The sequence below is a fragment of the Ziziphus jujuba genome, chromosome 4, assembly GCF_031755915.1.
Source record: "Ziziphus jujuba cultivar Dongzao chromosome 4, ASM3175591v1".
Lineage (NCBI taxonomy): Eukaryota > Viridiplantae > Streptophyta > Magnoliopsida > Rosales > Rhamnaceae > Ziziphus > Ziziphus jujuba.
In genome coordinates this window covers 23,176,002-23,246,579 of record NC_083382.1, presented here as the reverse complement: position 1 = coordinate 23,246,579, position 70,578 = coordinate 23,176,002, and the positions used below count along the sequence as shown (strand labels likewise).

At 32.7% G+C, this 70,578-nt stretch overlaps 7 protein-coding genes across 17 annotated transcripts; all 7 read right to left on the bottom strand.

Moving 5' to 3' along the window:
- Window positions 1-3,385: 3,385 nt before the first annotated feature.
- On the bottom strand, window positions 3,386-8,918 carry LOC107417104 (condensin complex subunit 2). Its single transcript, XM_016025668.4, has 13 exons — window positions 8,471-8,918; window positions 8,153-8,254; window positions 7,343-7,460; window positions 6,827-6,900; window positions 6,700-6,760; window positions 6,414-6,614; window positions 6,017-6,306; window positions 5,742-5,886; window positions 5,395-5,651; window positions 5,049-5,079; window positions 4,764-4,903; window positions 4,457-4,567; window positions 3,386-3,750 (listed from the first exon to the last, which is right to left on the bottom strand). The coding sequence occupies exons 1-13, from the start codon at window positions 8,741-8,743 to the stop codon at window positions 3,538-3,540; spliced, it is 2,016 nt and encodes a 671-aa protein (XP_015881154.3). The 5' UTR covers window positions 8,744-8,918; the 3' UTR covers window positions 3,386-3,537.
- Window positions 8,919-17,256: 8,338 nt separating this feature from the next.
- Window positions 17,257-20,269, bottom strand: LOC107417103 (uncharacterized). Of its 4 annotated transcripts, none has more exons than XM_025072409.3 (5): window positions 19,864-20,269; window positions 19,536-19,700; window positions 18,543-18,593; window positions 18,340-18,432; window positions 17,257-17,635 (listed from the first exon to the last, which is right to left on the bottom strand). In XM_025072409.3, the coding sequence occupies exons 1-5, from the start codon at window positions 19,900-19,902 to the stop codon at window positions 17,576-17,578; spliced, it is 408 nt and encodes a 135-aa protein (XP_024928177.1). In that variant the 5' UTR covers window positions 19,903-20,269; the 3' UTR covers window positions 17,257-17,575. The 4 variants fall into 4 exon arrangements, with proteins under 4 accessions (XP_024928177.1, XP_024928176.3, XP_015881153.3 ...); XM_025072408.3 differs by having other exon boundaries at window positions 18,272-18,432; window positions 19,536-19,692; window positions 19,864-20,266; XM_016025667.4 differs by having other exon boundaries at window positions 19,536-19,692; window positions 19,864-20,259.
- Window positions 20,270-20,821: 552 nt separating this feature from the next.
- LOC107417101 (CSC1-like protein At3g21620) lies at window positions 20,822-29,185 on the bottom strand. 8 transcript variants are annotated; one of them, XM_060816092.1, is made up of 12 exons: window positions 28,784-29,179; window positions 27,278-27,634; window positions 26,574-26,732; window positions 26,295-26,430; window positions 25,817-25,918; window positions 25,365-25,484; window positions 25,154-25,234; window positions 24,347-24,687; window positions 23,592-23,837; window positions 22,463-22,787; window positions 21,476-21,709; window positions 20,822-21,365 (listed from the first exon to the last, which is right to left on the bottom strand). In XM_060816092.1, exons 2-12 carry the CDS (start codon window positions 27,589-27,591, stop codon window positions 21,114-21,116), a joined length of 2,310 nt encoding a protein of 769 aa, XP_060672075.1. In that variant the 5' UTR covers window positions 27,592-27,634; window positions 28,784-29,179; the 3' UTR covers window positions 20,822-21,113. The 8 variants fall into 8 exon arrangements, with proteins under 8 accessions (XP_060672075.1, XP_024928184.3, XP_060672076.1 ...); XM_025072416.3 differs by having other exon boundaries at window positions 27,278-27,432; window positions 28,784-29,178; XM_060816094.1 differs by having other exon boundaries at window positions 21,228-21,365; window positions 21,476-21,524; window positions 28,784-29,185.
- A 2,585-nt stretch (window positions 29,186-31,770) lies between these two features.
- LOC107417095 (uncharacterized) lies at window positions 31,771-35,275 on the bottom strand. The gene is made up of 3 exons (XM_016025657.4): window positions 34,917-35,275; window positions 33,041-34,342; window positions 31,771-32,338 (listed from the first exon to the last, which is right to left on the bottom strand). Exons 1-3 carry the CDS (start codon window positions 35,097-35,099, stop codon window positions 32,111-32,113), a joined length of 1,713 nt encoding a protein of 570 aa, XP_015881143.3. The 5' UTR covers window positions 35,100-35,275; the 3' UTR covers window positions 31,771-32,110.
- A 756-nt stretch (window positions 35,276-36,031) lies between these two features.
- On the bottom strand, window positions 36,032-38,304 carry LOC107417112 (ribonuclease 3-like protein 3). The gene is made up of 3 exons (XM_016025675.4): window positions 37,760-38,304; window positions 36,899-37,045; window positions 36,032-36,770 (listed from the first exon to the last, which is right to left on the bottom strand). The coding sequence occupies exons 1-3, from the start codon at window positions 38,201-38,203 to the stop codon at window positions 36,495-36,497; spliced, it is 867 nt and encodes a 288-aa protein (XP_015881161.3). The 5' UTR covers window positions 38,204-38,304; the 3' UTR covers window positions 36,032-36,494.
- Window positions 38,305-42,007: 3,703 nt separating this feature from the next.
- LOC107417105 (lysM domain receptor-like kinase 3) lies at window positions 42,008-48,861 on the bottom strand. The gene is made up of 12 exons (XM_060816897.1): window positions 47,907-48,861; window positions 47,250-47,283; window positions 47,117-47,121; window positions 46,847-47,005; window positions 46,451-46,650; window positions 45,530-45,619; window positions 44,042-44,135; window positions 43,811-43,962; window positions 43,639-43,730; window positions 42,806-42,941; window positions 42,544-42,642; window positions 42,008-42,455 (listed from the first exon to the last, which is right to left on the bottom strand). Exons 1-12 carry the CDS (start codon window positions 48,517-48,519, stop codon window positions 42,291-42,293), a joined length of 1,839 nt encoding a protein of 612 aa, XP_060672880.1. The 5' UTR covers window positions 48,520-48,861; the 3' UTR covers window positions 42,008-42,290.
- An 18,447-nt stretch (window positions 48,862-67,308) lies between these two features.
- On the bottom strand, window positions 67,309-69,795 carry LOC107417115 (cytochrome b6-f complex iron-sulfur subunit, chloroplastic). Its single transcript, XM_016025679.4, has 3 exons — window positions 69,586-69,795; window positions 69,222-69,454; window positions 67,309-67,907 (listed from the first exon to the last, which is right to left on the bottom strand). Exons 1-3 carry the CDS (start codon window positions 69,628-69,630, stop codon window positions 67,871-67,873), a joined length of 315 nt encoding a protein of 104 aa, XP_015881165.3. The 5' UTR covers window positions 69,631-69,795; the 3' UTR covers window positions 67,309-67,870.
- Window positions 69,796-70,578: the final 783 nt, after the last annotated feature.

Here is a 70,578-nt window from a genome sequence, read left to right as displayed (position 1 = left end):
TTTTTCTTATTATTCTACAGTTCTTTGTGAGCATTATTTTGTGGTGCGGTTTATCTTTTTACTTTTTCAATGTCAGTTTAATTTGGCACACTTATTAAACAAATAGATAGTTACTTAAAAATTTAATTGACGCTAATTTATAATAAATTATTAATTAACTATAGGAAATGACTGTGGTTTGCAATTTGCAAACATATTTAGAAATCTTTTTATGATTTTTAAAAATAAAATATTTCACCCTAAATTGAACGAACCTGGTTGATAACAAAATTTTGGAAATATTTTTATGAATAAAACTATATATGATAAAACATTTTACTGTAATTTTTTTTTATGTAAATTTTGTAAGGTTGAGACTAAATTAATCTTTTTACAGCAACTTTGCTCCAAATCTTTGGATAAAAGTTTTACTATTTATTAAAATTGTTAATTAGTGGGTAGATAAATTCTCTTTGTGATAATTTTTGTCCATGAAGATCGTAGATTCTGAACATCAAAGAATTCAATAAACCGTTTTTACCACTTTTAACAGAAGAAACATTTCAAAAAATCATGCCAAATAAAATTTTAATGTTTGTTTTAATTTTTTAAATTAAAAATCTAAGAAAAAGAAAACAAAGTTGGCCAATTAAATTGATTTATGACAAAAAAAAAAAAACCATTTTTTTAGTATTTATATTTATTTATGTAAATGTAATGGTCTGCCAGGTGGATACATAGAGAAACGCACATACAGTTATTGAACAGGTACCGAGGCCATTTCTAGTATCTACCATAAACAAAAAAGATAAGATAATTCACCAAAAATTAAAATAAAAAATAAAAAATAAAAAAGAAGAAGAAGAAGATATGATAATTTATGTGTGTAGATATATATATATATATATATATAAAGTTATTTGATTTGCACATTTGCTATTATTGAGTACATAACGACAGGCCGACAGGCCGTGATCGGTGAGAATTTCAATTGATCTTCTACAGCCATACAAAACCATTTTTTAATATTTTTATAAATATCATTATAACTTTTTATATTTTATTGTTTTGATAATATTATATTTCTATTGTAAATTTTATCACTATAACTTTTTACATTTTATTTATTTATTTATTAATATAACATTATTTTAAAAAATTTTAATAATAGGATTAAAATATAATCCATTTATGCTTATTTGAACTTTTTTTCACTTCTATAATTTGTTTATTTTTTAAAAATTATTTCTAAATTTTTTTTTAAAAAAAAAGCACAATAAATATATTTAAAATTGTTAAATCTTCAAAATACTGATATTATTCATATTAAAATTTATTCAAAACTATTTTTTAAAGGAAAAAAAAAACCAAATTACTATGAATTGTTTTCTTTTTTTATGATAAAAAGTTATTATGACTAATCAAATTATTTTTGTTATTTTAAAACAATTTTATTAAATAAAAAAATAAATTGGTCAAAATATAATTCTATTGTTGAAACTCTTAAAAAATGATACTACATTAAAATGATAGTGAAATGTGAAAGTACTAGATTGATTAATTTCATAATAAAAATGTTGTATTAAAAAAATTTCAAACTTAAAAAAAAAGCTATAATGATATTTATTTTTTGATGAACTACACAGATGAACAAAACTTGGGATATGCTAATAATACTTTTTTATAAACCTGTTGAGATAAAAATTGGATATCTTTCATCTATTTTATTGGTTAGAAATTTAAAACCATATTAAATTCCTCAATGTATAACAGCTATGTCAAATAAAAAATTTTATGGTAGCTATTATTTTTATCAAAAAATTTCAGAGCAATATGCGATATTCAATCTTATATTATTATATTGTATATTTTTGAAATTTTTTTTAATTATAATCAAATATTTTTATAAAATTATAAAAATATAAATAAAAAATATTTAATTATAATAAAAAAAAATTTCAAAGACTATGTACCCATTATAAAAATATATAATATTCAATTGAATCCATGTGGATAATTTGGTGGGACAGATTCAGAGTTTGAATTCTCAATTTCCAATAAAAACTAATAAAACATCACTTCAATCCCATTTCCTTGGGGGGATGCAGATGCAGGCTTCCAGCAAGTTCTACCATTAATGTGTCAACCACTCACCATTTTAAAATTACCATTAATGTGTCAACCACTCACCATTTTAAAATTACTCACATTGGGGCTGTAACCTTCTAAAATGAGCTAAAATCACATGGTGGTCGCCCTATCAATTTCCAAGCATGGTCTCCATTTAAACGGGCAATCTTATTCTATCAACCCATCACCCATCACCTTTACCTTATCAAAATATAATGCATTTTTGTTATTATTATTATCATTGTAAATATTCAAGGTTTTGTTTGAAAATATGTCAAGCTGCAAAATATGTAATATTGCTAATGGTTAACGAAAAGGGGAAAAAATAAATTGAGCATCAAACTAAAAACTTATATTATTTTTGTAAATATTTATTTTTATAATTTGTTTATAGTATTTTTAAAAAAACAATTATTGACTTCTTTAATGCTTTTATTAGACAAACACTGACATGTATATATGAATTTGCAATAATGCTACAAGTAACTAAATTTTTATCACTTTATTTATTAATAAGAGATGTTAAAATATTAATGGTTAATATATTCATACATTTAAATGTAAAACAATGAATTTTTAAATTGATAAATAAATAATAAAAATAATAATTAAATATTAACACCTCAATCACCTCATCATTAAGTAAATATTTTAATAACGTTAGCTTTATTAATTAACTTAATGTGATTTTAAAAAAATCTATCAATAATAATAAAGCACAATAATAAAACGGATAATTTCAATGGTTAAGTATTTTTATTTTAAATTTTTTTATATAATTTATAAATTAAATAATTTTTTCCAAAAAAATAAATAAATAACGAAGAACAATAAAAGGTAGATACAAATATTATAAAGAGGGGTTGAGTTTACATTCATGAGGGTAATGTCTGAAATGCTGGTTTTGATCAAAGTAGACTATTTTAAATTTAGCCAAATTTGATAAATTTGATTATCCAGTCCCCTTTAATAATAAAGCTACATCATGTTTACACGACATGAAAGATCATAATATTGCAGATCCATTAACAGGGTTTTCTATAAACCGGATGATCAATTCACTTTTAATACACAAAGGGAATCTATTTACAAACAAAAGACCTACATAAGTATCAACGTTTACACACCCAAAAAAAAAAAAAAAAAAAAAAAAAAAATTAAAGAGAAAATCAAAGTGCAAATTTTTGACGCACAGACTAATACATAAATCATCAAAAGCCCAATGACCAATATTTCCTCACCCAAAAATTAAGATAATGGAAAAAAGCAGGACAGATGATGAAAAATACAATATTTAAACACTACTATGCTCTTACATAAAAACTATTACATTGGGTTTGTGAGCTAGGCTTCACCATTTTCAATACCACAGCATGAAAAGGAAAAAGCTTCTTCATAAGATCTGTAAGGTATGAAGTAGACAAGGCTCTAGACTTTTTCACCCGTATCAGAATGAGAATGGTATATAGTAAGGTCATCCAAGTTGGTGTTTCCTTGGATGCTTAACCCATGCTCATTAGCTAAATGCAACAGGCATATGAAACACAAGTGAGGAGAGATGTCGTTGATAGTTGCAGCGGCTTGGCAATCCCTAGGAAACTTGGCCAATGTTTGCCTGAAAGATACCGATTCTTCTTGATCCTTTACAAAATCGGGAATATCAGAGTTAGAGCTCAGTATTTCGTATTATGTAGAGAAAAGACCTGCTAAAGATGAAAGGGTATTGACACTAACAAGCAATTGGATGGCAAATGCAGAAGAATATTGCATTAATTATTGTACAAGAATAAAGAGAGCAATTCTACGAAATGTGAAACAGACAACTAGATACATTCCCAGATACACAAGGGGGGAAAAAAGGGAAAGTAGATACTAATAACTGAACTATCGGACAAATTAACATTTTTCGTTCCACTCATTTCACCACATAAAAGGAAAATTGTCTTTGCTATCGGTGGAATAATACACTCTCCTTTCATTTTTGTCAATCAATCAAACTATCTGGCATCTTGTCTGTTCACCACTTTGGCCAAGACATTATAGAGTTCCACAAGAATTATCAGTAAAGAATAAATTCGATGAATATATTATAATCCGCTAATATGATATGAAATATGTGACAAAGCCAGGTGAAGTATCAAATTACTTAATTGATTAACCAAGATGCATTTGCAGCATAGTGACAGAGAGGAACATCGCAATTGCAAATCACACATTAAATAACGAATCAGCTTTTCACTTTTTCAAACCCAACTATTTTATCACTTGAAAAGAATATGTAATGAAACATACAATTATATTCTTGTAATGGAGAAAAAATCTGAAAAGGCAAAAAGCATTAGCATACCCGATCAGATGTTTGATGAGAATCTTTTATGTGGTCCCACAGGGTTTCTTTCAAAGCCTGGACGTCAACTTGTTTAGAAGTTTTGTCATATTGTACTTCGATTTTATTCACCTGTATGAGGAGCAATCCATGAGCTCAATACTGTATATGACTGTGCTTCTGTCTGACATTAAGCGCTGAATAGTTTGTAAGATTATAACCCTTGTCCACTTGATGAAGCACCAATATGATAGCAAACAGAAAATAAAAGTATCACCCAAATCAGCATTAAAGTTCCAGACCCATGTACAAGTCACTAGGAACCAACCTGGCGAGGCTGAGAAACGAGTCCATTGGAGTCCTCCACATCACTATGAACGATTCCATCATCATATTGGCCACCGGGTACGCTTTCATCATCCCACAAGGGTAATTGTCCGTAATCATCGTATTGTTGTCTTGATTCATCTGGTTACAAAGAACTGCTGGTCAATCCCAGTTATTCTACCCACTTTAGAATTAGCAAAATACAAACACATAAAAGCCATAAGACAAAGGGACAATCAAGAGTCACTATTGGTCATTTCTGATGGTCATCACTGAGAAAAAGTACCTGAGAAATTTTTGCCTTTTCTCCTGATACACTGTAAAACAAGAAATCATTTCGTCAAACAAAACAGAATAAAAAAGAACACATTGTTCTCATTAGTTTAAACAAGCAAGAACTAACCCAACATAATAGACGATAAACACATCCCCATTTATAGGTCTTCCAATATAAGAATACAAAGGATGGGTTAGCAAGATCAAAACATTAGATTACCAAGACAATTAGGCTATAATACCATGCTAAGTTATCATTGTTCCCACAATTATTAAACTATTAGGAAGTGGGCCCTATTATATCAAGCCAACACAATAGGATAATTAGAAACCATATGGATTGGACACAAGTATACCATCTGGTTAGGAAGGAGAAATAACTTGACAAGCTCCTCTGGTTGATAATGGCAATCCTCGGGAAGTTTTGTATTACAGGGTGCTCTATTTGCTGGCATAAGCAATGACTTGGGATTTTTAGGAGGAGCAAAGATATCTGACATCTCCTTTTCTAAGGCCTTTGTGAAATCAAGTTCAAGGTCTGCCTGTTTTTTACTCTTTTTCCGCTTAGTTGTCATTGGTGATCCATTTTCTTTAGGAAGATTAACCTCCAAACCTACAGAAAAGTAAAATAAAATCAAATTGCTATTATACTAATATCGCAAGAAACTGAGAAACCAACCTGCTGCAGACCTATTGCACCCACCTTTAGTTTTTCGATACTTCCAATGGTCAGGCCCTGCCCAAGCATTTTGGTTTGAAGTAAATCCTAGGTTAAAGAACAAATACCCATCAACTTTCTCGAATCTGTCATCAATATCAGGGTCATGGAGAGAACATGGTCCATCTTCCTACAAAAGTTAACAATAGATCATGGAACAACTTCATTGTTTATTTCTTAAATAATTAGAGAAAGATTGAGAAAAAAGAAAAGAACATTTAAGTTGAAAAATCAATTCCATGCTTAGTTGGTAAAAAAACCTGATGATAATCTGGAAAAGTAGAATCTGCATAATTAAGACCCTCATCAACCATTGTTGTTTCATCACCATGATCGTGACTCCAGGTTGCAGAGTCGTTAAATTCATCACCATCAACACCATCAAACTCAACTTCATCATTATAAATAGCATCGTCTGCTGATTTATACCCAGAAGACTGGAAATCTGAAGGTCTTCTGTTATCTTCATCAAACCGATTGACTATATTCCTAAGAGTTGGTGAAATTTCATCTTTCATTCGCATGCTCACTACCATCTGTTCAACATATTCTACAACACAAAACAAAAGATGACTTTCTATTAAACTGAATCTTATAATTAGAAAACAACATAAGACAAAACTAGCTAGTACAAAGTCTTAAGCAAAAATAACACACCTCTAGCAAAAGAAAGATCAATTGTATCTGATTTATCGTGCTGATCATTACACGATATGCACTTCCCTGGTACTTCCAGTGAATCAAAAAGAACTCTGCATCCACCATATACTCCAAGATTATTCATCAAAAGACCCTTTGCTCCACCTTCATCAAATTGAGCAGATGTCTGGTGATAGAGTGGATCCACTGTGAAAGCAACTGCAAAAAGAGAGAGTTTCATTTAAGTTTGACCTTGCATTTAAAGCCACCAAATCAGTAATGAAGAAAAAGAATGTGAGATCACCATCAAACTTTTTTACATTGAGAGCTTCAAAAGATGATTCCAAAGTTGACAAAGGTGAGATCTGCACGAATGAACTTATTTTAGCGTATATAGTTTTACAAATTAATCTAATTTAAGGACTATCAACCTTTCTGTCTGTAACTTTCTTTGAATTATCTCCATCTTGTCCATTGTCAACCTTGGCATCCTCCACAGATGTATCTAAAGCATAACACCAATATCAAGGTTAAGAACAGTCAAAGGAACAGAAAATGTAGCATGAAGGGTAAGGTCAGCTACTTTCGAGATCACAATACAACAAAAACAGATTATTCTTACAAGCCAATAGCAAATCTTAATTATTAATAAGAAAATCTTATAAACTATAACTTTTTTCTACAATCAAAGCTTAAAAAATGTGTTTCTCGTTATTTTGTTACAATTTCTAAAATACTAAAAAGTCAGCACAGCTGAATAAATGTAAATCTTTAAATCTTCTCCACCCTGCAAATATGAATTGATTAATCTGCTGAGAAACACAAATTTCGTGACATTGATTATCCTCAACTAAATAGTTGTTCAGAATAAGTATTTATTTAAACAGAATTCCACTTAGAAGGGATAAAAAATAAAGAAGGTAAAGTTCTAAGATATCAAACCTAACCTTGTTCATTTTCTTGACCCACTCTGTTCATCCCACCGAGGACCTTGTATGCTTCAGAATGCACGGAATCCACCCTTAATGAGTAAATCTTAACTCCAGCTTCAAGAGTACAGCTTGCCTGCACAGATTAAAAGTGATAAATATTTATGTACACAATATATGCTAAAGGGTGTCAGGGGTTGTCACATGTCTAAGGATTTTAGGATTCATGAAATTAACCCCACTCAAAGTATTGGATTATAGCTTCAAACTTATTAGGATCATATCTTTTAAAAGATATGATCAAGTGAGCGTAACTGCGCTTCTACTGCACTCAAAGCCATTGTCTTGAAAGTTAAAACATTTTTGTTCAGCAATCTTATTACATGTGTTTGTATGCGCAAATATTTGCAATCATATGCATATGTGTATTTGTTTGTGTATGCACAAACTACTTGCTAAACCATCTAGGCGTAATAAGACCACAATTTAAGGTAAGAAAAGAAATTTCCTTGTTAATATCAAAAAAGAAGTAAAGCTGTTGATTAATCACTGAAACTAGGATTCTTGGAACTTTTCCCTACCAACATTCAGCATGAATAGCGCACCAAAGAAACCCAATTAATTTTGGATGTGAATTTTCACTTGTCTACAATTTGGTTTGGCCGGTGACTGCCAAAATATTTCCACATGAATTTTGTGGGACAAGAATTTGGATTCCAAACCCAAATATTATTAAAAAAAATAAAAATAAAAATAAAAACTCCACAGATGATTCAGACAAAAGTAAACACCGGTTTTCTATATAATTCAGAACATCTAGGAGACTACCTTTTGAAAATTCGTCTCGGTATCATTTTCGTCTTCAACTTTGATAATCTCTGTCAAATGGTCTATCAAATTCAATTCCCACGTATTCTTCTGATTTATTTTCTGCACCCAATAAATTTAACATCCAACACAAAAATTTTAAACTCGAAAAAAAAAAATAATAATAATAACAATATAGCTGTACCCAAATTCAACAGAAATTGTAAATTACCAACTCGAATTTCTGAATAACATATACAATTTATACTGTTTTACAGATAAAAAGCCAGTATAGAGAGAGAGAGAAAAGAGAGAGAGAATGATAAGCGAAGGACAGACATTTTCACTAGCGAGTTTGATGCAATTGTTGAACAACTCGAGGATCTGCTGCTTGCCAAGGCACGAATCATGATAGTCTTGCTGCGGAAGCGCGTTAACGGCAACTGATTTGCGGCGAATGGCAGCAGCACGGGCGGCGCGTGCCTGTGCACGCTCGAGCTGGTCGTCATTGGAACCCAAGAAGAAAGGGCTGGTTGGAGACTGGATGAGAGAAGCCACCGGAACCCTTTGCTTCTGGATCATTGATGGGTTCGGACTTCGAATTTCTTCCATTTTTGGTTGTTAAAAAACCACCCAGTTGGAATCGATTTTTGAAAAAATGGAAAAAAAAAAAAAAATTAGGGCTTTCGCAGCGTTTCGATTTGGGAAAACGTAGTTCTTTCTTTCTCTCCTGAGAATTTTGAGGTTTTTCCCTCCATTTTTATCGTTTTCAAATTTTGGGTGGGTAAAAGATGTTTTGCGGTGGTGCGTATTGTATGTACCTGGTCCTTCAACCATCCGAACCGTCCAATTTGCATCGTGAAATCATGATTGTTTTAAAATAAAAAAAAAATAAAAAAAATAAAAAAAAAGCGACTAATCAACACAAAAAATAAAATTGTAAATAAGTTCGTTTTGGCTTCTTCTTTTTTTCCCAGTATTTTTTTGTGAATAATCCGAATTTGTTTACATTTTTTAGTTTTTGCTTAATAATAATAATATTCTGAATTTGATTGGTGTTCTCTATTTTTAATTTATTTTAAATATCTCATTTATTTTATTTTTATTGGGAAAAAATTAAAACTTAATTTATAACGTAGGGAAAGGAGAATACGGACTGTAATCTGCTAGCCCCGGAAACTGGTATGAATTTTTTTTTTTTTTTTGTACTTTTTTTTTTTTAACTAAACAAAGCAACCCAGCAAACTTATATCAACTATAAAACCCACTTGATGCAAAATTCTTCAACATACCAATCACTTTAATGCCCCAATTTGGTATGGAATTAAATTTGGTTCAATTAAATCAAATTATTTTAAATTTAGTTAAATTTAATTAAATTATATTTATAGTTTAATCAAGTCATTTGGTTTCATATTTTTTAAGAATTCTTTAAACATATCATATTCTTTGTTGAAAAGTTTTAATTACACTATTAAAATAATTTTATACAGTCTCATTTTATCTTATTTTCTAAATTATCCTTTATTTCTAAGTTTTAATAAAAGATATTAACCTTCCAATTTGAGTTTTGAAACAATTAATCATGATTATTAATCCATGGAAAATGCATATGCTTTTCAAACTTGAGGCCATTGAGTGACAAGGTTTTACATTGAGCTCCATAATCATGTTTAGATAATGTGTAATTCATGCTTCTTTAGGTGCCTTTGTTTTAAGTTTGCCAAAACTGATTTTTATTTTTAACTTTTATCTGTCATTCATGATTTGTACTTTCAAACTTATAGGTCTTTTTAGCTCTATTCAAGAATTGCAACAACTAATTCAAATGAAACCTTAAAAGTGGATCTCCAGCCACAATTACAGCTTTGTGAGAAAAACCCTAACCTGAATAGAAAGAATGAAGGAGAAGTTGGGTAACTGAGGGTTTTTGGTAATTTTATTATTTATAAAACTATAAAAAAGTTAGTTTCGAATTCCAAAAGGAACTTCTCCCCTTTATTTTAAAGTGTAAATCCTAAAAAAAGAGTTTAAAAAAAGAAAAAAAAGTCCTCAAGGTATTGTTTATAATAATATGCATATTTTTAACAATAAAGAATATCTTTATTATTCTCAAAAGACTTTTTATTTGTCCTATATTATTTATTTTAAAAAAATTAATATTTAAAAAAATTCAATGAACTTTTTATATTACTTTTTAATATAGAAAGTGATTTTGATTTTCCAAATAGGAGGAATCAAATCCACTTTTTATTTCAATATTATATTAATTTAATTTAATGTCATACAAACTTGCATGGTGCTATATAGTATTTGAAAGATAATTGATACAAAAACAAAAAGAAAATGTAAGTAAAATAATACAAGTTTAAAGGGCAAAAAAAAGTAAAAAGCATAAATAAATAATGTCGTTAGAGAACATTTTACTATTTATCTTAAAGCATATCTAACAGTCTTTTTTTTATTATTTATTATAAAAAACATAGTTTTCGAAATAAATCGAAAAATCTTAAAAATTAAAAAGTGAAATTTTTTTTAATCCAATTCTAATAACACTCTCTATAATTATTTTTTATTTGCATTTTCCCGTAAACTACTATGATTCACATTTTATCTTTTTTCATTGTCCTTACACTATAGTAGTGTCTGAAAAATCTGGAATATGAAATTATAATTAATAAATTTAATTATAAATATGTATAAAAAATTGTAGAGTAATAAATGAATTTATTAAAAACTTTGTATAAAGATTGGAACCAAGACCTGCTCTATATTTTGATTTGTTTTTAATTTAAAAAACCTATTGCAATCACCAAAAAAAAAAAAGAAAAAGAAAAGAAAAGCGTAGCTCTTTAAAGTAGAGAAGATTTTAAAAAGGTTATTAGAGATGCTTTATTAAGATTTTTGTAAAATTGTTTGTAGTGCCTAAATGAGTTTTTAAGTACTAGGTGAATTTCTTGATTAGTATTTATTTAAACTTTAACCAAAACAAATTACAAAATACAACCATAAATTGAATTTGCAGTAAGAAATTCTCTTCTATAACAATATGCCCTATTAGATAAACAAATTGAAAATCCATTGTTAGTGGCTTGGGCCAAAATTAATTATTCATTACTGTTTGGATCTTCTTTAGGGAAAAATTTCTAATACTCCCATTGCACAAAAGGATGAGTACTTCTGCACATCACTTTGTTACATGTAGACAGTTTTTTTACATTAAAACAACTATGAATCGACAAAAATCTTAAGCCCTTATAACTCAAAAAAACAGAGCTCCATATTAATCTCCTGCATTTAAAGTTGAGAAAATCTTTTTTTGTTTTTTTTTTGTTGGCCAGCTAAATTATTTTCATCATAAATGTGGCGGTAAAGCCACTTTTCTTATCTATTAAGCCTTTAACTTAAGTCAAGGTGTTGCTAAGAAAGGCTAGCAAATTACAGCTTAATATAGCTAAGAATCTCACCTTAATTCCAACTCTCCACTACCATTTTGCACCTAGATATATACACCTTCACACTTTGTAAACCTATCCCACTTCTTTGAAAAACAAAGGCTAGAAACAGAGAGAAAGTAGGAGAATATTAAAGAGAAAATAGAAAAATTAGAAGGTTTCGCCTAAATACCCATGTCTTTCCTTTATAAGAAAGAGTATGTTTTCTTCTATTATAAAGGAGAGGATATTATCAAATTGTATTCTCCTTATTTTAAAGAGAAATTATTATAATTTTTTGTTATAATAAAATCTTTTTACAATTGCCTATTGTTTTTTATGTAGCTTATTTGGGCATTTTTAGATGCAAAATTTTTATTTTTATAATTTCTACTTCAGCTATAATTGTGTCTTATACCACAATATCCTAACAGTGGATAAGAGCTTTGGTTTATAGCCAATTTTTTGTCCTACAATCAAATCCAGTTAGTAGAAAAGAAGCACCTCCAACAATGGCAGCAAAGTATGAAATAGAAAAGTTCAATGGGAATAATTTATCATTGTGGAAACTGAGAATAAAAGCAGTTTTGAGAAAGATAACTGCTTGGTGACAATTGAAAATAGGCACGCAAAGATTATTGATGATGGAAATTAAAACGAGATGGATGGCAAATGCTATTGCTAATCTGAACCAAGTACTAGCCAACAAAGTATTGTTAAGCATGGGGGAGAAAAAGACAGCAAAAGAGATATGGGATACTCTGACAAACTTGTAAAAAGCTAAATTAATACATAACAAAATATTCTTAAAGAGAAGGCTTTACACTCTTTGGATGATGGAGTCAACTACTGTAACTGACCATATCAGCACCCTCAATACTTTATTTTCACAGTTCTCAACAATGGGATATAATATAAACACGGGTGAACGTGCTGAAATTGTGCTTCAAAGTTTACATGAGTCGTATGATCAACTCATTGTCAACTTAACCAACAACATAAAAATTTTAGTTTTCGATGATATTGCAGCTGCGAGTCTTGAAAAAGAAAGTTAATACAAGAGCAATGAAGATAAATTAGGAAACTCACAGCAAGTTGAAGCTTTGACGATGATGAGAAGGAGATCAACGGAACGTAGTCCCAGTGGGAGTCAAAATCAGAGTAGATCAAAATCCAAAAGTAAGAAAAATATCAAGTGTCATTACTATGGTAAGAAATGGCACTATAAAAGGGGGTTGACATCTAAAAAAGAATAAAGAAGCCAAAGGAAAAGGTGCTAAGTCATCAAAAACTCAAGGTTGTATGGTAAGTACCTCAAATGATGGTAAAATTTTATACAGCAAGGCAATAATAGTTGCTAAAGGCAGACGAAGATTTGCCGATGTCTGGCTTATGGACTCAGGAGCGATATGGCATATGACCCTCTAAAGAGAATAGTTCCACCAATATAAACCTATTATCAGGAGGACCTGTGTTCATGGGAGACGATCATGCTATGGCGATTGTCGATTTTGGTACCGTCAAATTAAAGATGGATGATGGCACGATTTGCACCATCTAGAAGTTATGGCACATGAAGGGCTTGAAGAAAAATCTCTTATCTTTAGGACAATTAGACAATAATGGGTGCAAAACCCATGTTCAAGATGGGATCATGAAAATAATTAAAGGTATACTTGTGGTAATTAAAGCAGAAAAGATAGCTGCAAATTTTTACATGCTTAAACGAGAAACACAACAAGAATGAGAAGCATCTACAGCATTAGGAAGTTCTATAGAAAAATTAACGATGATATGGCACCATAAGCTTGGCCACATGTAGGAACAAGGCTTGAAAATTCTCACTAAACAAAAGCTTCTACTAGGGCTTAAAAAGGTTTCATTACCCTTTTATGAGTACTGTGTTACTAATAAGCAGCATAGGTTAGAGCTCATCAGCTCTAATGCTAGAAGTAAAGCTATATTAGAACTGATCCAATCTGATATTTGGTAAGCATCAGTTCTGTCCCTAGGAGGTGCAAGATATTTTGTATCTTTTATTAATGATTACTCTGAGAGATGTTGAGTGTATCAAATCAAGAGGAAAGCTGATATATTTTTAATTTTTAAAATATTTAAAGCGCAGGTGGAACGTGAATCTGAGAAGAAGATTAAGTGTTTAAGGACAGATAATGGAGGAGAATATACTGATGATGAATTTGATAACTTCTATCAACAAAAATGTATTAAAAGGTAGTTCATGATGACATACACTCCATAGCAAAATTAAGTAGCAGAGCAGACGAATAGAACCTTATCGAAACGGACAAAAGTGATGTTGAGAATTAAGGGGATGACCAAATCATTTTGGGCAGAAGCAGTTAAGACCACCTGTCATGTGATTGATCAATTACCATCAAATGCAATTGATCTGAAAATGCCGATGGAGATGTGGATTGGTAAGCCAGTTGATTATTCTCACCTTCATACATTATGAAGTCCTATCTATGTTATGTACAGTGCCCAAAAAACATTAAAATTGGATCCAAAATTAAAAAAATATATTTTCTTAAGGTATATTGATGGAGTTAAGGGGTACAACCTGTGGATCCCACTGTCCACAGTGTGATGATCAGTAGAAATGTGATATTTACAAACAAGAAAACAAAAATGATAGCATTTCAAAAAGGAACCAAAGACTACTATAGCTCAAGTTAGAAAAAGATGAGAATAAGAAGCTCTAGATTCTTCGTAAGTAGCACTAGAGCATGAAAAACAAGAGCAAACTAAGTTTGCAACTTTGCAAGTTTAACAGTCAACTAGAGAGAGAAAATAACCAGCTCGACACTCAAAATACATTATAGAGAGAAATGTTGCATATTGTCTACTAACAGAAGATAGAGAGTCATCAACTACCCAGGAGGCCACAAAAAGCCCAGAAGCTTCTCTGTGGATATCAGCAATGCAAGAAGAAATTGAAGCTCTGCATAAAAATAAGATATGGGATCTTGTTCTGCTACCACAAAGAAGGAAGGCTATTGAAAATAAATGGGTCTACAAGATCTAACAAGATAGTAATAACCAATCAGAGCCGTATGGTGCTAGATTGGTGGTGAAAGGATTTGCTCAGAAAGAAGGTATTGATTTCAATGAGATATTCTCTCCTGTTGTTCTACTTATAATAGTTCACATAGTCCTAACGATGTGTGCTACATTTGACTTATATTTAGAGCAGTTGGATGTAAAAACTACATTCTTTATGGAAAACTTGAAGAAGAGATTTACATACTTCAATCAAGGGGTTTTGAAGAAAAAGGAAAGGGGAACTTGGTTTGTAGGTTGAATAAATCTCTATATGGCCTTAAACAGGTGCTAATATGTTAGTATAAGAGATTTGATTCCTTTATTATGAGCTTTGGATACAACAGACTTAATTCAGATCATTGTGCTTACAACAAGAGATTTGGTGATGATGATTTCATTATTTTGCTATTGTATGTTGACAGTACGTTGATAGCAGGCCCCAACAAAGATCACATTAAAGATTTGAAGGCAGAGTTGGTTAGGGAGTTTGAAATGAAAGACTTAGGACTGGCAAACAAGATTTTAACGATGCAAATTTACTAAGATAAAAATAATAGGAAGATTTGGCTTTTCAAAAAAACTACTTGAAAAAAATCTTGCAGCGTTTCAACATGCAAAATTGTTAGCCAATTTTTACCCATTTTCTATCAATTTCAAGTTATGCTCAAATATGAGGTCTCGTAATGAAAAAGAAATGATAGAAATGTCTCGAGTACCATATGCATCAGTAGTGAGTAGCTTAATGTTTGCTATGATATGCACAAGCAATGGAAGCAATTAGTCGATACAAAACAAATCCTGAGAGAGAGCATTGAAGTGCTATGAAGAGGATCATGAGATATGTGAAGGGTACTTCAAATGCTGCATTATGTTATGGAGGATCAGAATTTACTGTCAGAGGCTATGTTGATTCACATTATGCAGGTGATCTTGACAAAAGAAAGTCCACCACAAGATATGTGTTTACTCTTGCTGGAGAAGCTTGGACACAAACAAGATAAGAAGATAACTCTATTTTGTGATAGTTAGAGTGCTTTGCATTTAGCAAAGCATTCAGCATATCACTCGAAGATAAAATACATACGAGTTCCAATTCACTTTTTTCATGAGAAGGTGGAAAAAGGAAGTATGGATCTACAGAAAATTCATATTAGAGACAATCTAATAGATGTTCTAATAAAGCCAATTAGCACTGATAAGTTTATTTGGTGTAAATCCTCTATTGACCTAGCAGAAACATGAGTAGCATGGATATAAAATGGAAGTAGAAATGATAGAAGGTTACAATGAAAATGACTATAATGGGAGCTATGCGGTGGTAAAGCCACTTTTCTTATCCATTAAGCCTTTAACTTAAGTCAAGACAGTGACAAAAAAGGCTAGCAAATTATAGTTGTAATTACAACTTGCCACAACTAAGAATCCCACTTTAATTCCAACACTCCACCGTCATTTTGCACCTATATATACATACCTTCATACTTTGTAAGCCTATCCCATTTCTTTGAAAACAAAGGCTACAAATAGAGAAAAAGTAAGAGAGTATTAGAGAGAAAAAAATTTAGAAAGTTTCTCCTAAATACTCGTGTCTTTCCTTTATAACAAATAGTGTGTTTTCTCCTATTATATAGATGAGGATATTGTCATATTGTGTTTTAGAGAAAATTTATTGCATTCTTTTGCAATAATAAAATTTTTCTACAATTGCTTATTGTTTTTTGTGCAGTTTCTTTGGATATTTTTACACATAGAATTTTCACTTTTACAATTTTTACTTCAACTATAATTGTGTGTCTCATATCATAATATCCTAACAATAAATTAGGTTTAAGATGAGATGAACTTTCAATTAAACAGATAAAGTAAAAGGGTGCGTCGAAGAGTAGTTGTAGATTGGAATTAAGAAGGAAAAAAAAAAAAAAATTGAAGAAGACCAAGAGAAATATAGATTACTGGATTTATGAGACGAAGATAAGTAAGCTTTAAGATTCAGGTTAATAGCTTCCCAATGCTCAAATTTAATGTTGGTTCTCCCTTCAAAGAAACCGATACTCAAAATCTTCTCCAATTGAAATAAAACAAAAATAATAAAACCCATTAAAATAATTCAAATATCAAACCCATTTGCGTTATTCAATTTTGTTCTTGCTCTTTTCTTAATTAGTTAGCTACGAAGGTTTGGGGTAGAATGAAAAGGCGCAGAAACTCTTAACGTAGAACTTGAAGGCATATCACGATCGTTAAACAAAAGTCGTTAAAAGGCCTTTTTATTTTATTTTATTTTATATTTGTACATGCAAAAATTGTCCATCTTTTCTTAAATGGTTAGCTATGAAGGTTTGGTGAAGAACGAAAAGGCGCAAAAACTCTAACGTAGAACTGGAAGGCATATCACGTCGTTAAATAAAAGTTGTCCATGTGTAAGGAAATTATGTGGAAGAGTGCTCACTTGATGCAACAGGAGTTTTAGAAATTTTTCCCTTGATTAGCTTTATTTTCTTTTTGTTTGCCATCAAGAATTAAGTGTATGCAACTTACCAATTGAATAATGTAATTTTTAATAAAACCAACAAGAGAAAATAAATGTAGACTGGCAGCTAGAAAAAGTCACAGGAGAAAGAACGGCTGTTCACACAAAACTGGCGTCTTATTCATACCGTGACCATCAAGAATTTCACTATAATGAATCCTTTGTTCAATTTGAAGTATTTAAAAGCATTCTTTACAATGTCTAAATTTGAACAGAATATCACAACAGGGAAAAAGAAAAAAAAATAATTAAAAAAAATAAATAAAGGCCACCGAGAATATGCTTCCACTTGACAGACTTACCACACAAGGACATCGTTTTACAACATCTTCTACTGCCTTTCATACCATTGCTGTACATTCTCAACAGCCCTTTAGTAACATGGTCAAAGAATAAATATTGCTGACCATATATATCTTAATTGGAGCCTGTCGTTAAATATGCTACCACGCATCCCAACAAAGCACCAGCAACAACCTGAATCCAACAATTAAGAAAACCATTAATACCTGGCCATAAATATAAAAACTCACTTGAAAAGTATCAATTTGAAAAAACATATGCTTCTAAAAACAGGGTATTATCTCTCCTTTGCTCGATACATGTAACTGTGCATAATCCTAAGCACAACCTTTTTTCTTTCGAAACACAGCTAATAATGTCGGGGGTCAAGGCCCTTCAAGTCACCTAGTATTCTAAAATGTGTCTCTAAAGATCAGTGTATCTCAAATATTGAAATGAAGGCGTAGTATTAACAATACAAATGATGATTTTTTATCTTTTAAAAAGGAAATTAAGGAATCTTTTTCTATTTTCTACTCAAATAACATTGCACAGATTTACCACTGCCTACTGGGAGGTGGGAAATGAATCATGAAACAGTATTCTAGTGAAAAAAAGGCTCATTTTAGAGCCCAGTTTAGTGCTTAATTAATACTTCTTAGAATAAAAGTTTTTCCTAGTAGCATGATACAGTGGGCTTAACAGATTATTATTACATCACGTTTGCTGATTTGCGCAAAGCAACCACAAGTCAAAGCATCAATATTGCAACAATGTAATAGTATAATAAAAGCCAGTATTTTTTAAAATATTTAACTCATGAACTCTTACCAGCATCAAAGACACTTAAAAGTAAAGTATTAACCAGAGAAACAAAATGCAGCCAGATTGCAAAAGACCTGAAGTGGAGTATGCCCGAGGGAATCACGTAGGGGTCTAACATTGGATAAAGGATGCTCCTGAGGCAGCTCACATACAATTTGGTTTAGCAACTGCAAATGAGCATCAATGTGGTTATTTCAAGCAACAAATGAAAGAGGTTTGAGTATTGTGAGAACACAGCTAAAATTATGTGGCAACCCAGGAAATGACATCAACTCACTTCAGCTTGCCGACCTGCATGAAGTCTAACCCCCGAGGCGTCGTACATTACCTGCACCATGCTATAATATGATTAATCATTTCCATCATGCATAAAAAAGACAAATGATAAAACTACAGGATTCCGATGTTAAGAATAGATGCAATCAAGGATAATACTTAATGCCTAAAAAATAGCAGTGGTCATAGAACTCTAGATTAGCTGAACAAATTGGAATGATTATATATGACAAGAAAACATTGTAGAATCACATAAGAAATCTATCATTCTTTTGTGAACATGGGATGCTTGCAATGAGTTCACAAATCAGTTAAGACTTTTCCATCATTAGAATATCATACCCAGAATATAAACTTCCTAATTTACAAAAAATATGGTCACGTCCACTGTTCCACAAAGAAGTCAACTCTGTACAAAGATGCAACATATTCATGCCACAGCAGCAGAGCCTTCAGTGAGTTAACACATAAGACCTTAATGCAACATTTAAAATTTTGTTCCCACCAGGTAAAGCAAGCAGGATAATAATTTGTTTTCTTGGAATAGAAAAATTATAAAAGTTTTGATATCTTATCCTTATTTTGTTAGCTACATATTTTTTCAATGCAAATTTTGTTTCAACAAAACTATAGAAACTAAAATGTTTCATATTTTTATTTTAAAATTTTTCCCTTTTTAGTTTTCCAGTTACCAAATATAGCCTAAAACGATTATATATGGCAAAAAATGGCTTACAAGATGCAGAGAATTTTGCAAGTTTCAATTTTGAATTTTATTTATTAATTTATTTTTTCCTATGGGGAAAAGGAGAGAATTATACTTATCCCAGATATTATTTATCCCAGAATCAGATATTATACGACCCAAATAAGGTATTATCGAACCAAATAGGGAAAGCAAAAACATTTCACAAAACAAACTGACAAAAAAATAAATAAAAAAATTACGGCATAAAAGCAAGAAAAAGGAAAAGGGTTTTCGAATTATACGTACAACGCAAGCCAAAACGACGGCGATAGCAAAAACTGGCCCTGAAGTCCCATATTGAAGAGCAACAGCCACCGCAAGAGCCGTCACGGTGGCTGAATGCGACGACGGCATTCCACCGGAATCCAGCATTCTCTTAGAATCCCATCTCTTTTCCTTATACCTGATCATCTGCCATCTACCATTAACATTCATAATTCCAAAACCTATATGATTTTTTCTTTTTTTTTCCCCTCAATAACAGCATTTTGATCTAAGAAAGAAAAAAGAGGACGTTAAAAGGGGATTCTAATTTTTTATTTTTTTATTTTTTACTTTTTATTTTTTAACATACCAGGTGGTGAAGAGCTTGAGGAACTGAGCAATAGCGCATGCGAGGAAAGCGGATATGAGAGGGAGGTTAGTCGGGATCGGTGAAGAAGAAGAAGAAGAAGACGACGTCGTTCCGGTACCGGCTGTCGCATCCGCAACCGTAATCACCTCGTCCATTTTTGACCCGAAATCAAATCCAATCTCAATCTCTCTCTGACACTGTTTTACAATAGAGGGCCAGAGTTCAGAGGTCAAACTGGGTTGGGCCACTTGAAAATGAATAGTTCCATATTTTCAGACATAGATAGCCAATAAGAGTTGGAATCAGAGAGAGACAGATGCTTTTTGGCTCTTCCCTGCCTTCGTCGAACCCGAAAGGAAATTGATGGGAAAAAAGACAAAAAGAAAACGTCACCGTTTGGCTTCCAAGCCAGACAAAAGGCCAAAGAACGACTTCAAAAAACAAAAAATATATATATATATATATATAAAATTTAAAAAAATTAAAAAATAAAAGTTTGAGAAACAGGGTAGGTTGTTTGGCAGGAAAGAAAAGGTGTAAGAAAAAGTTAAAGCTAGCAATATGGTAACCAGGTCATGCTGGATTACGGAAAATATTCCTTACCCAACAGGAAAAAAAATTCCATGGTCATAAAAATTTAAAAAAATAAAAAGAAAAAAAGAAAAAAAAAACTGACATTGCGTTTACAATCTAATTTAATTAATTTATTACAACCTTCATAACTTATTATAAAATTAATTAATTAATATATAATACAGTTTACGAAATTTTATTTGACTAATATATGTCCTCATCTTATCTACTCTATTATTGATTCTTCTTCTTTTTTTTTTTTTTTCATTTAAAAAAAAATATTTAAGGTGCATGGATTCAAATTAGGAGCTGCGCTGGAGGGACTATTTTAATTAATTTGTGTTAGTTCTCTGGTCCAAATTTTTTTTTAAAAAAATAGAAAAAATAATATTCAAACATGCTGGTGTAATTCAAGCTCTAACATAAAGCCTGTAACATGTCAGGAAAGCCAAGCCACCAATAGCAGAGAATCAAATTCCTATACTTTTCTTACCCATATTTCCCTTTGTAACGTTCCTCTATATTATAATAATAATAATAATAAGTGCTATCCTCCCTAACACTATCTTTGAATTTACAAGGTCATATTTGAACTCACACAGTTAATCACTTTTCAACCTCCAAGCCCACCTAACACAATATATAAAACTTGTGTGTAGTAGAAGAAGCTAGACTTTTTAGTCTCGAACAACTCTGGACTTGGATGGAGATGTTGAACCACTGTGTTTGCTAGGCAATGGCGTGTTTCTTCGCGATTGACGTTTTGTTTGTACAAGCACCTGCTCCTGCATCGGTTCTTCCATTGCCACATCATTATCATCTTCGTCTTCGCCTTTGAAAACTGGATGAATATATGCATTTTGTAGGAAGCCTTTCAAGTTTAGATTTGGCTCTCTTGCTCGTTCCAATGTATCTTTCATCATTGCTTCCTGAGAGCGCCCCCCACCAACCAAGAGATAAAAATAATTAATTGAGCGATGAGCATATTTATTGATCAATAACAAAAGGAGCAAAAGCAAAAGGCGAACATCTAACAAACCTGCAATGGATATCTAAGGAAAGCAGGTTCATAGCGGCCTTTGCAGAACCTATGAAAGAATATAGTTAGAACCGGTAGTGTGATGAGCAATGGAGTTGACTGAGCTGCATTTTTTGTACTCAACAATCCCATTAGAAGTAGTTGTGAGACAACCAGCGCAGTTACTATGCGACCATGGATGTCAGGCCAGAATGCTGCAGCACTCTCATACTCTTGATTGTACACATTTATAATCTAGAGATTCAATAATGTTATTAGCACAAATATATAGCCAATGTCTTAAGAATGCAGATATAGTAAAGCACATTCTTTGTGCCAAAATTCTAACCATTCTCAGTGGAAAGATCATGGTAGCTCTTGTAAAATTCGAAGAGTTACATTTAAGTGGATGCCAATCAGGGACTAACCAACAATGAAATTTTAAACCAGATCAACATAGAGGGTTTCTATCCCACTTTATTGAGAAAAACAAACTACAAAGACAAGAAAAGTTCATGACAACAATAAAACAAATTCGCATTAACTTAAATTTCCCCCAGTAATATTAATTCCCTTGATGACCCAAAAGATAACATGTTCCATGAGCAATCCTAACATTTTGACAATCTATCCATGACCAATACAAATGCATCTCATCCACAGTCGCTTCCATACAGCACCCAGATATATGTGTATGTGTATGTGTATGTGTGTGTGCGCGCATGTGCTCAATGCCAATCAGGTGGACTTCGTTACTATAACTTAGGTCATTCATGCTTTCCACAAATAATTTCCTGATCAACTGAAATACCTGAACCTGATAATGGATATCTAGAAAGGTAGCAAGCAAACATATGAAAATAAAACATAAAAAAAAATAATAATAATAAAAAAATGTTAACATTCTCCTCTTTCATCATGTTAAAAATGCATTCGCTACACTTATCCAGCAAAATTATACTATTATGAAAACAGAGAAGCCTGCTCTTAAGAAATGCCAAACTTTACCTGATGTCGATATACAACATATGCCAGGGCAAAAAATACTATTATGAAAGGAAGTAGGATTGGGGTCACCACTGAGTAAACAAGCCCAAGCAAGAAATAAAGTTGTATCTGAGGTTCGCCAGTGTTGAAACCAAGGGTACCTGGATCCATCGCCTCTTCCCTATCCTTTTCCGTCTTCACTAAGAAGAAGTTTTTTAAGTGATAAATTATCAATGGTTTCAACCTTAGAATCTCCCCAGCAATTCCAGCCCACCCGTCAACCATAATATAAGTTATAAAGAAGGTTGCCTTCATTGGAATCGACACACCAATTGTTTTTGGAATGCTGCACCAAAAGAAATCAGGTTGTAACAATTGTCAGATTGAAACAGCACTGAAATGTCACACCTAGCCCATGTCAAGCTTAAAATGAAAGCACAGATAATTAAACAACAACTGAACAGAATTCAAGACTATATGCTTAAATGTAAAATTAGCAAGAGTTTTTTCTATATATATAAATGAGAAGAATTTTTAAGGGGCCATTAGAAGCAATTGCATATTACACACAAAATTAAAATGCAAGTTAAAAAATAAAGGATAAAAGAATTTCTATATTCATTGAACCAATTTATCGATTTTAATCTCTTTTTTGACAGGAAAAAAGATTATGTCTGGCCTCCCCTTCATTTTGGTAAACATTCCTGCATATCGCAACTGCTGCTTCTAGGATTAATTTGTTTGATGACATAACCTAATAATTGTTTGCCATGCTATGCTACCGTATTTTTCCTAATAATTAAGCAAAAATTAAATAATTCACGCAATTTTTCAATTCTAAAGAAAATTTTTCAAGAACATTTAGACTTCACAAACACAGAAATGATACAAAAATAACGTAAGATATCAAATGTATTATAGAAATAGTTATACTATAGATTAATAAAATAAAATCATGTCCACATTTTTCTTTTTTTTTTATGTTAAATATGTAAACCATATCTAAATTATTAATGACTATGTGAGACACCTACACTATTCATTCATACACATTCATAGAAAATCATGCAAATTCCTCTAATTGCCATCAGTGCTAAATTAGCATATTATATCAGAGTGCAAAGGTTATGGTACATGAATAAGAACGTACTCATTTGCAGATTGGTGGATGAAATTATCTAGCTGTTGAAAAGCAGTTCCAGTAATTATGCTCCCAAGAAATACATTAATAAATTGGAAAATGTAGTATCTACTTGCGGATCTTCGCTCTAAAGCTGAAATGCTATTAAATCCTTCAAACTTGGACATTAACATCAGTATCGAAGGGAGAAAAATCAGAAAAATCTTCAAAGCAATTCCTGGAAGAAAACCTTGGATTATTGACTTGATAAATTTCCTGCAATTTTAAAAGAAGATGTCAGTGTATGTTGCTGCTAAATTGTAAGCAGGCACAGAAGAATCTGCCAAAAATTAGCAAGGAAATTGCACAATTGCAGTTTTTACACGCAGCACTAGCACTTCACTTTTAGTAGCTTGAAGAATAAGTACGTTAATCATTTCTATTTCAACATATAGATATTCATGGTATAAAAACTTTGGCCATCGACTTTACCCACGTATACACATATGTACTCACTCAAAACGAAGACACATATAAAGTCTAACACAACATTAGCAACCAACTGGTAAATTATATATGACCAACTAAACTGTCATTCCGAAACTGCTTAGAAAAGCATGCTCCATGAAAAATCTAAACGAGTACATTTAGCAAGAATAATAAAAGCCAGCTAGAGCAAGAAAATAATTAAATAAATACTCCATGAGAATCTAAGACAATACATCCAAAAAAAAAAAAGTACACTAAAGCTAGAGAAAAATGAATTTAGAGGAAGAAATACTCACAACTCAATTACAGGCTCTAAGAAAGGGACTGCTTTCTCAATACCCTCGATATTTGCAAGGGACTGTACGAATGCAATGGGGATCATGAAAAAAAAGGTAAGGAAGAAGAAAGCAACAGCAATGATAAGTCTCCTAATAGTGAGTGAAACATATGGGATTGCTAGGTTATCCCAATATACATCACGGGGCTCTGGAGCCCACTCTGTCAACCATATAGTTGGATTTCTGGACTGTTGAGTCTGTGCACAAACAGCAGCACCCCATCGAGTCTTGAAAGATACAAATGCTACTGGCATGATGGATTTAGGATTGCTTGCAATTTTCTCTCTCTCAATGGATATCTAATCGTCATTCAATGGAAAGACAGAAAAAGAAAAAGAGGTCAGAGGATTCTTTTGAACTGATGCCTAATTTAATCCAGTCATGCAACTTTAAATCTTCGACGTTGTATTTTGCAATAAAACTGAATTAGAGATTTTAAAGTTAATAAGCTCCTTTAGGTGCATCAAGTAATTCCGCAAGTTTCAATTACAAGAGGGGTAGCACTCAGTCTATCATTTACAATGCATGGTGCTCTACAGGCTAGCTCTGCATATGCCTTTGCATCAGTTAAAACTATGAAACTATGAGTGAAACAGGATAAGCAACAATGGTATAAGAGATTCAATAAAAAACAATTGAAAATCCACTCTGAGAATAAATGCTTTTGAAGTATAATGCAGTAGGAGACTAATATTGTTCGGAAGCTTAAAGATGTAAAAGTCCATACTAAAAGTAAAAGTCAAGAAGCTAAAAAGCATTTCTTACTTCTTCTGATAGTCTCTCAATTTCTGATGTATAAAAATCAATTGCATCCACCCTTCTTCCCCAAAGACCAAGAAAACCAGTCTGCTTGAAAAAGTTAGTTAACATAAGTGACAAATAACAAAGTCATGTGGTAATTTTAAGCTGAGATCCAGAAGGAACAAACAATTCTTGGAGGCAATAGATGAGTACCAGCTCATTAGGAATACAATACCTTCACAAATGGCCTTGCAGATGGTTTTCTAGAGTACCTAAGTTGATAGAAATCAAGCCAGTTCTGTTTTTTCTTCTTCTCATGGACTAGATTAGAAAGTTTGTTTGCATTGTAAACGACCTGCATTCAAAATTATAGTAAACAAACTCTATTTGTGCGTGTAATTTCCATTTGATCTCAATATCATTAAAACCAACAAATCAAAGCATAATAAATTTAAAGGAATGAGCTTGATTGTATAATGTTTACTGCAAAATTAACTTAGGGATAATTGTGAGGGTATTTTCTTAGAATGGTACCATTGGTTTGTGAAATATATTTGAGAACTTGACAACGTGAAGTCACAAAATAAACATACCTACTAAGTCAAGCATAATGAAGGTATTTATACTCTAAGCAGGCAATCTTAAACAAGGTCTGTATTATATGCATGTGAGAAAGCTGGAACAAACCTGATTGGTAAGGTAGTGTTCAGGATGGTTGACTAGAAAAAAGTGTTCCACAAGCTCACTAACTGATTCATCAGGATCTGGTGGCACATTTTGAACAAGAACCTACATACCAGAATAAATGAAGGTCAGCCATAAGAATATACGTGGAGGGGAAAAATTGTTTTTCCAAATCATTTCCACGGGGTCAAATTAGATGAACAACTCAAAGTAAATTAAGCTCCAAGCAGACAAGATGCATATACAAAATGGATCAACTTGGTTATCCTCTAAACAAAAGAAACAGACAAGAATGAAGGAATTACTTTTCAATTACACATTCTAATCACACCTCGCTTATATAGAAAACCCAAAGAAAAAACAAAGGAAAGTCTTCACCCCTAACCCATCCTTTTGAATATCAAGTTCATGTTAGCATTGGTAAGCTAGAATGACTTTGGCTATGTTTTATTAACTTAATTATATAGAGAGTTGATCTTACTGTGAACTGATCTGGGCGCCGACGTTCAGATGCAAGAAAATGTAACCTCATTGTTGCAACTATCTCATACTCCCTTTTCAATACATAGCAAGTCCAGAATGTAAACGCATAAGCCATTACTATATGGGTCCAAAACCTGCAAAAAGAAAGAAGGAAAAAAGAATTATTGTAAGCATCCAAAAAAGTCCATATTTAACTCACCAAGATGGGAAAAAGAGTACATATAAATTTACAGAAAAAATGACATGATAGAGCTTAGAATCAGAAAGGTATACCTACCTACGTGATCCAATCGGAATATTTGAAATAGAAAGCTTATCTACATCACTATAAGTTAACTTTGAACTTAAATTTAAATGCTCTAGGGTTCCATTGGTCCAATTGACTGGCACCATGACTGCAAAAGCCAAGAATGCAATAGGAACAAAAATTTTTAGCCTGCACTTTTAGAAGGAAAGAAGGCATAATCAGTCAAGGTGAAGAAAATCAATCAGCTGAAATGTTATATTCTACCAACACAATTTTTATATATTCTAGAAAACATATATCTTTATACAGAATAAATAACTGATTAATTCTTCTGATTATGTAAGAAAATAGTTTATAATATAAACTTTGCCACCCCAGATTTTAAAATCACTACCACTAACCCCTTATTTGCTCCTAGAAAAGTGATTAAAAAAAGGACATTTTAACATGTAGCATTTCTATCTTACATTTTGTACCAAGGTCAAATGTTTTGCATCTATGTTCTCCTGTTTTACTATTTACTGTGAACAAAATGTTAGCCTTGTCAATCTAAATCATCTAATAAAAAGAAGAAATTGTCACCAACTAAATAGTGTGCAAGCTTCTGAAATAGAAATCCATAATTATCTCCAAATAAACTCTATGCAACATGTTTTACGTACTTCAACAACATAAATGAAGAGTCATTACACTCCATGCAATTTCCTTAGCTACAAAGAATTTCCAGAGCGTACCCTATCAAGTAAATTCTCAAGTAAACTGCAGAGTCCAATCCTGCATGATCTATAAGCTCAAGTTCTGGCATTTGCAATGCAGCAGGCATCCAATTCAGAAACCTAATATAAGACCTGAAGTCCACATTGACAAACTTGCTGATGAATGCACCAGCCTGCAATGGAGTATTCCTCAACCCTTTAATATACCATTTTGGAAAGTAGACCCTGTCATTGACAGGTTGAATCCGAAGCATGGCAAAAGCCAGAAAGAAAGCAAGTGCAGTGAGGATATTTATAGCGGCTCCAACTGCTATATCACTAAGTGTAGCCATATCTCCACGTCAAAGAATTAAACACCAATTTTTTTTTTTTTTTCTGTAAATCAGAAAATAAAAAGAGAAACGGAAGAAAGAAGTAAGCTTGATAATGTAACAACTGTTTTAAAGTCATTCATTCTGACAAAGACTACTTCAGATAAAGCAACAATGCAATCTTTGCAGATGGAGATAAGAAAAAAAAATTTAACCAATGCTTTGTTGCAGATGGAAGGCACAGTTTGAATGAAAGACCTTCCACTTTTTAGTGATTTCTTTTCAACAATTCCCAATTACGCATTTTAACTGCACCGATCTCCAAAATTTTGTATCTTTCAACTAAAAACATTATTTAGAAATATTACAGAAGTTAAAACAGATAATTCAACAATCTTGAAATTAACATTCAAAATCTTGTTGAATAACAAATATTTGTAGGGACACGGCCAAAGATTTCATATATATCTATATGTATATTACATGAAGATATGCATAATATAAAAGGTACATACAACATACACAAACACGAATATGTGTGTGCTTATATGTGAAATTGAAAGTAAAGTCCACGAATCTTCTATTTTTCTTTTGTTAGCCTAAATAGACCCTACTTCTGCTCCTGAGACATGGAGGGAAAAGAAAAGAATCCAAACAATACAATTCATTCTTTCAAATGTTGAACAAAACTAAAAACATATAATTGCACGATTAATATTTCATAATTCTCTTATTGCCATTTTTCGCAGTAATCAAAGTAACTGTAATTCAAACCCAAAATAAACAAACAAACAAACAAACAGTAACGAACTTCACAATCAATGGTCCTGGAAGTCATAAACAATTTATTTATTTATTTAATTTTTTATAATCATTATCAAAAACAACAAGTCTAAAAAATGGACTTTTCTTTGTTGTTAAATTTCCTACATTTGTCGAAACCAAATAAGCAGCAAAGTTAGGACTGCATCAAAAAACACAAATCAAGAAAAGATAAAGACAAAATAAAATAAAATAAAATAAATGGAAAGAATAAAAATCATTTTTGGTTCTCCAAAACTGGATCCATATTCTCATCAGTTTCATCTCATTATCTCCACCTTTTTTACACCTTGAGAATTTTTCTCAGCAAACAAACAGCCACAATTAAGTTCAAGTCTAAGATCCAAAAGAACTAAAAAAAAAAAAATAATAATAATAATAATAAACCTACCTCTCTGCTTTTCCCTCCGCTACCCCTTGCTAACGCCGAACAGAAACACTTCGCAGAGAAAACGAAGCCAAAACGACAGCGTTAAGATTCATAGAAAATCCGAAGAGAAAAGCAAAACTGAGGAGGCCAGAAGAGTTGAAAAAAAAAAAAAAAAACAGAGAGAAAGAAGAATGAAGCTCCAGAAAGAAAGAAAATCCACTGTGTGTTTGTCACTGTCTAATGAAAACAAAAAGTAACCGACATCTTATATTTTAAAATCCTCAAAAAACGAATGGGATTTTGACATTATGAAGGATGTTACTAACAGTCACTTACGCTTCGGTGTCTTTTTAATTTTTTTTTTTATGATTTAATTATTAAAAAAAAATTGTCTGAGAGACATCTAAGATCCCTAGGACCGGTTAGACCTTTGACAATCGACAAATATGTGCATATGGGATAGTCTCTCTACGTATTATTAAATAAAAAGGTTGAAACTTTAAAGAAGAGAGAGAGAGAAAAAAGTTTCTCTGTCTAACGGCTACTTTCTGTGAGAAAGCGAGAGGCCGTGTTGGGAAAATTTTGACTGCCGTGCTGGATGGTAAACGAACCACATGGGTCTGGTTTAGGTTTGTTGGCTCTAAAAGAAAAAAAAACAATATGATTTTCTCTCTTTCTTACTATGAGAGAGATGTTTTGTCTCACTGTCTCAGCTGGCCCTTTCTGATTATGTAAATTAATATATATATACGTATTGTTGGTAACCAAGAATTAAAAAAATGTCCAAGTATTTGCTTACCTAGCAAAATTAAGGTCCTTTTCTATTATTGTTATTTTTAATTGCTCTTCCATATTGAAATTTTGGAGGAAAAAAAAAAATATATATATATATATATATCTTACTTTAAAGGTTTGTACTATTTTATATCCCAATTAGGATTCTCATAAATCCCAATTTTAGTGACCCGCCCTCTAGCATGATTAGGAGGTGTGTGTGTGTGTGTGTTTGCCATGATTGTTTTCATTGCTATCAGAGTTATCAAAATTTATATGTGGTGCTATTTGTAATTTTATGTCAATTTTATAGAGGGGATTTCCTATATGACTTTTATATGGGCAATCTATCTCATCCAAATTATATATATATATATATATATATATATGCACACACACACACACATATATATATATATATATATATATATATATATATCATGTTAATTTAATAACAATTAATATCTAATATGATTGTTTTTTCTTTTCTTGGAGCATAATATCATATTGGTATTTAAAATTTAATAAATATACTTAGTTTGTAAAATGTTATTCTTAATGATATATAATTTTGTTACCAAGACAATGTTTTTCATTTTTTATTATTGATAGTGACGGTGAAGAAATTAAACTCAAAACTTTTACAAGGATTAGTGATTTTGTCACTCTGTTATTAAAGGGGCATGAAAGTGGTGTATAGATATGAACTAATTCTAATATTATATATATATATATATATATATATTCTCTCTTAGGTTTTTCTCAAATGAAAAAATATATTATATTTTTTAAATAATACTAATGTTATGTTTTAATAATGCTGGTTTATATTTAGCTAAATTTATTCTTTGATAAATTAATTATCCATCACTAAATTATATTAATATAGTAATTAATAAAATATTGACATATTATATTTGGTATATATCTTTGTAAATTTATTTAGCCACTCAATATTATTTATATTTTTTAAATTGGTTTAAAATGAACATGTAACACATGTCAAATTAGCATACCTTTTTTTTAAAAAATAATAATAATAATAATTGTGTTCTACACGAGCTTTGAGTGGAAACATGTTATAAAAGAGTTCAAATTAATTTTAAAAAATTAGAATATTTCAATTCTTTTTACGTTTAAATCACAGAGAAAATCCACAAAGCCAGGATCGTTCACACTGTGTCAACTTAAAACTAGATTTTCTGTAGATGATTAAGAGAGCTTATTATTGCTCTTTTTTTCAACTTCGGTAGGAAAACACTATTATTACACTTTATGATGACTTGGATGACGAAAAATGCTATTATTTTTCTTCTCTGGGTGGTAAAAGCTCTTTTCTTTTTCTTTTGATATTAACCCTTATTTGTTAAATGGAAATATTTATATGGAGATAAAAAAATATTGGTAAAATTAAGTTTTTAGATTTTAAAAAATATGTAAAAATGTTGTTCTTATTCTAAAAATGCCATCATAAAAATCATTGGAAAACTAATTATAAGATTTTCTAAACCTACAAATTTAGCATTGATTTGTAACACACAACTTAATTTGATTACTTTTCAGTCTTAACATTTTTATTACTAACCGAATATTATTAGAGGAGGAAAATTGATTCTTAGAAAACTTAATTGAAACTTGAAATCATGTTTGAAGAAAATAATACATAAAAATATTATTTAATGAGAATAAAGAAAGAAAATAATTTATAATAATGCTAGCCCCATCATTTGTTTTTTCCCCCCAAAAAAGTGGTTTTGATATTTAACTAAATTGACATTATTTTCATGCCACCTTTTTTTTGTAAGTAATATTGGATGTTACAGATAAATTTTCAACACCAAAAAGTAGAAAAGGATTTAATGAGAACATTTCCTTTCTTAATTATCTAACAACAGATTCTTTATCTCTTTGGTTAACTGTTCTTTTTCCTAGTATATTTTCTTTTCGTAAATCACCCTAAGACACTGAAAATCTAGACCATGAGTTTCCAGCTGCTTTTCATTCAAAATCATGAGTAGCTTTTTGCCAATTATCCCAATTAGCCCCTGTGAGAGCAACAAGTATGTTCATTAATTGCATTTTTCCAGTTTCTATCAAGTCAATCTATTAATGGGTAGAATTTTGATGTGTAAAGAGAAGAATTGCTGTATCAGATTGCTAGATAAAGGAAGATACAGATATGTGTATATATATATATATATATATATATGATACTTCTATTAAAAAAAGAGCTATAATAAAAACAATGTAAATTTATTTCAAGAGAGAGAAAAATAATGTCAAACAATGACTCTGGATCCAACTTGGCAAATATTATATCATCAGGAAAGCCAAATACAAATATTGCATATTACATGACTCCCTTTTTCAAACGCATGACCAAACAATTATCCTCTGTGATCATCTTTTTCACGTGCACATACAATGGTAATTAATATGGTTTATAGGACCGCCCTGCCATTTTTCTTCCTGCTGAAGTTCCCATATTCCTTACAGGGATGTCCATGGCCGCACTGCAAAATCTGATGTTTTACGAGCAGCCCACTTATGTGTAAGGAAAGTTGAATCTGCACACTAGTTCTTTTGATGAACAGCAACTTGATGGATGTCCATCTCCTTCAACATGACAGAACGCCCACACGAATCACACGGAGCAGTCCTAGACCCACAGACACTTTCATGCTCGGATAATCCTCTTAGTCTATCCCGAACATCCATAGCAGAATTTCCAGCTTGAACCATGTCACCACAAAATCGGCATACGATTAAACGCAAGGGACAAAGTGAAGTTTGGTGTTGCACCTGCAAAAACAACAAAAGAGGATATTGTCATAAGTTCCAAGAAAAGTGACAGACCAAAAAGAGTTGCATGTAAAGCTTTGCAAGATTCCACTTCTAACATGGGCGGGAAATTTCCTGGAGGCTTCAGGAATCATACCCTTGACCAGCTTTGGAACTAAATTCACAACATTTTCACCCTCACAAAAACCACTTTCAATCAAAACAATTTTCACTTAAAAACAAAGAGAGCCAAACATAAGGTCTCTTTTGTTACATTGGATAACCCAGTAAAGATCTGTAAAATGAACAACAATAAAATCTTAGTGATCTTTCCCTCTGAAATGAAAATCCACAGTCAACGTTTTATTTTTGAACTAATTTCATTTTGGATTCTGAGCAAGCAACTGGAACCAATCGTATGATCTACTTTTCATGATTTGTCCTATTCATATAACAAAACTGTAGATTCCCTTAAACCTCACAACCTAGAAGGTATTAGAAATAGAAAGAATACAATATGAAAAGAAACAAGTTACTTCATTTTCATGGGAAGTTACATATGTCACAACTTGAATAAATCAAGGATGCAACATTGCAAAGGATACCTGATCTCTAATGAAAACATCACATACATGCCTCATCATGATATATGAAAAAATGAAATGTAAATTAAGTGCAAAATTGAAATGATGCAAAAAGAAAGGGGCAGCGAAATGTGCTCACCATCTCTTCCTTCTCAAGGACAATACCACAGGGGCAGTGAAGTGGCTCATGGAACACCTTCATGTGCTTTTCCATTTCTCCTTGGTGAAAAGCTTGTCCACATCTGTCACAGTGAATATGGTTGTTGGCCTCTTCAACCCTAAGTACAACTCCACAGCCAGCATGCCGACAAACAACATTATGTCTGCTGCAATAGGCTTCATGCAGTGCTATAGTCCGACTGGGTATATGATGCTTGCAGTTCTTACATTCTACAGTATCCATATCCATCGATGACAAGGCAGATGCAGCCTGTTGACCTACTTTACTGTTACGGTTATTCTGAACACTTACTGATACATGATACTTTATTCTTCCCTTAAAGCCATAAATACCAACACTATAATTACCTATTCCAAAGCTCTTATCTTTAGAGCTAAGGATCAAGGCCTTTGAACCAATGTCATGGGAAGACCATTCATGCTGGTGTCGCGTTGGGAATATGAGAGGATGCTTGGAAATATAAAGATCAGTATCTCCACCACCTGACTCTGCGTCTATCCTTATCTCAACGTGAGCATCCTCAGAAACAACCTTTTCCCAAGTGTCATTATCTATGGAGAACTTGTGATACATGTAGTTTCCTTCATCAACAATTCCAGCTTCTGGTTTCCCAAAAGTGAGAGGATGTAGGATATTCTGCTCAGTTCTCTGCACAGATGAGTCAGGACCAACTATGTCAACCTCAATATCTGTTTCTAGAACTGATACACTTGAAGAGGGTTTTAGTTCAAGGACCCGTAACTTGTATATAAGCTCCCCATAATTGACTGTGAATATGTCATTTTCAGAAAGGGTAGCATGTTGACGTAGGCTTGTCTCAAGGATAGCTTTGTGGTTGGGCAAGTCAGAAAAGCCAATCTGATCAGGTTGAAGTTTTGCATAACTTCCCTTTGGCAGCCAGACATAACGAACTTCAACCAATCGAATCTTTGGCGTGTCTGTTGGGAACAAATTCTGCCAAACATGAGGAGGAAGCCCGACAGTACCTTCATCTGCAGTGAACTCTAAAACACCTGAATGAGTAGTCCTGCGATTTTCTCTATCAGCAGCATTGATGTTTGAAGAACCCTCTTCAGGAACTTGAGACAGTTGAAAGTACAGGGGTCCCTTATCAAAAGCCCCTTGATCAGACACTTCTGTGAAGCAAGAAGGCGGTAGTTTGATCTTATCTCCATTACCCTGATAAGGAACTGCTTCTAATACCCTATAAAAAACAATCCCTCTACCAGCAAGTAAACTTTCTTCCCTGTGTTGATCAGCCTAAAAATTCCATCGGATTTAGGATAACCAGAAACAAAATTAGTAAACACGTAATTGATTTTTTTATACATAGGCAAATGCAAGTTCCCGAAGATTAGATCGTCACCAAATACAAAAGAAAGATTTCAACTCTACCATGAATAGAAAATTAATCTTTAAGCACATAGGGAATACATTGTAATAAAGAAAGTAAAAGCACATTGGATTTCATTGCACAGCAGGATTTACAGTGAACTCTCTTTGGTAAACCAAAATCTAGATTTTCAGTGACAATAAGTAATCTTCATTATTCACCATTTAATTATGCAAAATTGAACACCAAATTAAATGGAAAAAAGACAAACTTTTCAAAATTTCGTTATGACCCATTTTCTTGGAGGATTTTAAGAAGCCAAGCATCATCTAAAAATCAGGAAAATTTTTTTTTTAAAAAAAGTTATCGGACCCAAATCACCAATTAACATAAGGAAAAAAAAAAAAAATTGCTAAACATCCAGTAAATGATCGGTTTTATAACCAAAGAAAATGGAATGCGAAAAAGGGTTTAAATAAAAAAACAAAAAATAAAAGAAACCTTAAGTTGGGCATCAGCTGCATCAAGGCGTCTGGATCTTTGAACAGCTTCAATGGCTTCCCTTTGCTTCTGAGCTTCTTCTTTAGCCTTCCTCTCCCTGAGCAATTTCAACCTGGCTCTTTCCTTCCTCTCTTTCTGCTCCTTCTCCAACTTCTCTCTCGCTCTCCTCAGCTCAAAATCCATCTCCCTCACCCTTCTCTCTCTCTCTCTCTCTCTCTCTCTCTTTCTCTGTCTGTGCGTGTATGTGTTTTTCTTTTAAAGGGTTGGTGTCAGCGTTTATCGTATGAGGCAAGAAAAGAAAATCTGGTATTTGTATCAGAGTTTGTTGTCGAAGAAGTTGTTAATTCCATCGTCGGCTTTTGCTCCTTCCACGACTTTTCTTGGATTCACTACTTCAGGAAGGTTCTGGGCCTTTCTTTCGAGATTCGAGAACGACTGCGTGGCCCAGCCCAAACTTAAGGATTTCTTTATGCCCAACTACGAAGAAAATATGGGCTGTTCTTTGGCATTCCTGATATGCCCACTAGCCCAAATTTATGATACATATAGTTTTGTTTCTTTTGTGTTTTTTTGAGGGAATTTGATTTCTCCAGTGCTTTTGTACACTCCATCTATGCAAAATTTACCAAAATGCCCAATTTGTAAAAGGAAGTGCCCCCCCCCCCCCCAAAAAAAAAAAAGAAAGTGTGGATACATTCTAGCAATTTAACATGGAGTGTAACAAGAGAAGTTCAATTAAAATCAACAATATACTAGATGAGTTGGTAGCAGATTGCAGTTCCAAATGCTTTATTTAATAAAAAATAAAGAGTTTGAATTGGAACAAAATTAAATTAATATCCAATTTAGTACAGAAACATCATTTAATCAAATTAAAAAAAAAAAAGAACTCAATTGAAAATTGGTAATTATAAGGCAATCTTCTTTTTATTTTTATAAATTCAATTAAAATTGCTAACTATAAAGCAATTTTTTTTTTTAATTTTTTTTATTTTTGTGATATTGTAGGTGATGGGAGATTTAAATTTGAATCTTTTTTGTTCCAAAAAAGTGGATTTTACCATTACTGTATTTATGAGAGGACAATTATGCTTTTCCTTTTAAAGTTCAACTAAAAGCAAAAATGCCACTCAAAACATCAAAAGAAGCTTTTTAGATCACTTGTCATATGTTACCTATGAAGATGACGCATATGGAAATGTGATCTTATTTTCTCCACAAGAAACAGATCCTCATGCTCCAGCTTTCTTGGTGGTATTATTTTTTTATTTATTTTCTCACTCTTATTTATTTATTTATTTGGTAAATGAAAAAAAGGGTCTTTAGGTGGTAATTATGGGTTAAGGAATTACTTGGATCAAGTGATCATTGCTAACCCATCTTTTCAACTTTATCAGTGATCCGCAACCCTTATAGTCTTCTCCTCCAAAGAATCTTATCAAGGATTAAACTTTACAAACCCCATATAAAGATTAGGTTATACAACAGAAATTTTTTTTTTTTTTCACAAGAAAAATACAAGAATCTCACCATTTGTACTCCAGATTGTTCCAAGTACATAGAAAAATTGTGAAAACCTTAACCTTGGATGCTATATTTTTCACTTAGTACCCTTCCTATATTGTTCAGTGCATCTTTTGCAGCTCTATTATGTGCAATTTCTTTCTTAAGTCCATAGGTTGCACTTCCAATAAGTTTATCCTGTACATAAACATCAAAACCAGTGTTTTTCTTCCACAAATCCACAAATTGAACTTTCAAATTATTTTTCTGACATATTTCATAAAGCTCTGTCACTGGGTGTCTCTTAATTGTTTCAGGACTAATGATGGGCTCCAATAGACTCTTAAATACCTGAATAAAGAACCAAAAAATAATAATAATAATAATTTATATAATGGGATACCAAAACAAGCAATGGGTATAAAAAATTCAACAAATAATAAAAAAAAAATAATGGGAATAAAATGGTAATTAAATACCTTCCACACAATATCCAAGGAAGAGTCGCTATCAATGAAAACAGCCCCAATTGCTGATTCAACAATATCAGCAAGGTCTTTTGGTACATCAATTAGTCCATTGGAATGCAATGGGAACTCTGATATTTCTTGGATAAACTTCCTTATCTATTCAAAAACCCAACCAAATTAATATTAGGACTACTTTTATTTATATTATATTAAACATTACTACTTGTCTAACAAGTTCATTGACCCAATTACCACAAAAAAAAAAGGTTGATTGTATTATTATTGTATATCGTATTCTCAACAAACAAAAGCTTCGTTGAATATTGATTGTTTCTTTATTTCTCAAACATTAATACATGTCGGCAGATTGGAAAATTCCAAGTCAACCAATCTATATATATATATATTAAATAGTGCCATGGCCTAGGGCATAAAGGTGCTTTGTTTCTTATCCCCAAAAGAAAAAAGTCAAGCCGTATAAAGACTAGAATACATATGAACAAAACAAGTACGATAAATTTTAACAATTACATATTTCATATATTTGAATCGAAATATACAAAATATGAATTTTCACACAAGCGATCTTTATAGGTTTCATTTTATTAGATTTAGAAAATTGAAAGAAATATACATAAATCTTAATTTATAAGATGGATTTTATAGAGTCAAGTGTAATCGAAACCCCACTTTATTTTCTTTTTTTTTTGGAAACTACGTTTGATTGTTCAACCTCAAAATACATGATCAACATTCATAAAGCAAATTACAAAACATTGAAAACTTAATTATATATATATATATATATATATAATAAATAAATAAATAAATAAAAGAAAGTAGGTTAAATAAGGTTATTTTATGACTTACTTCGTCTTCAAGTTTAGGTTTATTATGGCGTAGAAACCGATGCAAACCGTGTTTGACGGCCACACGAGCAAGTTTCTCGGTATCAACATTAGAGGAACGGAGCCGGGTCAATGGGCCAGATGATAAATCCGGGTACAAGAAATAATGCTCTCTGGATATTAACAGGCTCAATACTGCATCGCCCACAAACTCCAAACGTTCATATGAAGAAGAAGAAGAAGAAAAAGAAGTAGAGGAAGAATTTGAGGTCTTTAGAGCCGAGGCATGTGTAAAGGCCTCTTCAAGTAAGCGTTTGTTGTTGAATTTGTAACCCAAAATCTCCTCCAATTCTTCAAGATTTACATCTCTACCATCTTTAGTATTGTTAATACAAAGAAGCTTATTCAGTCCTCCTACTACTTCTTCTTCTGCGGGCATGGTTTTATTAGCTTGGTCTTCTTCCATGGATTAGTATTGAATAGAGGGTTGGAAGGTATACATGGTAAAAACTGGTTTCATGGGCTTATGGGTTTTATAAAGGATATGGGTCATGGAAAGTAGAAAATAAGTACAAAGAAAGAAATAAATTTATATATATATATATATATATATAATATTTATATAAGTAAATAAATATATGATACGAACGCACTTTGATAATCACAAGTCACGGCACAACGTGGGAGAAGATAATTACGGGTTTTTTAATATGTTTGAGGTTTTTGGAGAAGAGTTTATAAAAAGACGAAAATAGGTTAGTTGGTAATAAATGGAAAATGAAATTTCAGTCTTCAAATATTTTATTATATCTGTTTTTTTAAACAAAAATATTTAATATATATATATATATATATATGTATGGTCCAGTTTTTGCTTACTGTGATAAGTAAGGACAGGAAATATAACCATGTAGGGAGGGTACAGGAATGTTTTCTTTTCCATAGCCCATAGTTTCATATAATAAAATGTTGAAAAATAAAAAATAAAAAATCATAATAATAAACAAATTAATTTACTTTCTTTAAAGGTAGATATCATTTTAGACTTTTGCACCCTTTATTTTTAATTTTTAGCACAAATGTATTTCTATTTTTGAAAATTTCTCTGTAACGCTTTTACATTTTACATTTTACAAATACATATGTTTCATTCATACTGTTGGGTATCAATTAATTTTTTTTATATTAATATAACGGCTATTTCCCAAAAAAAAAAAAAGAAAAAAAAAAGAAAAGAAGAAGAAGAAAAACTATTATTACGACCATATAAGATAAATAAAGTTGGCGTGGTCGGCGTGGTTGGCATTACTCATGATGGAAATCTATATTGATTTTTAAATTTATTAGTTAGCTTCTGTTACCATCTATAATTTGTTCTGTCTTTGTGGAAATAGTCCATTTCTTCATAAAATGATTTTGAATTTTAAGCCCATAATTTGTTCCAAATTTGTGAAACTGGTAATGTTTGTTAGGGATATTAAAATCCAATCATAAATTTTTAAACTACACATATTTTGCTATAAATTTTCAATTATTGAGGGAAACGAAGTGGGTTAATTTCAGTAGTAGAGTATTTCTATTTATGTCTATAAAAATACGAATGATATGGATGGTAGAGAAAATTAGTAGTTTGTATTTATGTAATTTATTAAAAAAAAGTTTTTTTTCTATTTTTTATTACCAATAATATGTTCCATCTCAAAATTACAAAATCTAAGAGTAATATTATGGACATCAACTTTATTTACCAACTTATTTATAAATAATATGTGGCAAATGATATGTTATTATTTATTTGTTGAAAAATTGTTATAAACTATATATATAAGCAAAATTTAAAATGAATAAATAAAACTCAACATTAATAAATTAAATAATATCAAAAATTAATTTTGTATTCATGTTCTGAAAAAAATAAATTGGATAGCTTATAGGATTGTTAAGTATGCTTTATATCATATGTACTTGCTAATAGTCCTGCTTGGAAAAAGGGTCATGTTTGACTTGCTTCTTTAATTTTAAGCTAATGCATGTAAGAGTGTTTCTTAATACAATCTATGATTTTCTTCAAAATAATAATAATAATAATAATAATGATGATGATGATTATGTCATGTTATTTGCCATATAAGTTAATAAGCGTCTTTTTATATTTATATTGAAAATCTTAATCACTCATATACAGAACTTTTCAACCTCAATAATTTTTCAACCCATTTAGAGAAATTTTATCCCAAATATAACAATCAAAACAAGTTTTATGTTTTTTTTTTTTTTTTAAATAGAACTAACATCTGCTTTTTATATTTTCTATCCTTTCAATATTTTTTGAAAGACTAAAAAGTAAATTAATAATTTATTTCATGCGCAGCAACCTAGATAGATTACAATTAACTAGTGAAATTTTAATTTTTTTAGATAAAATTTTGAGATATGTTTAAGTTCCAACTTTTTCATCCTGTTATTGTTATTATTATTAGGAGTAAAATTAATAGTTTTTATTATTATATTTTGCTATCAAATGGCAAAAACTAGTACTTAATGATTAATTAATTAGTAACAATATGCCTCTATCTCTATGCATGAATAATGCTTCATTTTTTTTTTTTTTTTTTTTTTGGGTGAAGAGTGCATGAATTATGCTTGGAGGTCGGCAAAGCACAATCATTGAGATGGGGAATCACATATTCTGCAAAAAAACACTATGCCATTAAGTCAGCTTGACCAATTCCAGGTGCAGAAGTTAGAAATTGTTCAAAATCTATAAAATATTGAACATTTTTTTTTTTCTGAAATTCTTTGATAATATTTTAACATCCACAGCATATGCATGTATCCTATTTAAAAATATTATCAACTGGTTTTATAAGCCATCCCTATAAATTAAATACTATTTTTGTCGATTAGAAAAATAAAATCTCTATTTCCAAAAAATTATGTTTTTTCTATTAAAAAAAATCATGGGTTAAGCTAATATCAACATTTTTTTCTTTTTCTTTTTGTGGCACTGGAAATGAAAACATTGATATTGAGAATTGGACTATTTCTGGAAAGGACTGGAATTGTGCTTTTTATGTTAACGTATTTCTCAACTTGTTACTCACTCACCAACCAAAAAAAAAAAAAAAAAATCTCAAACTTGTTGGATATGCCAAGTTACTCAACCAGGAGGGTCCCACTCTAGAAGTTTAAGATATATATCTCTTTCCAAAGCTTTTTTCTGTCCTGTGACAGTCAGAGCACTGAAAAATGGACAAAAAGAAGCCAAAATGAACTCGGCAAGGACCAATGCAATTAATGGTATCTCGTGGACCAAGAGTAAAATCTTTTATATTTTCTTGTAAAAAAGGTAACTAATTGCTCTAGAAATAGGTTTATCTAATAATTAATTTAGCAGTCTTGTTGCCTTGGAGCCTAAGAAATTTGATATTCATAAAAGCCCTTTCTAGCAGTCTTGTTGCCTTGGAGCTTAAGAAATTTGATATTCATAAAAACCCTTTATTGGAAACTCAGATGTCTGTCATGTATCTTGCTGTTCTTAGGAAATGAAGATTTTTGATACTGCTCGGTTGGTAGAAAATAACAAGTACAAAAAGAGCTTCAGAGCCAATAACAAAATTTTTATTTTGTAGGGTACCCATTAAATTTTTTGTTTTCTTATCCAATTATAAAAGCTTCAGTGACATCATTACAAATGACTATTTAAGGCTACAGCATTGCAGGAGAATACTTTCTCAGAGAAGTTGAGGGTTGAAAGTTGGATTACTCGTAATCTTGGTTGTAAATGGAAGCATTGCACTTAATAGCAGAACATTTGCCGGCTTTGTTGTATCTTTTTAAATCAAAAAAGTTCCTACTAACTATTGATGGAAAAACAAGAAAAGTACAGTTACAAACGAGGGGGAAAATTATCCAATATAATTCATAACTGGTTCTTGCAAGGATAAATCGGTAGTAAAGTCATTAGTCCCTCAAACAATGCTCCAAATCTCTTATCCCCAAGAAAGAAAAATGGTGGCCTTTTTTTAATTGATTTATTTATTTATTTTTTTGGTAAATGAAGAAAAAAAAGTGGCCATTTGCACTGTGTATTAGTGTATTATCCAGAAGCCAACTGCATAGGGTAATAAAAAATAATATATGGCCTGGTTTTTGAACCCCATAACTACTTATATATCCTCTTTTTCCGTTGTCCTAGGCTTGGAACATAGAGTGGCCTCAATTTGAAATGAAGCAAAGAATTACAGTAATTCAGTTTCTAACACTAACATAGTCAAACAAAATGGCTTCAGATGTAAATTCTAATTTGTAACTGTACACTGTTTGATATCATTGAACATAAGATCCAAACCATACTCCTTGTCTAAAGACCCAGGCATGATTTAACATAATGTATATATTCATCTTCTTTTTCATGCATTCATGAAATAGTACATAAAATTTACATAAACTTCAACAATTTGCAACCTATGCAAGCACATCTACATACAATGTCTAAAAATATTCCGACTTGGTGCTGTCCACAACCAAAAAACTTCCTCAAGAGCTAGATTCTACCTTCCTGACATTAGATCGACAAGAGCTTGGTTTTCGTAGAAGGAGCCAACATCCCAATCTTTGGTTGAAGATGACAATGTCATTAGGGCAACAACGATAGATATCATACTTGGACGTAGTTGTGGTTTCTCATCTGTGCAAGCCTTGGCAAGTTGAGCCATCTGCAAACAGGTCAACCACCACGGTTTTCTTAGGCTGGAAGTGATGAAACTTATAAGTAATATGTCTATCTATAAGATGGTTTTTTACCTTACGAACAGCATCAATAGGGTAATTGTCTTCGAGCCTTGGATCAACTAGTTTGCAGAGATCTTCCTTAGGGTCAGGTTGATTGAGGACATCCTCAAACTGTAAAAGATGGAAATCAAACACATGCTCAGAATTTATTTTTCACAGACAAATTATGTGGAGACTAGATGAAGGAAGGAGTTCACAAGATTAATTATGGAAAAAGAAACTAATTGGATTAAAAAAGGGTGCTTAGTATATGAGAGATGGCAAGAGTATTAACCAAAGCAACAAGGCCCTTTGACTCTGCAAGGGAACCACCCTTCACCACAGCTTCCTTTGACGAAATAAGTTCATAAAGGACACCTCCAAAAGCATATACATCCATTTTGGGAGACATCTCGCCATATTGAGCATATCTGTACTCAAATGCTGTACAAGTTAATTTTAGTTAATATAGGAAATAAGAGTTTACTACGTAGTTTGTTTGTTGTTTATCATTATTGTTTGCCCTAGAGGAAAAATCAAAAAAAAAAAAAAACTAGTCCTGGTTTAACAACCAGGACCTAGAATTTGGAGGAGATGGCCTATACCATCAAGGGCATTCCTCGTGATTTAACAGAAATAACAATAAAATCTTGTCTCTTTCCCCATGTTAGAAGTTTGTCGGATAAGTAAATGCTAAATGGCTGAGGCATTAAACAAAACATTTCCACTTCTACTGCAGCAATTTTTTAGAAGGTAAAAAAAAAAATAGCATATACAGCACCAAAAATCCCCATGCTGAAATTTCTGTAAAGAGCCCCTAGGCATCTATTGCAGTAGTAGCTTGGTACTAAGCATTGACCTGTGTTATTTAACAAATTAGCAGGCCATATTAAGAACTTGATATGTATCTAATATTTAAATAACTTTACTAAATCGAGCAAAATTTCAACCGATTCAATCTTTATTTTATTGGCTGGGGAAGAAAGCTAGAAACATCTAGGCAATTAACTCATCAAGGATATAATAGGGTCCTTCGGGCAGACTTAATCCTCCAGAAACTGCCAAATCCTACCTCTTATTCTGGCTTTTGCTATTCATCTGCAAATAAATAATAAAATAATTACTTACTCAGGCGGCATGTATCCAAAAGTTCCCACAGGACGGGTTGGGAATGAAGTACTTCCAACTTCAGTCAGTTTAGCTAGTCCAAAATCTGCAACCTACAATAAAAATATTTAAGTGCAACTATGTGAAGAGGCTTTTGAATGTTCCATTGTGACAATTAAGGTAGCAAATCAACCTTTGCATTGAAGTTCTTGTCTATTAATATATTAGCTGATTTTATATCACGATGGATATAAACAGGAACAGTATGCTCATGAATGTATTCAAGACCTCTTGCTGAATCCAAGGCAATCTGCACCCTAGTAGACCATGGCAAAGGCTCTCTTCCTGGTTACATGCAAATATATTTGTTAACATTCCTATAAATGCAACATAACTTTAAATCCTAACTATCATTTTGTCTTACCTGAACCCCGCAAATGTTCACTTAAGTTGCCATTCTCAATGTATTCATATACTAGGAAGAGAGAACCCTCAACACAAAATCCAATCAAGTGCACCTGCATCACTTGTTAATTGTTATGATTTATTGTGAAGAAGATTATTAATAATTAATTTTCTAAGAGATCATCAGTGCTCATCTTATTTTCATAACCTACTAGAAATAATAGGAATCTTCTCATCAAGAATCCTTTTAACAGGAAACTACATTTATCCATTTGACTCTTGTATTGTTGCTTCTTGAAGAAGAAACTGGAAGTATATCTCTTACTTGAAGGACAAACATCTGTGAAGAATCAGACAATAACATAATTCATTGAACTCATTCACTTACGCATTAATACCACCCATAAGACCCTAGCTATAATCTAAACTTCTCATCCACAACAACAATGGATTCTATTAACTAAATTCACTTTTTACCCATTTATCGGTCTGTGATTGCCTGGAAGATGAAATTGATGATCGCAAAGAATATACTGACCTTGAAATTACCATGAATAATACGGTTATATCACTATTGCGGTGATGTGGTAATTTAGGTTACAAATATGGCCTGGTTGTATACTAGGCTATCCAAACCAATAAGGAAATAAAACCAAGGAAACTAACCCTAATAATTAAGAAAATCCATTTGAAAATTAAATATTCTCTAAATAGTAAAAACCAGACAACAATTAAATCTAAATTATTAGGAGGTATCAGTAGTAATGGAAACACTGATGTCATAACTCTGCATGACATGGTGTTTAAATCCTATGGTAAACAGAGGATGCATGTATAAGTGTTTAAGCATCAAGATGTGCCATACTGCCCAATCGTACCAAAGCCTAGTGACTGGAAATGTAGTGATTGGATAGGAACTCTACCACTATAATTTGACTCTGGTCAGATACAGTTATAATAAAATTTGGGTTTTGTCGAATGGTTAGTTATACCTCACATGGGAAATATGTTTATAACATTTTAATTTTTCTAATTTATGTTTTTTATGTAAATCTGAGATCAGTGTCAATTAATTCTACAAATTGAGATATTCAAACAGACACTTAAAACAGGCCTTCTAGCTAAATAGAAGAAATGGTCAACAAATATATGCTAGATTACTCTAAAACCAGAATACATAGGCTTTAAATCAAGATTCCATATTACTTTGATTACCACCATCCTAAAATTTAAGCTGGTTTGAAACATGTCCAACCATATGTCAAGCTTAAATATATGAAATGCAAATTAATCCCCCTCATATGTAGGCCAGCCCAAAACTTCAACCATACCGAAATACTGGATTACAAGTTTAAGCACATGACTAATTAAAAATTTATGCTCTAATGCCATGTTTAGTTACCAGTAGGCCTAATAACATATATGAGTACAAGAAAAAACCCAAAAAGCATATCAAGCTTTAATATGTGACTAGAACAGATCAATATTTGGAGAGAAAGTGCCTTACCAGGTTCAAGTGATGCACACGTGTTAAAACTCTAAGTTCAGCCAAAAATTCCTTTGATGCTTGCATATCCATCTTCTTGATTGCAGCTTTCTGCATGGGCACATAGGGAAAGAATGTTTGGGAAGGAAAAATAATAGCAAAGATAAATAACCAAGGCCTGAGAAAATTGATAGATATGCAATTATAAAGTCTATTAAGTTACGTCCAATCCCAAAAATTTAAGCTAACAAGAAGTGGATCTAATTATGTGTACCCAACTAACTACACATTCACCAAAAACTCACATGTCTGCTGTCCAATAATGGGTAAATTTTTCCAATTTTACTTTTCAATATTGAATTAGGTTCCCAGCAAAAAAATTTGTCAATTCCTTGAGTGTAAAAGTTTCCACCTTTTGTAAATATAAAAGTATTGCATCATTTTTCTATTCCCTAAAATAATATAGATTTTAACTTTCCGAGTAGAAAGTCCTCATAGTTCTTTAGGGGTAGTATGGAAGAAAAAGTTGAATGGAGAGGGAACATAACTCTAGCCTTCATGTGTTTGGTTGACTCACAAAATGAAGAAACTGGCGCAAAGGTCAGGTCCATGTAACAGCATAGAAGCTTATAGCCCTTTCTTCTATCCCACTTCTATTCCTTTTTGAAATAAAATCTTTTGACAGAGGAAGGAAACAGAAACTTCCACACCCTTCCTTCCTCCTTTATTGTAAACCAAATGAGGAAAACACAGTGTCCTTCATCTTCCTTTACCACTAGCTACAACCATATTGAGTGTTCAACTAGAACGCATAAGTGTATGACTCTTAAGAAATGTTGCAAAGTTTTTTGTATAAATTATGCGATATATCTAATATGAGTTAATGGAACTTGCTTTCAAAATCAATGCAGAAAATGAATAAGAATATTTATGGCAACAAACCTCGCCTCTCAGCTCTGCATGGTAGACTGCCCCAAAACCACCTTCACCAATTTTACTAGCCATACTGAAATCGTTAGTAGCCTGTGCAAGTTCTTCGTATGAGAACTCCATTGATTTGTCAATGGTTATGCCAGTAATGCCTGCAGTAGCACCACCTGGACCAGTTGATTCCACAGTTTGATTTGCAGTACTTCCAATATCTAGATCCAAAGGGGTGGAAGGAGAAAATAAATTAGCAAAATCCAGTATAAATACAATTGATTTTATAGTCTTGGACAGTATAAAAGCACGAGGTAGTAACGTAATATGAACATCCAACTGCATGAAAAAGGGATGGAAACTCTATAAAATACAACAGAATACACTCAAGAAGGAGAGACCAAAATTATAAGCTACCTCGGCCATCATTAGAAGACTGATCTTCATATGCGGGAAGTAATTTTGTGTCTGCCTTCTTCTTTAGGTAAAAATAGACATATATACTACTTGCTAATATTAGCACTGCAACAATAGCGGCCACAGCTATGCCAGCAATAGGTCCCCCTGCCAATGCTGCTCATGAAAATGCAAAAGCATAAGATCATAGCTGCATCAAGTTCCAATTGGCTGACCTACATTTGTGTCTGAATATAAAATAAAAAGAAGTTTCGCAGAAGGCCAAAGCACCTGAGCTGCAAAAGGGAAGAAAAAATTTAGTACTTTTAAAATTTCAACAATTTATAGTAGAAATAAAAAATGAAAATATAAAGAAGTAGTAGCATTTGTCCGTGTATTATAGGGAAAAGGAACTAGGAGCTACCTTGCATTCAGTGGCCGGTAGCTACCATTTGCATCTGTAAATTAGAAAGAAACAAAAACTTCTGTGAGACAAGCTTAAAGATGTAGAGCCCTCCAAAAAAGTGAGTAAAGATGAAGCAAATTTTCATTTATTGCTTTCTCCAACAGTTGAACATCCAACTTTCCTAAACTGCCCAATGGCTCCACCAATGAAGGCACTTAACTACTCACCATGTCAACCAAGATTACCATCCAAACCACACCGCCCCCCCCCCCCCCCCCCCCCCCCCCCCCCCCCAAAAAAAAAAAAAAAAAAAAAAAAAACAATATCAATCATTTGGCCGACATCTAACACCGTTTAACTTTCTCTTTTCCCACTTATGAGCGCCACCATTAAGGTTAAATTAATTATAATCAGCGATATACATTAACAGACACTACTAAAAGACAACTTATTAACCTAGATGGTCATGAAAACTCTACTTTATCCTACTTCAAATTTCTACTAAAAAAAAAATGTACCTTATAAAAAAAAAAAAAAGAAAACTCATTTTCATTTCGATAAATTTACACACGCATTAGTGCTTTCAAATGTTACCATCTATCTATGCATAAAAAATTCATCAACTAAAAAAGCACAATAATAAAAATAAAAATAAAAAATAAATCAAAAAAATACCTTTGCTGGGAACATAAGCGATGCCGCTCCCTCTGCCAAAATCCACACCCTTGTTATATCTCTGCAGCAACTGTGGGTCAATGCTCTCATTGGCCGCAATCGATTCCAAACTGTCCTCTTCTTGAATAGGGTACGTGATGAACAACCCATAATCCTTGGAGATAGCGCTATCACCACACGAACAATTCACAGTCACTTTGATTTGGCCACTTAAAGGTATGTTGTTGGGGTTATAGCTGTTGAAGTGTGCCAACGAGTCGATTGTAGTCAGATTGGCGTAGTATGTCTGTGCAATCTCTTTGTACGTATTGCCTTTGCTGATGTTGTAGAGGAATTCATGGCCCAGAAATTCTCCTCTGATACAATCACAGGAGAACGGAACGTTAACTCTGATAGACGATTTGACGCGGTCTTTGTCCGGTACCTTATCTTTGTTGTAGCTGACGATGGTATCGGGTTCTGTGCCTAAGACTTGGCCGATGAAATTGAGATTTGTGCCCTGCCAAACGTAGTACGAAGCTAAAGCCAGGTCGCAACGTTTGTTGCATTTGGATTTGATCGTGAAGCAAAGAGAGACCAACACCAAGAACCATAACCCAGTTCCGGGTTTCATTTGAAATTACAGAGGAAAATAAATAAATAAATAAATAACAACAACAATTAAAAAAAAAAAAAGTCAAAACCCTTTTCAGAAAAAAGTCCCAAATTCTAAAACCCAGATCAAAAAATGTCTTTTTATTTTTTTTTGGGGTATCTGATTAGGGAAAAATTTCTAAAAAGAAACTGTGCAGATGGGTCAATTTTGGAAAATTGTCAAAAATCGTAGAAAATGAATTAGGAAGTGTACAATATATGGATGGAAAGCTGTGGATGTCTAGGTTCTGCAAAATTTTACGGAACATCAATTGGAGGTCTGTAAAGAAAGATATTGCCATTTTAGTGACCGATGTTCAATGCAGGAAAATTCCAGCGTACCTTCTTTCATGTTGACGCTTAACCACGCCATTTTCTGTTCAATGGCAGCAAGTCCACGCCTTCCTAGCGTGGTCACACTCTACGAACACGCCAAGTTGGTGTATACAGCTTGTCCACTCCAAACATCACGCCAACAGCTTCAATCACGCGAAAAAGGAGAGCATTTCAATGGCATGGACCTACGCTAGTTTAGCGTGAACCTCCCATGCTACACGCTTCACTCCAAGCTGCAATGCAACATCACGTAAGGGAAGAGCAGCTCCCACAAATTGGGTGGCGTCGAGTCACTTCAAGTTGGCGTGTACCCATTGAAGCTCCACGCTCATCTTCCTTCATGGCGTGTTCATCAGCTTCACGCCTCGTTTTCACGCAAGAAAGAGCAGTCCACACTTCAACCCCACTCCAATTTGGCGTATACCAAATTCACTCCAGGCCTGCTGGTGTTGTGTGTTGGGAAGCTTGGCTTTGAGGTTTGAGCCATCTTGCTGTTCTTTAGAGAGAGTTAGAAAGAGAGAGATTTCTGCAGAAGATTTTGAACATAACACTGTTGTTTTAATTTAATGGTCTGGTGGTATTAGAAAGGCGGTTATTTTGTTTGTCATGGTTTTGGCGACTATCTTGAGTGGAAAGATCTGTCCATGTGGCATTAAATCAATGGAAGGAGTTTTGACTACTCAGTGCAACGGGGTATTAGAAAGTTTTCCTCAGATTGGAACTAAGGAAAACTTGGAAATTTGAGGGCTGAGCAAACGGGGTTTTATGGACCGTTGACCAAACTTGAATTGGGTTTTCAAGTTCAACTGCAGGAGGATGGTCGATTTCTGAATTTCTGGTTGTCGAATTTGACGTCTCAGAACTTCCCAACGGTGAAATAGTTATCTCGGCTTTCAAGTTCAACTGGAGGAGGATGGTCGGCGGTGCTTGGTGCTCTGCATGACAGTGGATTACGGCACTGCAAGCAATCCATGATCGGCACCTGTTAAAAGTAAGCCATCTTTTGTATTTGTTGGATAATTTTATATCCTTTTTATACCAAATAGAACTATTAAATTAAATATAATTAGCACTAAGGCCCTATCATTATTTCTTTTATCTAAATTTTTATATTATCTTTGTTTTAGTCATTCAAAAGCATGGTTTCCTGTGAAAGGTAGTTTAATGGTAAAACTAATATTGTGAAAAGTATTATCAACTATTATGAGAATTTACTTGTGCTTTTTAGGAGGTTAAAAATAAGGATTAGAGTTTGTTGTTACATTGTTTATAAAGTTTAAAGAGTTTTGATGCCAAATAATAATAATAATAATTTAGAAACTAAATAGACAAAATATAGAGAATTGAAGAAGCATAGTGTAAAAAATTTTAAATTGACCGTATTTTTATTCATTTTATATTATTTATACCTTTTAGCATTATTAGGTTTACAGCTATTGATTCAGTCAAAGGCATTGAATATTTAAATTTAGAAGACCATCAAGCAAATATTTGAAGTGCTTTCTTTGATAATAAATAAGTTTGAAAAGAAAAATTTTAGCAACTGGCCTCGTAGAATCCAAAATCTAAGATTATGCATAAAGCTAGTGTTGTTATGGCCAACTGTGTCAAATGGAAGGGTTGAATCCACTATGTTTTCTTCTAGTTATGTTTTACAAATCAATGATACTGTAGATGCAAAATTATTTATCATTACTTTAAAATAATATTATGTTATATTTTATCATATTAATTGGTAAACAACTTAATAATCATAATATTAATGATATTTATTTTTGCTTCGTCGGTAAACATCTTACTTCTGCAGTGCTGGTGCTGGCAAATTTCATTTTCATTTGGTTGAATTTCCTCAAAATCTATTGACCCTTCCCTTTTTTTTTTTTTTTTTTTTGGACGCTTTCATATTATTTTTCCATAAATATTTTATCATTTCTTTGGAGAACAGCTGAGGGAGTTTGGTGGCAGAACCCGATAGCCAATCAGAGGTCCTCCTATCAATCGGTAAAGACAAAAATCGAATTTGTTTCTTCTAAAAAAAAAAAGTTAAAAAAACTAATTTGTTTCTTCTTAAAAAAAAAAAAAGTTAAAAAAACTAAAATAACAAAATGAGCGAATATTACCCTGAAAGCAAATATAAGCATATAATTTTATTAATTACCAAACAAAAGTATATAATTTTATTATTTTTACTTTGTCTTTTTTATTGGACTTAAACAAATGATTTATTCCCATTATCTGTGTACTTGTATTTGAACCAGCAAATTACATGAAGAATTCAAATCCACAGGTCAAGTTGACATGACAGCGAGATATTTATCTTGCTTTTTTATTTTTATTTTTTTTGTTTAAATTGAATTTAATTCATTACTTTTCTCTTTAAAGTTGACAGTCATCTTCATCCTTGTAAGGTCGATCTTGATTAAAATCATACTGTCCAAAAACGTAAAAAAAAATTATAATTATTAGATTCAAAATTATAGATACGAACGGTTCAGATTTAAAATTTTTTCACATGAAAAAAATTGTTAAAATTTCCTTCCCACTCGATACCACGGTTCCGCTTGGTAATGATTGATGCACTTTTGGGAGCAAAAATTTTAAGAAATAAAATAAAATAAGAAAAGGAAGATTCATTTCTTGCTTTTGGCAGCAAGGAAAAAAAAACTTCATAGCAAGGTTCTAACAGAAGTTGACCATTTTTTTACTTTTGGAAAGGCATATGTTGGAAGCATTCTAATGTTATGCTTCCCGACCATACAGGTGGAACAACAATTAGGTTAATGTTATATTGTTGAATTTTTGTCTTTTTTTGTTATAGTCGTGAGATTGTATTTTAATTCTTCTTTTCTATTATCCTTTATTAAGGTTCTCTTCTATTAAGGCAGATATGTGTAATTTGATTGCTTCTTTATGAAAATTGATTTCATTATAAATATATATTATATTTTTATGAAAGTTGATTATTGTTATTTTAAAAATCTATCTGGATTTCTATGCTTATGAACATAGAAATTAATGATAGAAGATAAAGTTGGAGTGAGAAATATGATAAACTTTCTTATATATGATTGTGCAATCTATCACTGATTTCTTGGGCTCGATTTCGGAGCTCGACGATTGGCACTTCAGATGGACTTTCATCGATTGCTTATGGGATTTCAATGATAAGAAGGAGGCAATTTTTTCTTCTTCATCTTCATTATCGTCAATTTCTTCTTTGCCCATTGCTTCCATGGCCGATTTTGAGTGTTGGGTTTTCTTCGATTTTGTGAGGCTACAACCATTACTTCTTGATGTAGAGACAGCATTGAAGCTCATGTGATTGAGAAATTAGATGCTGGTGACGATGGACCCCAATTACAAAATTGAAACTTAAAAAAGAAACCAAAAAAAAAAAAAAGAGAAATTGTGGGGGCCAAAAGCCGACGCTTTTCTACAATATAAGCATCGGCTTTTCCACTTCTTTTTTTATTGTTTTTTATTCTTAAATTTTTTTTTTATTTTTTTTATATTTTTACAAATATCATTGAAAATTACAAAATTGAAATTTAACAAAATAAAAGTATTGGTTTTGGCCATCCAACTTTTTTTTTTTTTGTTAACTTTCAATTTTGTAATTTCCAATTGACCTCCAATTATATATATATATATATATATATATTTTGTTAAGTTTGAATTTTGTAATTTTAAATGATGTTTGTAAAATTACCAAAAAATTAAAAAAGAATTACAAAAAAAAAACAAAAAAAATTAAAAAATTTACAAAAGCATAGGCTTTTACAATACAAAAACGTAGACTTTGCCCCCCTAATTTTTTTATTTTTGGTTAACTTTTAATTTTGTAATTTCTAATCGGCCCTAATTATTTTTTTTGTTAAATTTGAATTTTGTAACTTTAAATGATGCTTGTAAAAGTACCAAAATTTTTTTTAAAAAATTACAAAAAAAAAGAAAATAAAAAAAATTACAAAAGCCAATGCTTTTAAAATGTAAAAGTGTTGGCTTTGGTCCCTCAATTTTTTTTTGTTATCTTTTAATTTTCTAATTCTCAATTGGCTCTCAATTTTTTTTTTGTTAAATTTAAATTTTATAATTTTGAATGATCCTTGTACAAATATAAAAAAAATTAAAAAAATTACAAAGGAATTTAAAAAAAGAAAATAACAAAAAAATTAAAAAATTTATAAAAACCGCTTTTACAATGTAAAAGCGTTGGCTTTGAACTATAAAGCTTCCAAATGGATAACACTAATTTTACATGCAGCGTGTACACCTGCTGTGGGTTTGGACTTGGTCTTAGGAGACCTAGACAATTGAGCCAGAGTTAAACGACCTCCAAAGAAACTATCTTCAAAGACATTACTGCTTCACTTTTCCTCCAAGCCATAGGCCATCCAACACACTAAAAATGACCAACAAAACCCAATTTTCCGACCCCCCATGTTCTTCCTACCCATGTAAAAATAACCCAAAAAAAAAGAAAAAAAAAAAGGGAGGCAATCTCTCATATCCCAAGGCTATAAGTTTACAGCTTTTGTTTATCTGAACCATGAGATGGGTGTGGAGGTTTTCTGTGGTGGCTGCCATTGATGCATGTTGAAGTGTGGCAATTTTGTCACTTGATGGTGCATGTCACCGGCTAGCATGCACACCTTGGTATCACCTCCTTTCCTTTTATAAGTTTATATTTTTTGTATGTTTTCAATTGAAGCAAGGTATATTTTGATAATGTGTTGTGCCTAAGTTATGTATACAAAAGCATAGGCAAAACTATGCGCAAAAGAGTAGGAATGTTATGCTTGAAATGCCTATGGTGCTGGATTCATAATTTCCAGCAAAATAGGTCCACTGTTTATCTTGTATCTCAAGTTGCAAATGGAGTTTTGGGCTGAAATTTTGAGGGATGTCTACAGACATATATAGAAGACTATGGTTCAAATTTCAGGTCAAAATGACATGGGAAAGTCCATCTTCTATTCCAAACAGATTGCTGTATCTGATGGGCCCAGTATGCAGAGTTTTGAAGTTGTTTGGCCCATGATCCGATTCCAGAACTTTCCTAGCTCTTGGAAAAATATTTATTGATGACCAAGGATGCTTCAAACCAAGTTTTATAAGCAGATACAAAGGGGAACTAAGTAGGTGAAGCTAGTTTGGTTGTTTATCCAAACTAGTTAAACAATAGGAACTTAGTTCAAACCATGTGCCACTTTTTACTATATTTGGAATAGACATGTTGCAGCTGGTTTTTACCTCTTTTGTGTATGAAAAGTTAGGTGTTGACCATTTTACTTTTTAAATTTCAAACACTTTACTCATTTTGTAAGCTCACATGCTTAATGAGAAAGCTAAATGGGTTTGTAGTAAGGAGGAGTTGACTAGTATGGATGAAGACAATTGGCTTGAAGCTCATGATAAGGCTGAGGAATAAGGAAATGATGAAGGTGCTGCCCATGATGATGAATATGATGAGAATGAGCTAGAAATCTCCATAGGGGCTGATTTGGAGATTGGTGATGGTATGAGAGGCACAAGACCTCTTAATGAGATTTATGAAATGTGTAATGTGGCATTGAGTGATCCAATCAATGTCCAAAAGGCTATGGCAAAAAAAGAGTGGAGACAAGCCATGCAACATGAAATCGATGTGATAAACAAGAATGACACTTGGAGCTTGGTAACAAAACCGAAGGGAAAGAATGCTATTGGGGTGAAGTGGATCTTTAGGACCAAGTATAATCCGGATGGATCCATAAACAAGCACAAGGCAAGGCTTGTTGTCAAGGGATATGCACAACAAGCCGGTGTGGATTATGGAGAGACTTTTGTACTGGTTGTAAGGATGGAAACCATAAGACTTCTCCTCGCTATTTCGACATAAAAGTTTTGGAAAGTATATCACCTTGATGTGAAGTCAGCCTTCTTGAATGGAATATTGAAGAAGGAGGTCTATGTTATGCAACCCGAAGGTTTTGTGAAGAAAGGAAGTGAAGAGAAGGTATACAAGCTACACAAGGCCTTGTATGGCCTTAAACAAGCTCCTAGGGCATGGTATGCTAAGATAGATGGTTTTTTTGACAAAGCATGGATTTATGAGGAGTCTTAATGAGCCTACATTGTATATTAGGACTCATGGTTGCATGGTGTTGGTGTCTCTTTATGTTGATGACCTCCTAGTGACCGATGGTAATGAGAAAGAAGTGAGCAATTTCAAAAGTAAGCTAGAATTGAACTTTGAGATGTCTAGCCTTGGAGAGATGAAATACTTTTTTGAAATTGAAGTTGTCCAATCATCCAAGGGCATCTTCATATCTCAAGAAAGCTATGTAAAGGAGTTGCTCAAGAAGTTTGACATGGAGGATTGTAATAGCGTTGCCACACCTATGAATGAAGGCACCAAGTTGGTGAAGGATGATGATTCTCCAAAAGTAAATCCTTCCATCTATAGAAGTTTAATTGGTAGCCTTTTATATGTATGCTCCACTAGACCAGATATCATGTTTAATGTGGCTGTTTTGTCAAGATTTATGCATAGTCCATCGTAAAATCATCTTAGTTATGCAAAAAGAATCCTAAGGTATTTGAAACGTACTAGTGATTTTGGTGTATGGTACAAAGATGACAAGAATGAAGCTTTGCTTGGTTATAGTGATAGTGATTGGGCTGGTTCTTTGGATGATAGCAAGAGCACATCAGGCTACATTTACACTCTTGGAAATGGTCCTTTCTCATGGAATTCCAAGAAGCAACAAACCGTTGCACAAAGCATCGCGGAAGCCGAGTATATTGCTTGCTCAAGTTGTGCTAATCAAGGTGTTTGACTTAGGAAATTATTGGAGGACTTGAGCTTGAAGCAAGATGAAGCCATGGTAATATTGTGTGACAATACCTCAATAATAGCAATTGTACAAAATCCAGTCCAACATGGGAAGACCAAGCACATACCGGTCAAGTATCATTCCGTAAGGGAATTTGAAGCAAGTGGTGAAGTGAAGTTGGGGTGTGTGACTTCCGAGGAGAACTTGGTGGATATCTTCACCAAGCCATTGGGAAAGAAGATATTTGAGATATTGAGAGGACTTCTCAATGTCTCATACAAAATTGCCAAGGAGGAGTGTTGAAGTGTGGCAATTTTGCCACTTGATGGTGCATGTCATCGGCTAGCATGCACACCTTGGTATCACCTCCTTTCTTTTTATGAGTTTATATTTTTTGTGTGTTTTTAATTGATGCAAGGTATATTTTGATAATGTTTTGTGCCTAAGTTATGTATGCAAAAGTATAGGCAAAACTATACACAAAAGAGTAGGAACGTTATGCTTGAAATGCCTATGGTGCTGGATTCATAATTTCCAGCAACATAGGTCCACTATTTATCTTATATCTCAGGTTTCAAATGGATTTTTGGGCTGAAATTTTGAGTAATGTCTACAGACATATATAGAAGACTATGGTTCAAATTTCAGGTCAAAATGACATGGGAAAGTCCATTTTCTATTCCAAACAGATTGTTGTATCTGACGGGCCCAGTATGCAGAGTATGGGTTAGTTTTGGAGCTGTTTGGCCTATGATCCAGTTCCAGAACTTTCCTAGCTCTTGGAAGAATATTTATTGATGACCAAGGATGCTTCAAACCAAGTTTCATAAGCAGAGACAAAGGGGAACTAAGTAGGTGAAGCTAGTTTGGTTGTTTATCCAAACTAGTTAAACAATAGGAACTTAGTTCAAACCGTGTGCCACTTTTTACTATATTTGGAATAGACATGTTGCAGCTGGTTTTTACCTCTTTTTTGTATGAAAAGTTAGGTGTTGACCATTTTACTTTTTAAATTTCAAATACTTTACTCATTTTGTAAGCTCACATGCTTGGCATGTGTGAACTAGTTGTAATTTCAAGTTTATATTGTTAAATGAATGAGATGGCTATACATCTAAGCTTCATTTTCAAAAACCAACATGGTCCCCTTCTTTTCATCTCTTCTTCAACACCTTAGAACACTCTAGGAACCCTAAAAACCAGAAAATACCATAACCAAAACCTAAAAACACAACTCATACACAACCATTCCTAAGAGCATCACCAAAAGCTTGCTTATTGCTAACACTTCAAGCTAGCTTGCTCTTGGTCATAACCTTCTCACCCCAACACTGCAAACCCATCCCACCAAACTCACTATTGGGTTGTCATTGTGGTAAGCTACCTGTGTCCTCTTCACTCTCCATTGTATCCCTAGCTTCCATCAATTCCTCAAGAGGCTCTGTCGTTGCTTGGGAAACCTCCATTCTTGAACCCAGAGGAAGAAATTGGAACAATGCATAAGGAACAACTGCTCTACATTCATTGTCATTGCTCACTGTTTCATCTTCCTCATCTGACTTCTGCTGCCCATATTGGCTAGACCTTCTAAATTGATTTGCAAAAAGAAAACCCATGTCAGTTTTAGATTTCAAAATTCTAAGAAAACTCAATTTTAGGACAAAGTAGAGATTATGAGACTGGGGGAGTTCGAATTTCATGGTGTTCTTACTGCCAACAACAAGAAATGAACCTTGCCATTCTCCTTTTTTTTTTTTTTTGGTTATGCTGCCAAAAGTGTTTCAATTACTGTTTGAGCAGGAGCCATGATGTTGAGTGGGAAGGAAACTTTGATAATTTTTCTCACATGAGGGAATTTTAAATCTAAACCGTCCGTGCCTTGCAATTTGAATCCAATAGTCATAATTTTTTCCACGTTTTTGGACTGCACTATTTTGGTTAGGACCGACCTAACCATAGAAGGACTATATATATAGTCTTTTTACTATCAGGTCCGACCTGATCAAAATACATTCGGTTGAAAAACATGCCAAAAATTATAACCATTGGATTCAAAACCATAGGTATGAATGGCTTAGATTTAAAGTTCCCTCACATGAAAAAAATAATCAAAATTCCCTTCCCACTTGACACCATGGCTCCTGCTCACACCGAAAATAAAGCAAAATCAATAACAAATCCAGAGAGGTTGCTTACAAGAAGAGTAGCTTTGAAAGCTATTGAGGTGGTCGGTGTAAAGAACAATAGGAGTAATGAGAACCCAGAACAAAAGGACAATGAGACCATTCAGTAAAACTGAAGATCATAACAAGATGATGAGAGCAAAAAAATTAATCATAGATTATTTTATATCAATTATTATAATTATCATTTTCAAAATACATAATTTATAATAAACACCCATAATATTTGCAAATAGATATAAAAATAAATAAATAAATGTGAGAATTCACTTAGAAATAATTAGATCCTATCCCATTCTTTCATTGCCCACTGCTAACTCCTTTTCTCTTCTCAGATTTCCAACTTCTCTCTGTTTTCTATTCTCTAACTCATCTTCTCAATCTGCATTGTTTCTTCTTTTTTTTTTTTTTTTCTTTTTTTTTTCTCTCATTTTGATTGTCGATTCCTTTGAATTCAACAGCAACAAATTTCAGAACCTTTTTTTATGGAGATTGATTTGGATTTTTATTGGGGAAAAAAAAAAGTGAAGCACTTTTGGTCGCAAAAATAAAAATAAAAACAAAATAAGAAAATAATAAATAAAAAATAAAAAATAAGTTTTTAGCACCGTTTTTTAAAAAACCATCACCAAAAGATAGAAAAGCAATGCTTGTCGGCTTGTAAAAGTATCGGCTTTTCTCTCTTTCAGTACGGTTTTTCAGAAACAGTCGCCTTTTCTCTTTTTATTTCTTTTATTTTTTTAACTTTTTTTTTTATAGTTTTCACAAAAAATATCAAATTTTGATAATTTCTCTACTAAAACTGATTTTTTTTCTGCTATTTATTTATTTATTTATTTTGTCTTCTTTGAGCAGCAATCTCCAATAAGTCTAAATTTAAGAAAATACACTAACAAAATATCTGTATTTCTATTTCTTCTCCATATGGTTGTAGCTGGTAGACTAGTTTGCTTTCTTCTATTCAAGGGTGTTCAAGGAGCATTAGTGTAAAGAGCTTAACCATATGTTTATTCATTTTACTTAACCATATATGTATTCATTTTATAGTATTGATTTGTTATTTATACCTTTTAGCATATTAGGTTCAAAGCTATTGATTTTGTTAAAGGCATTAAATATTTAAATTTAGAAGACCATTAAGCAAATATTTGAATTGCTATCTTTCTTTAATAAAATTGGAAAGAGAAATTTTAGCAACAACCAGTAAGCCTAATTGAATCTAAAATCTAAGATTATGCGTAAACTATTACTGTTAGGGCCAACTACATCAAATGAAATGGTTGACAGCTTCAATACTAACACCTTCTAAAATCTGCATGGCCTTATCAAATTCCTCAACAATATATACTCTAGCTGCATCATTAAAAGTTGATATAATTACATTGACATTACCTTTAATCTTCTTAGCACATAAATTTGTACCAAGATGATATGTGCAGTGGCCATGGTGATTATTAGGGAAAACTATCCATATCGCTTTTGCAATACTTTTGTGTCTGTCCGATATAAAAGCTCTATTGGGATCATTACCAAACGCTTCTTTGAATCTCTAAAAAAAACATGTGTAGGCCGCATCTCTCTCCCCAGGGCCTATTCCATAAGTAAGTGGATAAATTTGATTATTTCCATCCAAACATGATGCAATATATAACAAACCTTTGTATCTATTCTTCAGCGTAGTTCCATTGACAACTACGACTCTCCGCATATGATAAAACCCTCCAATGCCAGCTTCAAGTGCATGAAAAAATATAAAAATCTATTTTGATCGTTAGTTTCAATTCGAGTGAACGTACCCAAATTCTTGCTCTTTAAAATGTAACTCCATAAAGGGAGTTTTGCATATGACTCTTCAGGCGTATCCCACAAACCTGATAGTGTAGTTTCCTTAGTGGTCCATGCTTTATTGTAGCTTATGTTTACTCCGTAATTAGAGCAAATGTCATGCACAATATCACGGGGTTTGTATTGCCGTGAAATCCCATCAAAGTTTGGTTGGATGATGTCTCCAATAACTAAACTTGTTGCCTGACGATGATCCATTTTCATGATATTTAAAGAGCAAATATGGTTCTCCTAGAATACCCTACTCATGAAGGCGTTTGTATTCTCACCACATATCTTTGTAGCACACAATCACCATTTGCAATTGCCATTTACACATACAACCTCATATCGGACCCTATCTGATTTCTTGACCTTGAATTCAAAATTCCTCTGCAGTGCATATACACAAAGCATCTTTTGCAGCTCATTCCTACTCGAAAAGAGTTGGTTCCTTCGAATGATTTCATGGTCATTGGCAGATATGAAGCTACGATTAGCCCTATGTGCAGATACGTATGATATAGAATCCCGATTGGACTGCATATGTTTATCGGTATGAGGAGAATCAAGCACATCATCTTTCACATTACCAATTGGACTATTACTATGAGGAGAATCACCATGTCGACTATCACCAGCCGATAGTCCCGATTGTTGGGTCCAACATACGTCACACAACCCATCTTCACTTTCATTTTCATGAACATGGCTATGATATTCATTCAAATCATTAATTTCGAAGCACTCATTTTCATGATCTGGTTCCATAGTTTCCCATCATTTTCATAAATTTGATATTTGATGAGTCGTGGGAGAGTTTCAGGAACAAGATGTTTGAACGATAGGGACTGCATGTCAGCATCGGGGGAACATATAGGTGTCTCCGGAACTTAACATGGTGGGGCAACAATCATCAATCCTGAACTTGGAGGTATGCTATTTATAACAACTCCAGTAATATTATTAATGTGTAGGACCCTGGGTAACACATCAACAATAAGTGGAGATCTATCTTAAGGTTTGTGTGAACTATACTCTTCTATAAAACATTGTAGGTCATAATCAGTTTTCACATCATACTGCTCGCATGACAAACACACATGGTATATAAACTTAAGGGTCAATTGATGCTATGTAGAATCCAGGTTAAGAGCATTGTAGACAACATCTTCAAGTTCCGTTAAAGTAGAATTCTTTTTAATACGTCTAATCTTCATTCTTTGATGTTGGTACATCTGCGTACCTTCAGAACATAAATTCCATGTTCCATCATAAAAAAATAAAACAGAAGTTTGTGACATTGATCACAAAAGGGTTACCAATTGCAAAACAGAATAATTATTTCTTGTCACGAGCTTTACTTAATTGGCGGGGTCTTAAAAATCCAATATTTGCTCTACTAGATTCTTATGTGGAAAGATTAATTATCATTCTGAAGCAAAATAAAAGAAAAATTACAATTGCATTTTCGATAATGTGTATAGAAAAATGCCAAAGAAAAATTTTAAAATGTTAGCGTATTGATCCCTAATAGAATAGCTAACAATACCTGACAACCATAGTTGATAAAGTAGAATAAAATATAAGGTTTATGATACAAGATGAAAATATAACCTAACAATAGTCGAAATGGATGCAGTTTCAACAATAATTAAAAACAAAAACTAGCATAGAAGTTGGAATTAATGATAGAACCAAAACGTGAAAAATATATGAAAACAAAAGCAGGGAAATATATATTTATATATACATACCAATTTTCATTTACTCTACTCCACAAACGTACATTTTAATTACTGATGAAACCTGAAGTCTATGGGCTCCACAATGAAGCTTTTCAGAGTCTTTTGGTTATCTAGTTATTGGCAGACCAATAATAGAAATGAAGTGAGAAAATGGTGGTTTTGTGGAATGGTTGGTCAGTATGAAGGAAGACTGAAAGTTACGTAACTAAGAAAAGAGAAAAAGAGAGGGAGACACAGATGATGAAATTGAATGTCGTAGATGGGAGAGGAAGAGAGAGGGATAGAAATAAATGAGGATAGATATCAATAGTCAGAGAGAGAAATGGTAGATGGGTGAAATGTGCATTGTTCTTTAATTCATTTAATGCTTCATTGTATACATATTTTGGGATTTAACAAAATATTAAAAATAAGGCAATATTAGAAATAATGTTAAAACAGATTTAAAATCGATAACTAGAATTTTAAGAAAATGCACAAGCTAGCTAATTAGACTAGAACTCAAACCGCATTAGACTTGAATATTTATTATTAAGCCAACTAAACTTCTCCGTGCATGACACAATAGCAGCTAACCATCCAATATTTCATAGCAAAGGTAAGATTCAAATGCCCAAAAATGAAATATTAAATAATAAAATAAAATTGAGAGAAAAATGGAAAAGTGCAATCTTTCTAACTGAATATAGATGAAACTAAATAAATGATAACAATTGCAGACCACAATGTCTTGACTCAATGTCTCAAAAGGCCAATAAATATTTATTTTTTCACACTATGAAGAGCTATAGGTCAACAATCTTATAAGGCTAAAGTTACAGAGATTTGTTGGAAGCAAAATTTGGAATTTAGCATTATAATTAAATAAGAGAAAGAATACAGTAGAATATATAGCTTTCTTTTGAGACATTGAGCTTTCCTTTAACAAGGCAACTTTGACATACAAAAGGTTGTATAAATGTAAAAGTTGCTCAAACATACATCATGTGCTACAAGTAGTTAATGCTTTGAAACCAAAATCAAAATATTTACGAAGTGAATATAAATGACCATTTATAATGTGTAGACTTTTGAGATGAGAAGGAAGAAATTCTCATACTAATCTGAAAATGAATTACAAGTCTATTTAACATAGATGTGGCTGGCATTCCAGTCCACAAAACTAGGAAAGTAATCCCTGCAAATCAAGGAAATTAAATTCCAAAGAATTAGTCAATGGACTGATCCTATTTATTAGGAAATAAACTAAATAAGTAAATATCCTAAAATAATGTAAATCTTTCTAATTAATTAAATAAGAACCTTTCTAATTAATTAAATAAAAATCTGCTCCTTTCTACACTCCCCCTCAAGCTAGGTTGTATATGTTATGCAATCCTAGCTTGGAACTGAATTCTTCAAAACTGGTCCTTGGAAGTGCTTTAATGAGGATATCTGCTGTCTGCAGTCTTGTAGGAATGTAGGTTAATTGAACTATCCCATTGTTGACCTTCTCGGAGATAAAATGTCTATCTATCTCAATGTGTTTTGTCCTGTCGTGATGAACTGGATTTTTGGCAATACTGATAGCAGCTTGATTGTCTGAAAGCATTCTTGTAGTGTTTTTAGTGATAGCTCCAAGTTCGCTAAGTAATCTTTGAAGCCACATTCCCTCACATATACCTAGAGCAAGTGCACGATATTCTGACTCAGCACTGCTTCTAGAAACCACTGATTGTTTCTTGCTTCTCCATGTCACTAGATTTCCCCACACATATGAACAGTAGCCAGTTGTAAATCTTCTGTCAATTGATTCTCCAGCCCAGCTTGCATCTGTGTAGATCTGTATTTCTCGGTTTTCACATTTTTTAAATAACAATCCATGCCCTGGTGTCATCTTCAAGTACCTCAAAATCCAATACACAGCTTGTAGATGATCTTCTGTTGGATTGTTCATGTGTTGACTTGCCACACTAACTGAGAATGCAATGTCTGGTCTGGTATGTGAGAGGTATATCAATTTTCCCACTAATCTTTGATATCTTCCTTTGTCCACTGGAGTACTCTCTTCACTTGTCTTCATCTTCTTATTGGGATCCATAGGGGTATCAATTGGTTTACATCCAAGCATGCCTATTTCATTGAGTAAATCTAGAATGTACTTCCTTTGAGAAATAACAATCCCTTCTTTAGATCGAGCAATCTCCATCCCTAGGAAATATCTAAAGGGGCCAAGATCTTTAATTTCAAACTCGATAGCCAGCAGTTTCTTCAACTTGATAATCTCTTCTTCATAGTCTTCAGTTAGGATAATGTCATCAACATACACAATTAGGATAGCAATCTTCTTCTCAGATGAGAATTTCACAAACAATGTATGATCAGCTTGACATTGTTTATATCCTTGTGAGACTATTGTTTTGGCAAACCTATCAAACCAAGCACGAGGTGACTGCTTTAAACCGTAAAGTGCTTTCTTGAGTTTACATACCATTCGACTATTGGAGGAATTCTTTAATCCTGGTGGTACTTCCATGTATACTTCTTCTTCTAGATCGCCATTTAGGAATGCATTCTTGACATCAAGTTGGTGTAGTGGCCAGTCTTGATTCACTGCAAGGGAGAGTAGAACTCGGACTGTATTAAGCTTGGCAACAGGTGCAAACGTCTCTTGATAATCAATACCGTAAGACTGCGTGAAGCCTTTAACTACCAAACGGGCTTTGCACCTTTCAATGCTGCTATCTGCCTTGTACTTAACTGTGAATATCCACTTGCACCCCACTGGTTTCTTTCCATGAGGAAGCTCTGAAAGTATCCAAGTACCATTGCTTTCTAATGCCCTTAGTTCTTCTTCCACTGCCTGCTTCCATTCTGGAATTCTTAGAGCTTCTTGAATAGAGTTTGGAACCTATGTATGATCAAGAGTAGAAACAAATGCACTATAGGGAGGTAAGAGCTTCTCATAAGTAACATAGTTTCCAATGGGATGTTTTGTGCATGATCAAACACCTTTCCTTAGAGCAATAGGCAAGTCAGAATTATCAACAATAGGACTAGTGACCTCATGATTTAATGGATCCGTACCTGTGCAAATTTCTGAAGCAAGAGGAACCTGTGCCAGTTCTTGACCTTGCCTAATTTGTGTAGTGTGCTCCATATGCTCAATAGGTTTTCTCCTTTTTCTAACATATACTTGAAGTTCCTGCTCATTGTTGGTCTCTGGTAGCTGTGGAACAGGTTCGGGCTGATCTGGTTGGGCAGGTTCGATAGATTCAGGTAGGGCTATTTGAGTGTTTTGAGGTTCAGGTAAATTCATGGAAGACTCGAATTGTTTTGATGAGGATGAGAATGGGGTTATTGGTGATTTTTGAGGATGATGAAAGTGAGAAAATTGAGAGTGAGTGTCTTGTAGAATGTTCCAAAAGTGATAATGCTCCCCCTGAATTTTAGATTTGGAAAAGTAGGACTGGTGCTCAAAGAAAGTGACATCCATGTAGATATATATTTTTCTAGTAAAAGGTGAGTAGCATTTATATCCTTTTTGATGGGATGAGTAACCTAAAAAGATACACTTGAGTGATTTTGGGTCAAGTTTGGTTCGGTTATGTTGATGAATATGAACAAAAGCTGAACACCCAAAGACTTTAAGTGGAAGATCTGAAGTAAATGATTTAAAGTGAGGAAAGGAGTGTATAAGAACCTGACGAGGATTTTGAAATTTTTAGAACTCGGCTTGGCATTCTGTTGATGAGATAGGTGGTTGTTAAGATAGCTTCCCCCCAAAAATATTTAGGAACATTGTTGGAGAACATGATTGATCGAGCCACTTCAAGTAGGTGTCTATTTTTTCTCTCTGCCACTCCGTTTTTTTGAGGGGTATCTACACATGAGTTCAAGTGTATAATGCCTTGTTCTAAGAAATAAGAACCAATAATAGAATTGAAGTACTCTCTGGCATTATCAGTTTTTAGGATCTGAATTTTGCTTTTGAATTGAGTGTTAATCATTGAGTGAAAAGATCTGAAGATTGCCCCTGTTTCTGATTTTTCTTTCATGAGAAAGGTCCATGTGATTCTAGTGTAATCATCAATGAAAGTCACAAACCAACGAGTTCCATTTATTTTTTTAACTCTTGAGGGTCTCCAAATGTCACTATGGATCATAGAAAATGGATATGAAGGTATGTATTGGATGGTTGGGTAGACATGTCTAGTCTGTTTAGCAAGTTGGCAGATTTCACAATGATAAAAATTGAAACTTTTATTACGAAACAAGTGAGGGAATATCTTTTCAAGATACACAAAGTTTGGATGACCAAGGCGAAAATGCCATAGCATAACTTTATTTTCATCTGAAAGTGACACAGAATCAAAAACAGATTGAGAGACACAACTGGTAGAAGGAACTTTTTGATGAAGTGAAGTACTTTCTTTGAGCAAATAGAGTCCACCACACAACTTATCATTGCCAATCACCTTCCCCGAATCGACGGCATGAAATTCACACAAATTTAGATTGAATTTAGTAACACAATTTAAATCACGAGTAAGCTTGCTTATGGAAATCAAATTACACTCCAAGTTTGGCACATAAAGAACAGAAGAGAGAAGCAAATCTTCTGTCAATTGTATTGTTCCTGTTCCAGCCACTTTAGAGAGTGAACCATCTGCTATTCTTACTGTAGAAACGCCATAAGTTGGCTTATAGTGCTGAAAAATACTAATATCACCTGTCATGTGATTGGAGGCTCCTGAATCGACTATCCAAGGCTTTGATTTTGTCACTTTTGTAGTGTAGGCAGAGGAGAGAGTACCTTGGTGAGCTAACATACTAGCATGCTGTTGTGAAGTTGTTGGAGTCGATTGAGAGGAATTAGAAATCTGGCGAAATATCTTCTGTAATGCATCAAGTTGCTCCTTGGTAAAGGGGCTGGTTTCGGCATTGTTGATATCATCTGATGTTGTAGCAGCATGAGCGCGGCTCTCATGATAATTCCGTACACGATTAGGGTTCCAATCTGTTGGTTTTCCATGTATTTTCCAGCATGTTTCCTTCGTGTTCCCTAGTCTCCTGCAATGTTCGCACCACGACCTTCCCTTTTTCAGTTTGTTATCTTGAGAAGAAGTATGTGTGTAGAGGGCTGAGCCTTCCAAGGTTGGAGCAGTGCTGTTACTTATCATCATTAGTTTCCTTCGGCTCTCCTCCCGTCGAACTTCTGAAAACGCTTCTCAAAGCGTAGGCAGGGGTTTAATTCCCATAATTCTCCCCCTCACCTCGTCAAGGTCTTTGTTGAGACCAAGAAGAAACTTGAATGTTCTCTTTTGTTCAACAATTTTCCTATACAATGCAGCGTCATCAGGACATTTCTAGGAATACATCTCAAACATATCAAGATGCTGCCAGTATCGTGTGAGGATATTAAAATATTGAATGACATTTAAATCCTCTTGTCGAAGGTCATGGAGTCTGGTTTCAATTTCAAACAACTCTGAAGTATTTTCTGAACTAGAGTAGGTTTCACGGGCTGCTTCCCAGATCTCTTTGGCTGTCTTGTAAAGCAAAAAATTTTCTCCTACTTCGGTGGTCATAGAATTGATTAACCACGACATAACCATGTGGTTTTCTGTTTTCCAGGTCCGATACTTAGGATCTGATTTTTCTGGAATGGAGATCTAGCCTGTGAGATATTCATCCTTCCCTTTGCCACAAACATACATGAGAACGGATGGTGACCATTGAAGAAAATTATGGCCATTAAGTCTGTGATTTGTGATAATAAAGGATGAATTTTCTTGAATGTTGGCTGAAGGAATTTGCTCGGATTTAGTCATGGTAGTAAGAAACTAGCAACAAAGGAAATTAGGGCTCTGATACCATGTAGACTTTTGAGATGAGAGGGAAGAAATTCTCATACTAATCTGAAAATGAATTACAAGTCTATTTAACATAGATGTGGCTGGCATTCCAGTCCACAAAACTAGGAAAGTAATCCCTGCAAATCAAGGAAGTTAAATCCCAAAGAATTAGTCAATGGACTGATCCTATTTATTAGGAAATAAACTAAATAAGTAAATATCCTAAAATAATGTAAATCTTCCTAATTAATTAAATAAGAACCTTCCTAATTAATTAAATAAAAATCTGCTCCTTTCTACACCAGTCAACCTACAAAGCTCAAATTTACAAAAGATAGCATATGATTACTCTCACAATACAAGTAGTTTTCAGTATGGATTAGGCACTCAATTCTTCTATTACAGCTGAAACAGCATCGGAAAAGGGTAACTTGCTCTAAAATAAATATTTGTTTAACAATTGCGTCAGCAACTAGTGACAAACAATCCTTCTTTTGCATCCCATCCCTTTCATGATTTACACCTAAGGCTGGGTCTGGAAGCTCAGGAGGCACCTCCTCAACAGGTAGATTAACATCCCATGTCTCATTTGGAAGTCCATAGAGACACAAATTCTCCTTCTCTATAAGAACAAGAAATAAGAGAATACTCAATTAAAACCATAGAAAAGCCTTGATCGTACATCCATTAAGTAACACTTCAAATAAATAGAGACCCAGAACTAGAGCAATGTTTATGTTGATAACAAGAATATAAAAAAAAAAAAAAAAGATCGGAAAACACATACTAAGGAATGACATTTCATCATATACTCAGCTTAAACAGATAATATGACCACAATATTTTATATGAACTTACTTATATAATACATAGATTGATTCATTGAATAGTAACAACAAAAATGACCCCTAACCCTTCAATGTTGCAATGATACTGTATTTACACCTAAATTAATGAATCCAACTTCATAAAGTCACGCATTATAATCAGAATCTTATAAGATAACACAATACACATTCCTTATCTAATTTAAACTTATCTTTCATATGCATACAACAATAATAGATATCATATTGAAATATCAAATTCAAAACTAAACAGGACATGTTACAATAACGGGATCAAATACTTGGTTCCAAATTGTATTACTCAACATAATGAGTAAGTCGACCATTATGCTAAACTAGTAATTCACGTTTCCAATTTACAAGATGATACAGAAAATTTAAAACCGCTTGTCCAGATAAATTTCAAACCTTCTGTCACCTAAGCATACAAACCTTGGATGTTAAAGTACCAAATGACCAAATTGGGTATTAAACCAAAGCACATTTGATCTTTCAAAAATATATATACATATAACATCTACATATCAACACAAAAACACACACATATATATATATATATATATATATGTATAGTGCTTCTCTGTAGATAAAGTTATAAACTACAGTTTGGTACTTTAGAAATTTAAGGAAGTTAATATACTTTTTAAGTAATAATTCACATTTAGAACTAATTATAACGTACACGAAAACAAGTAAATAGCGAATGATAAAAGACCAACTAGCAACCACTAAGAAATGATTAAACAACAATTTCAAAGTCTATGCCACAAACAAAACTAGCTAATACTGCACATTTCCTCTGTCCACGTGGATTTGTAGACCAATAGTGCGAGATGCAGTGAAAGAAGCAAAAAGTAAGCTATTCAGCTAACAAACAACCAAAAAAATACAAGAAAACTGGAAAACCTTATGTTTGGGATTCTAGAAATTTATTTATATTTTAGTTTCTCAATGTTTGTTTGGGATAGAAATTGTACTGAACACAATATTTCTCTATTGATTTCCTTAAGTAGTATAAAAACCATAGCTTGCAATCAAATACAGATAAAAAAAAAAAATTAAAAAAAAAAAAATTTTAACTCACTTACCCATGAGGTACAAAGAAAGAAGCATAGGGAACGACCATTCCAGCACTAGGAAGTGAGATAGTGCCCAGCAGAATCAGATTCATGAGTTGCCTCTTACCCATGTCCGGTACTTTATCATCCATCATAGCAGTCATTGCCTGGCACGTGATTCTCATTCCCTTTCCCTTTCTTTTTCCATTCCCTGCCCATCTTGGCTTCATCACAAGAGCATTTTCACTCTTCCACAAGCACAACTGAAAATTCATCATCGATAGAGAAAAACATGCAAACTGAATATTCACTCAGCTCCTAAAATTATGAAATTGAATTTGTATTGTATTTAGAAAAATCTTAAATATATGGATTGAGATTTTTTTTTTATTACCTGCAAAGGGATGCTAGGAGAGAGAATAGCAGACGACGAAGCCATCTTCGCTGCTATGCAATGCGATGCGATGCAATTCTTGAAAGAATGTGAAATTTTGATTAATGGCTGGCTCTGAATAGAAAGGGGAAAAAAAAAACATAAAAAGGAAGAGAGGAAAAGACAAAAGAAAGGAAGAAACCAAAAAAAAAAAAAAGAAAAAAAAGAAAAAGGCGTAAATTGTCTTGATGAAGGAGAAAAGAAGAAGTGAGGAAAAGACAAACGAAAGGAAAAAGAAAAAAAAAACTGGGTTTTGAAAGGGGAAAAAAATTATAAAAAGGTAGTGGAAAAGAAAGGGAAAAAAATAAAAAATAAAAGAAAGTGAGCAAAAGACGAAAGAAAGGAAGGAAAAAAAAAAAAAAAGGTTTTGATAGGGGAAAAAAATTGCAAAGAGGTGGTAGAAAAGAAAGGAAAAAAAAAAAAAAAAGAAAAGGAAGTGAGCAAAAGACGAAAGAAAGGAAGAAAAAACAAACAAACAACTAAAAAAGAAGTAAAACGTCTTTATGAAGGAGAAGATAAAAGCCAGTTTGTAGGAATATATTTTGCAGGATTTTTTGAAAGATTGAATGAGTTTTCGAAAAATAAAAAAAAAATACAAATAAAAAATAAATTTAATTTTGACATAAAAATATTTTAATAATATTAAAAATGAAATGATAAAAAAAAAAAAAAGGATATAAATTTTTAAAACCCTGCTCACAGGGACAAACGGGCAAGGCCAAATTCCCCTTTAAACTTTTGTGTGTAAGTGATCCGGATCAAAATTTGAGTCCAATAAAGCTGTTAAATAGTAGCATTGGGGGATACAAAAAGTTTGTTGACATTATCAGATGCAAAGTTGTTAGCAGAAAAAGAAACTACAAATTTTTAAGGTTAATTTTACTTACACTGCATGATATGTACCCCTATTTCAAATTATGTTCAGAGGTTAAAAAAAAAATATATATATATATA

Coding starts and splice junctions, on each gene's coding strand:
- LOC107417104 (XM_016025668.4), bottom strand. CDS start 8,743: ATGGAAGAAATTCGAAGTCCGAACCCATCAATGATCCAGAAGCAAAGG. Junction 6,761..6,826: donor AGAAAGTTACAGACAGAAAG/GTTGATAGTCCT, acceptor TCATTCGTGCAG/ATCTCACCTTTGTCAACTTT. Junction 5,887..6,016: donor CTTTTCCAGATTATCATCAG/GTTTTTTTACCA, acceptor TAACTTTTGTAG/GAAGATGGACCATGTTCTCT.
- LOC107417103 (XM_016025667.4), bottom strand. CDS start 20,018: ATGGACGAGGTGATTACGGTTGCGGATGCGACAGCCGGTACCGGAACG. Junction 19,693..19,863: donor CTCAAGCTCTTCACCACCTG/GTATGTTAAAAA, acceptor GCAGATGATCAG/GTATAAGGAAAAGAGATGGG. Junction 18,433..18,542: donor ATGCAGGTCGGCAAGCTGAA/GTGAGTTGATGT, acceptor GCTCATTTGCAG/TTGCTAAACCAAATTGTATG.
- LOC107417101 (XM_060816092.1), bottom strand. CDS start 27,591: ATGGCTACACTTAGTGATATAGCAGTTGGAGCCGCTATAAATATCCTC. Junction 25,235..25,364: donor CTGCAAGGCCATTTGTGAAG/GTATTGTATTCC, acceptor TTTTTCAAGCAG/ACTGGTTTTCTTGGTCTTTG. Junction 23,838..24,346: donor TTAGAGCCTGTAATTGAGTT/GTGAGTATTTCT, acceptor TTAAAATTGCAG/GAAATTTATCAAGTCAATAA.
- LOC107417095 (XM_016025657.4), bottom strand. CDS start 35,099: ATGGATTTTGAGCTGAGGAGAGCGAGAGAGAAGTTGGAGAAGGAGCAG. Junction 34,343..34,916: donor CAGCTGATGCCCAACTTAAG/GTTTCTTTTATT, acceptor TGGAATTTTTAG/GCTGATCAACACAGGGAAGA. Junction 32,339..33,040: donor TCCTTGAGAAGGAAGAGATG/GTGAGCACATTT, acceptor TTGTTTTTGCAG/GTGCAACACCAAACTTCACT.
- LOC107417112 (XM_016025675.4), bottom strand. CDS start 38,203: ATGGAAGAAGACCAAGCTAATAAAACCATGCCCGCAGAAGAAGAAGTA. Junction 37,046..37,759: donor AACCTAAACTTGAAGACGAA/GTAAGTCATAAA, acceptor GTTTTTGAATAG/ATAAGGAAGTTTATCCAAGA. Junction 36,771..36,898: donor CCTTGGATATTGTGTGGAAG/GTATTTAATTAC, acceptor TTCTTTATTCAG/GTATTTAAGAGTCTATTGGA.
- LOC107417105 (XM_060816897.1), bottom strand. CDS start 48,519: ATGAAACCCGGAACTGGGTTATGGTTCTTGGTGTTGGTCTCTCTTTGC. Junction 43,963..44,041: donor TGAACATTTGCGGGGTTCAG/GTAAGACAAAAT, acceptor GCATGTAACCAG/GAAGAGAGCCTTTGCCATGG. Junction 42,942..43,638: donor TTTGGATACATGCCGCCTGA/GTAAGTAATTAT, acceptor ATTTGAGTACAG/ATATGCTCAATATGGCGAGA.
- LOC107417115 (XM_016025679.4), bottom strand. CDS start 69,630: ATGGCTTCGTCGTCTGCTATTCTCTCTCCTAGCATCCCTTTGCAG. Junction 69,455..69,585: donor CTCCTAGCATCCCTTTGCAG/GTAATAAAAAAA, acceptor ATGAATTTTCAG/TTGTGCTTGTGGAAGAGTGA. Junction 67,908..69,221: donor TCTTTCTTTGTACCTCATGG/GTAAGTGAGTTA, acceptor TTGTTCTTATAG/AGAAGGAGAATTTGTGTCTC.